Genomic DNA, 69,018 nt, shown 5'->3' with positions numbered 1-69,018 from the left:
AAAAAAAAAAGAACTCTTGTGATACTTTTTTTTTTTCATTATATAACTGTATTTTTGTTCAATTTTTTTTTAAGTAAAATAAATTATACTGAACCAACACTATATTTTGGAAATTAAAATTCTTAGGTACTTCCAGAGTAAGGAGAAATAGTGATTTCTTATCTCACATTCATGGTAGATTCTGTTATAAATTTAATGAATAGACCCCTTTATGAATGTGAGAGAAATGAACATCATTTTCCATATTTCGAGAATACATAAAAATTACTCCTAAATTTGGATGACTTTTGCTGGAGGACTTCTGGGCACATATTGTACCATGTTTTTGCAGCCTCAGAGCACAATTACCTTTGTTGACCTTAAAAATTTCAAAAATTTTTTTTTTGGGCTGAATTAAAAAAATTCAATCGAATCACTTTTTTTATGAGGATATATATATATATATTTTTTTATTCGGAAACAACTGCCTCTAGAAAACTGCCCTCCTTTCATGGTTGTAGTATATTCATGAAAAAGAACTCCAGTGGATAAAATTGTAACACATGGAAAGGCATTTATATACGAACGTATGATCTTTCAGTCATGCATGTACCAAAAAATATGACAGTATGTACAAGTACATATATCAAAAGAAGGCATACATTGCTCTGCATATCTTAGATTTTGTTGTGTGAATGAAGGATGTTCCACCACGAGTTTTATTTTTTTGTAATCCAGGCTGACATAGCAAGTTTTCATTAATATAATCAACAATGTCTTTTTCCTCAACAAAGAAAAAAGAAAAAAAGAAAAAAAGAAAAGGAAGAAAGCATACATATCCAATGTTTCAGATATTTTTGACTATTTCCTTAATTTTCCCCCTTAATTCTTATTGATTTGTGGTTATATCTTCATCTTTACTGGAATAGGATTTTTTAGTGTTCAACTTTCCTATGCTTTTTGAAATACTCCTACCATGTACTAAGTATTAATAAATAAATAAAAAAGAGGACTAATAAGGACAATAATATTTTTTTAATTAATCTGAAGAAATAAAATAAAAGTCCTTGAAAATGAGGTGTTTAATATTAGCACACTCTTGTTAGCAATGTAACTATCTGTTTATTTTTTAGAATGTATGTGATCATGTTTTTATTTTTAGTCAGCATCTTTCATCATTCTTCACTCACACACACATATATAATCACTTGCATTTGAGGTAAGATTGACATTCAAGGCAAGCAACATGAGGATGTCAGTAGCGCAGAAGGAACAAAAAAGCAATCTTTGGCCGACACATATCTTCTATCCTGTGCACTTTCAAAGACAGAATATAATCTCACAAAAATTATAAAGGTATTACAAATTTTACTATATAAAATTTACAAACTGACGTGGTAATAAATATGATTGGTAGGGTATACAACATTATGTTTAAATTGATGTTTAATGATTCAATTTGTAAACTCTATGTAGTAAAATTTGTAATATCCCTAACAATATTCAAACTTTTGAGAGAGAAATTGAACATGACTAAGAAGAATAGATAAGTAGTTCTTCCCATAAAAAACTGGGGCAAGGTTGATGGGGATAAAGGAGGAAATTCAGTACATCATGTACTTCTCATTTTGGAGGCTTTGTGCTCCATACTGTCTTAAACATCCTAAAATTCCGAAATGGCATTTACGAGAACAACTTCTTTGTGAATTATACTTTCTTATTTTTGTTTTTACCTAGGCTTTGTAAGACAAACATCCTCAGCATGAACATAATTTAGTTCGTCTCATAAATTTTTTTGTGAAACGAACAGTACTCTAATTAGTTTCTTTCTTTTGGGTTTGTGCTTGATGTTAAGTGTTACTAATAATAGAACCATGTTTCCTATTGGGAAAACATTGCAGATTTGATGGTCAAGATTTTTTACAGAGATTTAAGGGGAAGAACATTATGCTTGTAGGGGACTCCATTATTGTCAACCAGAAGGAATCACTAGTATGTTTGCTTCATGCTGCTGCACCTAATTCCAAAATCATAGTGGGGGGCAATGACCTGTATACTAATACAACAATCGAGGTAAATGAACTAGCTAGAACAATAAATTTTCATTAGCTTCTCTTTTTCTCATGAAGTTAGTAATTAGGTTGCACATATTATTTGATTGTTGGTGTCATTGAAGGTTAAGACTAGCATGGTAACAATGTTACAGCTAGCATGCTAATAATGTTTCAATAAAAAGGTTGTACTTACTACTTAATACATAAAACTCCAAAATTCCTAATTTTTTCAAAGAGGTTGACTAGTAATGTTTCAACGGAATATACAAAAACCTAATATTGATGTCCAAATCCTCTAAAAGTAAGAAAGGATCAGAAACTTTAAGTTAGGTACTTGAATGCTTTATTACTATAAACTCAAAGTTTTCCATTGATTCTGAGCAATACAATGCTACAACACCTAAAAATTGGACTGAATTTTGTAGGACTATGGAGTTTCAATTCTGCTATTTTTATCTCACTACTTTGTGGACATTGAAGAAGAAGTTTTGGGTCCAGTGTTAAAGCTTGATTCCCTGAAAAATGGCAAAATATGGAAAGATATGGATGTTCTGGTTTTCTACTCTTGGCTTTGGTGGTACCGTAGTGGACCTACGAAACCGTATGAACTTTATAAAATCATGCAATTTTGTATCAATTTTGAGAGAAAAACAAGAAGCAGAATGTGAGTTTAAAATAAGCTTGTGATTGCCTTATTATATTGATTGCAGATGGGATTATATTCAAAATGGTGTCGTGATTGTCGAGGACATGGATCGTATGGTTGCTTTTCGCAAGGCTTTGACAACTTGGGCCAAGTGGGTTGATACAGATGTGGATCCAGTAAAAACTAAAGTCTTTTATCTAGGAATTTCACCTTCCCATTACAAGTAAGTTAGTTCCCTTTCTCTTTCCAACTTCAATTTTGAAAAGTAAATTATACTTTTGGCCTCAAATTTTAGGTATAAGTTCCTTTAAATTTCAAAAGTTTGAATTTGGTTCCTAAAATTTCAAAACGGGGACAATTTCATCCCTCTTCTTATAGGATCGGTTTGATTTCGGTTCTTGGAATATGTTGTTTGTTCAAATTTGGTCCCTTGGTTATTGGTTTGATTTAGTCCCTCAAAAATGGGGTGCCTTAAGTATCCCGTCAGGCATATAAATAGAAAAATAAATGGAGGAACCAAATTATTCTAATTTCAAAATTTACAAGGACTAAATCCAAGCATTTTCTATTTGAGGGATCAAAATTGTATTTACACCAAACTTTAAGGACGAAAAGTACAATTTATCCAATTTTGAAAACTGACATTGCATTAGCAAATATTATATTGATGACTATGTTTCTTGTGTCAAATTAGTGGCACTGACTGGAATAAGCCAGGAGTGACAAACTGTGCAAATGAGACGACACCCATAAACGGGTCAACTTACTCAGCTGGTTTGCCATCAGCAGCATATATAGTGAAGGATGTCTTAAGTACAATAAAGAAGCCTGTTAATTTGCTTGACATAACCACTCTCTCACAACTAAGAAAAGATGCACATCCTAGCTCTTATAATGCATACAAGGGTATGGATTGCACCCATTGGTGTGTTGCTGGGCTTCCAGACACCTGGAATCAACTTCTGTATGTAGGTCTCACTAATTGAAAGATTGTTATATCTACAAAAAACAATGAAAAAGTGTAGCCATGTAAGCTGGAAAATCTAGTAGTCTCCAATAAAAAGACATAGTTTTTGTAGTTGAATTACATTGAAAAATGTATACATGGTCTAATTATTAATTTAGTTCATATGTAATTGATTTATTGATTTGGTGGTTATGAACAATGCTAAATGAAAAGGTACCTATTGACATGATTCATGAATGTATGAAATTTCTAAATTTTAAAATCCCTATCACAATATTTTTGTTAAGTACAGGGATGCTATGGTTACACCATTTTTTCTTCCTTGTAAGCAAGTTGTACACTACAACATGTAGTTTTTTGATGCCGTAAAAGGTTGATGAAAATGTGGTAGTTTTACAATGTAATAATAGAACTAAGAGCATTTGCAATGAGCTCAACTAGTCTCTTTTTCCCCTAAAGATGTGATAGTCTTCCAAAATTTATATTTTCCCAATTATTGGAATACTACGGTCTACGGCTATGCTAAATAAGTTCTCTTCAATTTGTTATTTCCTTCACCAACAGCTCACTCTTTCTATAGTACAAAAAAGAATAGAAGAAGAATATTTAAATGAAAAAAAAGAGAGAAGTTTATGAGTTTCTAGCAAAGATTTTGTTAGAAATTTGTTGAGTTCTTTGTGAATGTTTCAATTATCATTCTGCAAAGCTAGTTAAAGAGACTACATTTTATCTTATTTTTTTTGTCTAGCCATCTTTGCACACATACAACCTTAAACCTAAAGACTCCAATTTCAAGTTCTACTCTAAGAGAACTTCCTGCCATAACAATTATGAAGAAAATTAAAGAAGAGTTCTTACATGAACAATTTAAAAAGGCAGTTCTTGAGAGCACAAGGTGATATTTACTCAAAATTAAATTTTAAAAATAAAATTAAAAAAACCTACAAAATCAATTACTGAAATAAGGGGGATATTTGGAGACTAGCATAGTGAGGGGATAGAATATAGTAAGTTAACACGGGTTTGAAAGATATTTGCAAACTAGCATCTCAAGTTTTAGAAACTCAAGTTCCATATAAAACTCGAGGCTTAAAGACTCGCTTCCTACTTGCTGAGTTAGACACGTTTATACCACATAGATTTCGAGTCTTTTACACTCGATTTCAAAAAAGAAGTACAAACCCAGAAAAAGAAGAAAGAACCTAGAAGAAAGAAAGAAAGAAAGAAGAAGAAGAAGATCCACAACAAAGAAGAAGACCCACGGCACACACAAACCCAGTCTCCATCAAGCACATCCCGATCGTCAATCTATGGTACAGTTCACAATCTCCATCACCGAGCAAACGACCTAAACAAATTACACACAACTCATAAAGATGTGAATGATTTGAATGAAAAAGCTATGGAAGAGAGATGAAATTGAATGAGATTTGAGAGGCTACAGATAGTTTTGTTTAGGTCTTCTTCTTCTTCTTTTTTTTCTTCTCCGTGGATTTCTTCCTCTTCTTGCATGGTCTCTTGACTCAAAGTTCTTAGCAAAGTCAGTATGCACTGGAACTCGAGTCTTAGAGACTGGAGTTCCACGTGGAATTTTTATCCACGTCAGCTGTCTCAGAACTCTGAAACTCGAGTTTTAAAAACTCGATTTGCTATTGAACTCAAGTTTTAAAAACTCGAGAGGCTAGTTTTCCACTTTCTTTCGCAGCTTGTCAACTAAATAAATTCTTCTAATAATAAAGTTAAATGTAAAAAAAATTCCTGAAATAAGTAAATCACTTTTGAAACTGAATGCATATGTAGCAGAAAGGCTCAAAATTGATTCAATAACGTGAATCCATATGGAATACACAGTGACCCAAGAAAGCTTCTCATCCCAACTACACAGTACTTATTCTCAATCACACCAAGAGGTCCAAAATTGATTCAATTAACGTAAACTATAATCAGTGCCCACTATGGCATTTCATCAGATAGGTAGAATGCGCAAACTTATAAATCATACCAATATCAATAAATTCAATGTCTTTGCCACTAGAACCAAATGCCCACAACAAACCCAGCAATAAAAAGAAAAAAAGTTTAAATTTTGATGCAACAAAATTCAAATATAAGTATAAATATGCATACAAATTGGAGCTTTATATTAGACTGCGTTGCTTCTATCTAAACTGATTCCATAGTTTTAGTTGAAAAGATTTTTTGGGGAAAAGTGCCTTTTTTTTTTTTTTTTTGCAATCTTAACTAGTACTAACTACAACTTAAGCGATTATCAAAAAAAAAAAAAAAAAAAAAACTACATCTCAAGCATCCAATTGAAGATCACAAATTGTGCCAACAGATATACAATGATGAAATTCACATAAATATTTTATAATTACACATGTAATTCATATATATGTTGCCAAAAATTTCACATAAACATTACCATAAAAAAGCACATTAAATTGAAAGCAATGGGTAGTATGGGACGGGGCGACAATTGTTATGTGGGGGAGGAGTAAGAGCATTTGCATCAATTTATGCAAAAATTTATATCTATTTTAATATAAAAACCTACTTTTTCTATTTTAGATACTCACTTTTTAAAATACTGCACATCAACTTATCTATTTTACATTATATTTTATTAAAATATCAAAATTTCTTGAATTTTTAATTTGTTTTGTTGGAATATTTTAATAAAATTTACAATAAGTAAACATTTACATTACTTTTCTTATTAAATCTTTTCCCCTGTTAAATGTTTTTCCAAAGGTTTAACTTAGTATAATATACCAACCTGTTACAATAGATTTGATTGGTCAAAGCAGATTCAAAAAAAGAAAAAGAAAAGGTCAAAGCAATAAAAGGAATATTTATTGCTAACCATTCATCTGATTTTTAATTGGCAGTTACCCTTTACTATATGCATATATATAGACCAATGGGTAATATTCTAAGATGACCAAGTTTTATTTTGATATAAATATAGCCAGAGTCAAGAACATAATGTGGTCAATTTTTTCCCCTTGACCATTGCGCTCTGCAACTAAGGTTGCGTTTGTTTCAGTGTAAAATATTTTATGGGTGTAAAATATTTTCAAGTGTTTGATTGCATTTTAAAAAATGCTTTGAAAAATATTTTTTGGTGTTTGGTTGTATTCTTGAAAATACTATAGAAAACACATTTTCTACTTGTTGCTCACATTTTCTCACATTTTCTTAGCATCCAAACAAATTTTATTACAAAAAATTTCAAATATACACTTAACAAAACCAAAAATCAAAATAAAAACATTTAACACAATCAAAATCAGAAGTCACAAGACCAATCAGAGATGGGTTTAGCTGGGTTCATCGGAGATGGGTTTGAGCACGACGGAGGAGTTAAGGCAGCACGATCAGATCGGCGATGGGTTTGAGCTGCGAGATCAGACCGACGGGGCCGTGGGTCAGGGACTGGGATGTGGTGAAATTGGGGTGGGTTTAGCTGGGTTCATCGGAGATGGGTTTGACCAAAACGGAGGAGCTGAGTGGCGCGATCAGATCGGAGATGGGTTTGAGCGGCGCGATTAGATCGGCGATGGGTTTGAGCGGCGCGGACTGGGATGTGGTGGAATCGGGGTGGGTTTAGCTACGTTCATCGGATATGGGTTTGATGAAAACGGAGGAGCTGAGAGGCGAGATCAGACCAGGGGGCCATGGGTCGGGGACTGGATCTGGGCTTCATTGGCGATAGCTCTCTCCATCCTTTGGCTTGGGATTGGCGTGAGTGATGAGAGTGAGTGAGGAGAGAAATTTTTTGAGGAGAGTGGAAATGGTTTGAAGGTAAAATGAAACCTGAAATGATTTTACACTAGAGAGGCCTCATTTTACGGTCAATGCAGAAAACCAATTCCATTTGACCCAATTTTCAGTACATACCAAACACGGAGTGTGGTGTAAAACGATTTCCTGAAATTGTTTTCAGCCAAAACAAAGGTACCCTAATTTCCAAAACCTTTGTTTGGTCATTTTTCACTTCTTTTGAGAATATATATGTTTTTCTTACACTATAATTCTAGGTAAAATAAAGTACTATTAACAGAGCTTCTGATCCTACAAGTTGTGTAGGCTTATAAAGACAATGAGGAAGTTAGAAAAGAAACTAAATCTGCAGAAAAGAATTAATCAGCTAAAAAGACTGTCACTTAGCTTGTAATTGTTTCTGTGTATAAAGAAACATGTAAGGTTTGTTTGGTTGGAGATTTTTAGTATTGTTGTTCAGTTTTCAGTGTTTTGGAAATACATGTTTAAGTATTATAGAAATACATGTCAGAAGTGCTATAGTTGTTTAAACATTGAAAACTGTTGTTTAAACACTGGTACTAAACAACCCTGTAGTTTTGTTAGTTTTAGTTAGCACGTGATGAACATATGACTACTTAAATGTACAACTTTCACAGTTAGTTAGGATCAGTTGTTAGTTAAGTTATTAGTTAGTATTTTCCCACTTCTAATAGTTGTATATAAACCTTTTTGTAACCTCAAATTATTCTCATTCAACCAAATTCCCTCTCCCTGTGTGTTAAAAATACTTAGTATTCTAAAAAAAAAAAAAAAAATCTGTTAAGGTTGGCTAGTTTTACATATGACATCAAATTCACAACTAGGTAGATTGACTCTTGCTTCTCAAAAAAAAAAAGGTAGATTGACTCTCTTTTCTAAATATATCCAAACTACATTTCTTTCGGGATCTTTTTTGGTCATAAATTGCAAACATAGTAGCTGATTTGTCAAATACGTTATACGTTATTAATAGGTTGTCTAGTTTTATATGGTATCAAGTCAAACAACCAGGTAGTCTACACTGTTTTAAAAACCGGACCGGACCGGCCGGTCCGACCGGTTCAACCGGGAACCGAGGGCCAATCCGGTCCAGTTAAAAGCTCCAAAACCGGTCAACAACCGAAAACCAGCCAAAAACCGGTCAAAAACCGGGGTTGAACCGGAAATTACAAAAAAAAAAACGGTTCTATGACCGGTTCGGTTTTTAAAACCATAGACTCTCTCTCTCTCTCTCTCTCTGCATATTTATATTCTAATCTCTGTCTCTGTCTTTCACTCTGTACCTCAGCCAAAACAAAACATGGGTTTTGTAACTCAAAGATTGTGTTCCATCCTTGTGATCTTCTTTCTGATTTTTTTCTCATGTCTCTGTGTAGCAAACTCTGGACAATATCATAGCAGCCATTTGAAGTCGGGGAAACAATCACAAGTAAAAAGTTGTAATGTTTATGAAGGGACTTGGGTGTTTGACGATTCATACCCTCTATATAACTCTTCAGCCTGCCCTCATATCCGCAAGGAATTTGATTGCCATTATTATGGTCGACCTGATAGTCTTTACCTCAAATATAGATGGCAGCCCAAGGAATGTGACATACCCAGGCAATGTTTCTCTCTGTGCAGTGTTTGTTTTAGCTTGCTTTAAATTTTCTCTGCTGATTTGTCAATGGCTTATTGGAGTAGCGACATTGTTGTATATAGCATTGGCTGAAAAAGACAACTTTTTTTTTTTTTTAATTTAGTTTATTTTTACTACTATTCAGCATATTTTTGTTACTATTTATAAGCTTCATTGCACTTTTTGTATTGTATTTTTTGATACTATTTATGAGTTTCACTTTACTATTTCAATTAGCTTTTACTTTTATTTATAATACTTTTAGCAAAAAGTTTTCAGTGTCAGCTAAATAAGTTATTTCGACACGAACGTGTCTTTTATGGAGAAAATAAGTTCAAATCCAGGCTTTGTTTTTAATGGGTTATGGGAAAAAGGAATTTAGGATTTTAAGGAAAAAACTTTTACTACTAAGGTCATGTTAACGTATGCCCTTAGAGCATCAGTAGTGGGGCTTGTATATGCCAAATGTTAGGAACATTTGGCATTTAAGCCCCAAAACTGCTCAACAATGGAAATGCCATATCGCATATGCCAAAATTTTTTTGAGATTTTGCTACAGTACCATCTCAAATGTAAGATGGTACTGTAGCTGAATGGTATAAAAAATATTAATTTTTTAATCCAATTTAACTGGCAATTTCTCTCTCCCGTCTCATTTTTTTCTCTTTCTTTTCTCTCTCTTCCTTCTCTCTCTTTCTTTTTGCTCTCTCTTCTTCTTCTTGCTCTCTGATTCTTCTCAATATCTTCACTCTCTCTGGCAACTCTCTAGATCGGTGTTGGGTTTCTAAATCGGCGGTGGGGTTCTAGATCGGTGGTGGGTCTCTAGATCGGCGGTGGGTTTCTAGATCGGTGGTGGGTCTCCGTGTTTTTCCTTCTCCAGCAACTCTCTCTCTCTTTCATTTTTCCTTCTTCGTGTGGGTCAACAAAATCAACTTCCTTCAAGCTTCCTAGCGGCGAATCTGCTTCCTTCGAGCTTCGGTGGTGGTGGGTCTGGTTTTTGACCGTGGGTTGCTATGTTTTTTTTTGGTGGTGTTGATGGGCGGATAGGGTGGTGGAGGTGGTGTTGATGGTCGGAGGGTAGTAGGTGCAGCGGCGTGGTTTTGGTGTTTTCTCTGGTTTCCTTCGAGCTTCGGCGGTGGTGGGTCTGGTTTTTGATCGTGGGTTGCTGGGTTTTTTTTTTTTTTTTTTTTTTTTTTTTTTTTGGTGTTGATGGGCGGAGAGGGTGGTGGTGGTGGTGTTGGTGGTCGAGGGCAGTAGGTGCAGCGGCATGGCTTTGGTCCTTTTCCTTCGAGCTTCGCAGTGATGGGTCTGGTTTTTGACCGTGGGTTGCTGGTTTTTTTTTTTTTTTTTTTTGTGGTGTTGATGGGCGGAAAGGGGGTGGTGGTGGTGTTGATGGTCGGAGGGCAGTAGGTGCAGTGGCTGGTTCTGGTCTTTTCTCTGTTTTTTTTTTTTTTTTTTTTTTTTTTTGGTGTTGACGGTAGATTATGGGTTGCCGGTGGTGGTGGTGGTGTGCAGCGGTGGTGGCGATTGTGGTTCTTGAACAGAAAGAAAGAGAGAGAAAGAATAAATAATGTATAAATAATGTGTTGTATTGTATAATGGTAATTGTGAGATATATTATTTTATTGCGTATAAATATTATTTTAATGAGTAGAATTGGGAAATAAAAGTTGGGAAGTTGGAGAATTGTAAAATTGTATTGTATAATTGATAAAGTTGCTTTTTGGGATGGTAAAATAAGATGAGATATAGAAACTGGTTGTGGATGCTCTTAGGGCAGTTGTTAGTAAACCATAATAAGAAAGTATTGACACCACTTTCATAGTTGTAGCATATTCAAGAAATGAACTCCAGTGGAAGGAATTGTAACACATGGAAAGGCATTTTAGATATGAATATACGATCCTTCAGACATACATATCATGTTTAAGATCTTTTTGACTATTTCCTTAATTTTTCCCCTCAATTCTTATTGGTTTGTGGTTGCTATATATATCTTCATCTTTATTAGAATAGGGTTTTTTTAGTATCAACTTAATTTCCTATACTCTTTGAAATACTACTAACATGCACTTAATATAAATAAATAAAGAGCACTAATAAGTACAAGAAAAGAAAAATTAAAGTGAAGAAATAAAATAAAAAGTCCTTAAAATATTATAGGATGTGAATCTATGAAATTATTTTTAACAAACTTTTACACAATGAAGACATTATTACGTTGGAAATCTTCTTTTTTATATGAAAAACCAATGAAAGGACATTACTACCTTTAGTTCAAAAAGGTTTCCTTGAAACACACATGGCTAATTATCCTTGAAAATATTTACTTGTGCTTGTAGAAAAAATTAATTAGCTTTCCTAGGACGACATCATCATCATTCTTCTTCTTCTTCTTCTTCTTCTTTTGTTTTTGTTTTTACCTAGGCTTTATAAGACGAACATCCTAAGCACATAATTTAGTTTGTCTCATAAATTCTTTGTGAAAAGAATAGTCTAATTAGTTTCTTACTTTCCGGTTTTTTTTTTTTTTTTTTTTTTTTTTTTTTTTGGGGGTGGGGTGGGGGGTGGGAGGAGTGGGTTTATGCTTGTTGTTAAGTGTTACTAATAATAGAACCATGTTTCCTATTGGGAAAACATTGCAGATTTGATGGTCAAGATTTCTTACAGAGATTAAAGGGGAAGAAAATTATGTTTATAGGGGACTCCACTACTCTCAACCAGAGGGAATCACTAGTATGTTTGCTTCATGCTGCTGTGCCTGATTCCAAAATCATAGAGGAGAGAAATTCCTTGTATTCTAATACAACCTTCGAGGTAAATGAACTAGCTAGAAAAATTAATTTCACGGTCTTCTCTTTTTCTCATAAAGTTTTTTTTTTTTTTGATAGGCTCATAAAGTTAATAATTAGGTTTCATATATTATTTGATTCTTGGTATCACCGAATGTTAAGACTAGCATGGTAAAAATGTTTAAATAAAAAGGTTGTACTCAATGCATAAAATTCTCACTTCTTCAAAGTCTGAGAGTGAGAGGTATGATAATTGGTAGGTTGTTTTACCCCCTCATTTTTTCAAAGAGATTGACTAGTAATGTTTCAATAGAATATACAAAAACTTATTATTGATTTCCAATCCATAAGAAGTAAGAAATGATCAGAAATTTTAAGTTAGGTACTTGAATGCTTTATTGTATATTATAAATTGAAAGCTTTCCTTTGATTTTGAGCAATAAAAATGCCTAAGAATTGGACTGAATTGTGCAGGACTATGGAGTTTCAATTCTGCTATTTAAATCTAACTACTTAGTGGACATCGAAGTAGAAAAAAATTGGTCGAGTGTTAAAGCTCGATTCAATGAAAAATGGCAACATATGGAAAGATATGGACGTTCTGGTTTTCAACACTTGGCTTTGGTGGAACCGTACTGGACCTTTGAAACAGTATGAGTTTTATAAAATCATCCATTTTATGAGTTTTATAAAATCATTCATTTTTCTTTTCAATTTTATGTGAAAAACAAGAAGTAGAATATGAGTTTAAAATAAGCTTGTGATTGCCTTATTATTGATTGTAGTTGGGATTATATTGAAGATGGTGGCAAGGTTCTCAATGACATGGATCGTATGGATGCTTTTCACAAGGGTTTGGCAACTTGGGCCAAGTGGGTTGATACAGATGTGGATCAGGAAAAACTAAAGTCCTTTATCGAGGAATTTCTCCCACCCATTACGAGTAAGTTACTATACTTTCTCTAAAGGACAAAGTTTGGTTATAAACTAGTTTGTAAACAATTGGTTATAAACTAGTTATATATTTTGAAAATCTAATTATTTGATTACATGTTCTTATGCTCTTAACGTGCCTGTCAAATTTTGTTCAAGTCAGAGGTTATTTGCTGGTCGATCATAAACTTATTTTTTTATTATATTTAGACTACAAAAACTTGAAATTTAAACATTTGATTGATGACATAACTTTTAATATTTTATTTTCTTGAAATTTTGCAAATAAAGGATATAATATGAAAATGTAATCTAATGGTAAATTTTTCAAAATTCACATCTAATAAAAAAATATAAATTTGGCCTAAAAGTTTAGGTAAGTTCTATTTTGTTTCTTTAATTTAAAAGTTTGAACTTGGTTCCTAAAATTTTGAAACAGGAACAATTTCATCTCTTTATTTATAGGATTGGTTTGGTATTGGTTCTTGAAATATGTTGATAGTTCAATTTTGGTCCTTGGTTGGTTTGATTTGGTCCCTCGAAAATGGGTTGCTTCATTATCCTATTAACCACATAAATAGAAAAACAGACAGAGTGACCAAATTATTCTATTTTCAAAATCTTAAGGACTAAATCAAAATATTTTATAGAATATAATTGGACCTACACCAAACTTTAAGGACGAAAGTGATTAATCCAATTTTGAAAACGAATTGCATTAGCAAATCATATTTTTGAGTGTATGTGTCTTGTTAAATATTAGTGTCACTGGTTGGGAAGGCCAGGAGTGATAAACTGCGGAAATGAGACAACACCCATAAACGGGTCAACTTACCCAACTGGTTTGCCACCAGCATCATATATAGTGAAGGATGTCTTAAGTACAATTAAGAAACCTGTTCATTTGTTTGACATAACCACTCTCTCACAACTAAGAAAAGATGCACATCCTGGCGCTTATAATATATTCAAGGATATGGATTGCACTCATTGGTGTGTTGCAGGGCTTCCAGACACTTGGAATCAACTTCTGTATATGGCTCTCACTAATTGAAGGATTGTTAGATCTACAAAAACAATAAAAAAAAGTGTAGCCATGTAAGCTGGAAAGTCCTGTAGTCTCTAATAAAAAGATATATTTGTAGTTGAATCAAATAGAAAAATGTCTTCTGACCGGTTGTTAAAAAAAAAAAAAAAAAAGAGAAAGAAAAATGTCTACATGGTACAATTATTAATATGAAAAAAAAAAAAAACCACAGCTAAATGGCAAGGCAGCTATTGACATGATTCATGAAGATATGAAATTTCTTAATTTTAAAATCCCTATTACGACATTTTTGTTAAGCAGAGGGATGCTATACTTGCACCATTTTTCTTCCTTGTGAGTAAGTTGAATGCCACTTACACATGCAAAAGCATAACTGGAAAGGCCATTTGAAGAGAAGCTAACTTGTGAGGACTTAAATAAAGGGGCTGAGGGAGGGAAAACAATATTGAATATTTAATTTAAGTTCCATGTCCTCAAATGGTTACCTCTCAATGTTGATATTTTACAGTATAGTGAAAGACAAAATGTTGTAGCAACAAGAGATGGTAATTAGGTAGGACATGGTTGAGTTAGGAGTGCCTTGTCCCAATGCCCCTTTTTTGTGGTCCATTTGGATTGAGGAGGAAGGAGGGGAAGTAGAGTAGAGTAGAGTAGATTTAGCCCAAAATTAGCTTATTTTCAGCCAACTCTACTATACTCCCTCTACTCTCCCTCCTTTCCCCCTCCATTCAAACGGGCCCTTGGAGCTAGGAAAATTTGTGCATGGTAGGGAGTGGGGCAAGTCGGAGGTAGGACGGTGTAGAGAGGTTTAGGGAGTGTCAAGGGCTAGACATTTGAATAGTTAAAAAACATGGCTCGCAATTGAATGTATACGGAGCAATTTGATGTATTGTTGACCAAACAACTATTGAGGATATATATATATATATATATATATATATATATATATATATAATATATATATATATATATATATTTATATATATTTTAAAGGCGAAAACACCATTTCTTACATTTTGGGGTCATTGTTAATTTGGTCTATGTTATTATCAATTTATAGTCAATTTGGTCAATGTTATCTTCAATTTATAGTCAACTTATTGGTCCCTACTGTCAACTCACTAATGTAAAATTCTTACATGGCTAACAGTGTGCACATATAGTTGGCACACTTCATGCCTACGTGGCTTATAAAATATTATTAAAAAAATGACATGTAAGCAATTAAATTGAAAAAAAAATCAAAAATGAAAAAAAATTAATTTATGAATTAAAAGATAGAAAAATAGAAAAGAACCAATATTGGTCACCAAACAACTATTTAGGATATATATATTTTAAAATATTTAAGCATACATTAGAAGTGGTAAACTACATTTATTGTACTTTGACACATAGAGTGGAGCAGAAAAAGTGGGACAGAAGATTTGGACTCTATATGTACCTCTCATAATAACCATTTAGGATGGCATATGTACCAATACGATCCTTCTGACTCATTTTGTAAGTAGTAATAATTAAATAAATGATAAAATACTATTTTGGTCTCTAAAATTTAAATGTTTTTTTTTTTTCATCCTTGAACTATTGAATTTTTTTTTTTTTATCCTAAACTATTGAAAATTTGTTACTTTCTATCTTTAAACTATACCAAAAGTTTGTTTTGTAGGGAATAATCATGAAATTCTCAAATCTGTGAGATGTAAAATAGAGAGAAAATATGCGCCAAATGAAAACAATCACACAAGATGATATTTATATGTTTTTTTGATTACAATCACAAAAGTTTGTTACGTGTTTCATTAAAATATTAATTTTTCTTGATTTTTTTAATCATACAATACAAGATGTGGCAATACAATTTTTCTCTAACTCAAAAAGCAGCACACCAAAACCCCAATCTCCAAAAAACAGTTTTTTCTATCCTGCGCACAGGATTAACAATGGGCTAAAAGACCTCATTAAAGACTGTAACACTTTTATATTGGGTCGGTCATAATCTGATCAAATATAGCTAGACTCCACAAAACCTAACATGTTTTTCGTGCCTAAACTGTTAAAAAAAGTTTTTTTTTTTTAATCCCTATTTTTGTCTCTAAATTATTAAAAAGACTCTTTACAGTAGACACGACAACATGCATTTTTTGATGCTGTAAAAGGTTGATGAAAATGTGGTAGCTTAACAATGTTGAAGTAGATCGAAGTGTGGAACTAAGAGCATTTGCAATTTCCAAAATTTGGTTGCCCCTTTTTATCTCAAATACTGGTCCCTAAAGATGTGATAGTCTTCCAAAATTTCTATTTTTCCATTATTGGAATACTACGGCTTTGCTAAATAAGTTCTCTTCGATTTGTTATTTCCTTCACCAAACAGCTCACTCTTTCTATAGTACAAAAAATAATAGAAGCGAAGAAGATTTAAATGAAATATAACAACAACAACAAAAAATGAGTAGTTTATAATTTTCTAGCAAAATTTTGTTAGAAATTTTTTGAGTTCTTTGTGAATGTCCCAATTATCATTCTGCAAAGCTAGATAAAGAGACTCCATTTTGTGTGATTTTATTTTGTTTAGCCATCATCTTTGCACACATGTGTCCTTACCTTAGACCTAGAGACTCCAATGGCAAGTTCTACTCTAAGAGAACTTCCTGCCATAACAATTATGTAGAAAATTAAAGAAGAGTTCTTACACGAACAATTTAAAAAGTCAGTTCTTGAGCGCACAAGGTGATATTTACTCAAAATCAAAATTTAAAAATTAAGATAAACAAACCTGCAAAATCAATTACTGAAATAAGTAAATCACTTTTGAAACTGAATGCATATGTAGCAGAAAGGCCCGAAATTGATTCAATAACACGAATCCATATGGAATACACAGTGAGCCAAGAGAGCTTCTCATCCCAACTAGCCAAAATGGGAAATAAGTAGCAAAATGCTTTTGTTTTGAAACTATCTAGCAAAATGCCCCTGTTTTGAAACTCGATTTTAAAAAAATTGAGTTTCCATGAAAAGCTCGAGTTAATGAAAATCGAGTTACTTGCTGTTACATGGAACTTTAGTTCCATGTAAATTTTTTTTTTTTTTTTTATAAAGTTTTTTGCCTATAACTCAATTTTCTAAAAATTGAGTTTTTCATTGAAACTCAATTTTTAGAAAATCGAGTTTAAAACAAGGGCATATGACTAAATAGTTTCTAAACAGGGGCATTTTGCTACTTGTTTTAGATTGCACTGCTTCTATCTAAACTAATTACCTAGTTTAGTTGAAAAGATTTTACGGAAAATTGTTTTTTTTTTTTTTTTGGTTAGAATTATTTGTGGTAGTTGATTTTTTTTTTTTTTCTTATTTTTGCTCATACAGAAAATTACAAAATTTTCCACATCATCACATTGTTTGAAAAATCACTACCAAGTGAAAGTAATCTTAACTAGTATTAACTACAACTTAAGCATCCGATTGAATATCACAAATTGTACCAACAGATTTACAATGATAAAATTTACATAAATATTTTATAATTAAACATGCAATACATATATATGTTGCGAAAAATTTCACAAAAATATTACCAAAACAAAGCACATTAAATTGAGAGCAATGGGCAGTGTGGGATGGGGCGACTATGGTTATGTGGGAGAGGGGTAAAAGCATTCAAATCAACTTATGCAAAAATTTCTGTATGTCTATTTCGGTATCCAAAGGTTTAACTTAGTAATATACGAATCTGTTACCTACAAATTACAATAGATTTAATTGGTGTTCCTAAAAAAAAAAAAAAAAAAAAAAAAAAAAAAANGACAAAATGTTGTAGCAACAAGAGATGGTAATTAGGCAGGACATGGTTGAGTTAGGAATGCCTTGTCCCAATGCCCCTTTTTTGTGATCCATTTGGATTGAGGAGGAAGGAGGGGAAGTATTGTAGAGTAGAGTAGATTTAACCTAAAATTAGCTTATTTTCAGTCAACTCTACTATACTCCTCTCTACTCTCCCTTCTTTTCCCCTCCATCCAAACGGGCCCTTGGAGCTAGGAAAATTTGTGAATGGTAGAAAGTGGGGAAGTCGGAGGTAGGATGGTGTAGAGAGGTTTAGGGAGGGTCAAGGGCTAGACATTTGAATAGTTAAAAAACATGGCTCGCAATTGAATGTGTACGGAGCAATTTGATGTATTGGTGACCAAACAACTATTGAGGATATATATTTTTATTAAAGGCAAAAACACCATTTCTTACATTTTTAGTAGAAATCAATTTGGTCTATGTTATTTTCAATTTATAGTCAATTTGGTCCATGTTATCTTCAATTTACAGTCAACTTATTGGTCCCTACCGTCAACTCACTAATGGAAAATGCTTACATGGCTAACAGTGTGCATATATAGTTGGCACACTTCATGCCTACGTGACTTATAAAATATTATTAAAAAATGACATGTAAGCAATTAAATTGAAAAAAAAAATCAAAAACGAAAAAAAAAAGATTTTCTGAATTAAAAAGATAGAAAAATAGAGAAGAACCAATATTGGTCACAAACAACTATTTAGGATATATATTTTTAAAAATATTTAAGCATACATTAGAAGTGGTAAACCACATTTTATTGTAATTTGACACACATATGTACCCCTCGTAATAACCATTTAGGATGGCATATGTACCAATATGATCCTTCTGACTCATTTTGTAAGTAGTAATAATTAAATAAATGATAAAATACTATTTTGGTCTCTAAAATTTAATTTTTTTTTTCCATCCTTGAACTATTGAAAAGTTCATTTTTTTTAATCCCTAAACTATTGAAAATTTGTTACTTTCTATCTTTAAACTATACCAAAAGTTTGTTTTGTAGGGAATAATCACGAAATTCTCAAATCTGTGAGATGTAAAATAGAGAGAAAATATGCGCCAAAAGAAAACAATCACACAAGACGATATTTACATGTTTTTCTTGATTACAATCACAAAAGTTTGTTACGTGTTTCATTAAAATATTTATTTTTCTTGATTTTTTTAATCATACAATACAAGATGTGGCAATACAATTTTTCTCTAACTCAAAAAGCAACACACCAAAATCCTAATCTCCAAAAAACAGTTTTTTCTATCCCGCGCATAGGATTAACAATGGGCTAAAAGACTTCCTTAAAGACTGTAGCACTTTTATATTGGGTCGGTCATAATCTGATCAAATACAGCTAGACTCCACAAAACCTAACATGTTTTTCGTGCCTAAATTGTTAAAAAAAGTTTTTTTTTTTTTAATCCCTATTTTTGTCTCTAAATTATTAAAAAGACTCTTTACAGTAGACACGACAACATGCATTTTTTGATGCTGTAAAAGGTTGATGAAAATGTGGTAGCTTAACAATGTTGAAGTAGATCGAAGTGTGGAACTAAGAGCATTTGCAATTTCCAAAATTTGGTTGCCCCTTTTTATCTCAAATACTGGTCCCTAAAGATGTGATAGTCTTCCAAAATTTCTATTTTTCCATTATTGGAATACTACGGCTTTGCTAAATAAGTTCTCTTCGATTTGTTATTTCCTTCACCAAACAGCTCACTCTTTCTATAGTACAAAAAATAATAGAAGCGAAGAAGATTTAAATGAAATATAACAACAACAACAAAAAATGAGTAGTTTATAATTTTCTAGCAAAATTTTGTTAGAAATTTTTTGAGTTCTTTGTGAATGTCCCAATTATCATTCTGCAAAGCTAGATAAAGAGACTCCATTTTGTGTGATTTTATTTTGTTTAGCCATCATCTTTGCACACATGTGTCCTTACCTTAGACCTAGAGACTCCAATGGCAAGTTCTACTCTAAGAGAACTTCCTGCCATAACAATTATGTAGAAAATTAAAGAAGAGTTCTTACACGAACAATTTAAAAAGTCAGTTCTTGAGCGCACAAGGTGATATTTACTCAAAATCAAAATTTAAAAATTAAGATAAACAAACCTGCAAAATCAATTACTGAAATAAGTAAATCACTTTTGAAACTGAATGCATATGTAGCAGAAAGGCCCGAAATTGATTCAATAACACGAATCCATATGGAATACACAGTGAGCCAAGAGAGCTTCTCATCCCAACTAGCCAAAATGGGAAATAAGTAGCAAAATGCTTTTGTTTTGAAACTATCTAGCAAAATGCCCCTGTTTTGAAACTCGATTTTAAAAAAATTGAGTTTCCATGAAAAGCTCGAGTTAATGAAAATCGAGTTACTTGCTGTTACATGGAACTTTAGTTCCATGTAAATTTTTTTTTTTTTTTTTATAAAGTTTTTTGCCTATAACTCAATTTTCTAAAAATTGAGTTTTTCATTGAAACTCAATTTTTAGAAAATCGAGTTTAAAACAAGGGCATATGACTAAATAGTTTCTAAACAGGGCATTTTGCTACTTGTTTTAGATTGCACTGCTTCTATCTAAACTAATTACCTAGTTTAGTTGAAAAGATTTACGGAAAATTGTTTTTTTTTTTTTTGGTTAGAATTATTTGTGGTAGTTGATTTTTTTTTTTTTCTTATTTTTGCTCATACAGAAAATTACAAAATTTTCCAATCATCACATTGTTTGAAAAATCACTACCAAGTGAAAGTAATCTTAACTAGTATTAACTTTTGCTCGTGGAACTATATTTTTTTTATTAGAGATTACTATTTGGAACAAAATGAGGATAATTTATAGTAGAATATAATTTTTTTTTTGAAATATTAATTCTACCATACTCAGTTGTCTAATTTATATATTTTAAAGTCAATTGAACACATTTTGCATGTAACATGTAATTCCTTGTTTCCATAAGGGCAAAGACAATCACAATCCCACTGATCTACTCCAATATTTTTGCAGGCTTGGTTTTTTGGGATACGAAATGTGTTTGTTCCGAAAGGTGTATGTTGAAAGATTTGTCGATAGTTTTGGAGAAGTTTTTTTTTTCCCATCTGGTTGATTTAGAATTAAAAATAGTAGTTGTATTTCCTTGTCATTTGATTCACATAACATTGCAATTGCTAGTCCATATTTTGTATTTATGTCCCCTTTTATGTTGGCTTGAAGAAGGATTTCTTTTCCCCTTATAATTTGATCTTGTACAAAATATTTGTGATCATGTTGTATGCTTATTTTGTGATTGTCTAGTTGTTTGATGTTTTTAGTTTGTAATTTTTAAGTTGTTTAGGATTGTGATTTATAGTGTAATGTGTGTTTTATGGATTAGTGATTGCTCTATTTATTAGCAATAATTTTTCATTATCGATTAAGTGAATAAAAGCTTTTCCTATGCCCTCCACTATAAAGCCCAAGCTTTATAGTATTTAATATATTTTTCAATTATAGCTGATGTTTAATGTTCTCCTCAATAAAGCTCAAGCCAAATAGTCTTTCATGCTACAATACCTGTTCAATTGCTAGTTTCCTTAAGAAAATCAATAGACTATAATATTAAATTATTGTCTTTTATAATATCAAAAGCCTCTTATAATTAAATTATTAATAATATTGAAACAGCTGAAGCAATCATTAATATCCAATTCTTTGGCTCTTCCTCTCTTTATTTAACTGAATTACTTCTTCATACCTATTCAATTGCCACTTTCCTTTAAAAAAAAAAAAAAATTTAAAAGACAGTATATTTGAACTATCAAAACTCCTATACAAATTAATTATTAATAATTTTGAAGTAGTTGAAAAGTTATTAATATCCACATCATTTATTTTACCATCAACTAGTAAAAGGTGAAATGAAATGTTGGAAAATGAGATATTTAAATTGGGTAACTTTATTTTTTATGTAATTTATATTATTACCGGAGGATATATCCTTGGTAGCTATGTTGTTTTTATTTTATTTTTTCTAATGCATTGTAAAGTTTCATGAGAACACTTTATGTGGATTTTTTTAGGGGAAACCACAGTTAACCCACTTGTGGTTTGGCCTGTTTTAACAGTGCTCACCCGTGATTTGAAATTTGTTACTTAACCCACCTGAGGTGGCCTCCGTTAGACCCCCGTTACCCACCTCTGCCATTTCCGTTAGAAAATCCTCTTTACGATATAAGCCAAAATTAGAACTCAAATAGAACCTAAAAAAAGGAACGAGCTCTCTCCCTCTCTCTAACCCCAAACCCATTTCCTCAAAAACCCCCCCAAAAAAATGAAGTTGTTCGCGCAGAGCTCTCACCACTCTCGTCGAAACCTTCAATAACTCATCTGGAAACTGAAATTCAAACAAAATGCAGTTGGATTTCGACTAATGAACATTGAAAGTCAGCCTTAATCCTTTCTCTTTGATCACAGATAGAAATTTAGGAATATAATTTGAACGTAATTTCTTAATGAAAAATTAAAGAAATTCACTGAAACTAGTAAATTAATCGGAGAGAATGAAGAAATAGAGAATGAAGAAATAGAGAATGAAGAAACAGATCTCAGCAAACAAACAGAGAAATTTACTGAAACAAAAAATCAAAAACAAAATCTAGCAACCCAGACCACGACCATGATCCACCCATCAAAAACAAAATAAAAAACAAAACCCATTAAACCACGACCATGAGGCAAGGCGGCGAAATCCAGCAACCCAGCTACCACGAAACCCAGACAAAATCCAGCCACACCACCATTGACCCACAATCCATCACAAAACAAACCAAAATCCACTGCCACAAACCCACTACCACGACTAAAATCCACCGCCATCAAACCCACAAACCATTAAACCCGAAACCCACATTGAACACGGTGAAACCCACGACTTGGGTTGGCGAGAGTGAGGAACTGAAGAGAGAGTGAGGGTTGGCGGCGATTGGAGGAATACGTTTGGGTAGGGGAGTTGGGCCGGTGAGGAGTGGTGGAAGATTGGTGAGTTGGGTCAGCGGAATGGGTTGCAAAGATTGGTGAGTTGGGTCGGCGGAAGGGCTGGATCGGAGCTGGGGAGGCGAACTGGGTTGGCGGAAGGGCTGGATCAGAGCTAGGGAGGCGAGCTGGGTTTATGGTGGATGGGCTTGTGCAGATCGGCGATGGAGGAAAAGAGAGAAACTCAGAGGGAAGATGGAGAAGAAAACGTGAGGAGAGAGACAGCTGGGATGAAATGAAAGAAAAGGAAGAAAAAAATAAGGAAAAAAATCATTAAAATAATCAGAGTAGTGTGAACGTGGGAACAAAATTTTTTTAGGTATGTTCTTAGGTTCAAAATGTGTGAATGGAGAGACAACAAATACCACTTTTTGATCTTGTTTTTCTTGCATTCTTGTTCTATTTTTTGTTTTTAGAGGAGAGAGACATAAAATATAATGAAAAAGACACGTTTACCCCTATTTTTAATGGTGAAAAGAGAGAGGTGGGTAACGGGAGTCTAACGGAGGCCACCTCAGGTGGGTTAAGTGACAAATTTCAAACCGCAGGTGGGCATTGTTAAAATGGGCCAAACCACAGGTGGGTTAACTGTAGTTTCCCCATTTTTTTTATTTGAATTTAAGTGCATCCAACAATTGTGTAAATTTCAAGCATTAATTCAAAAAATAATTGATGTTGTATGTTCATGCTTTGATTGTATAGTTCTATTATGAATTTGGGTTTTAACTTATAAGTTATTTAGGAACTCTATATATTCTACTTCCTTAGATGATTAAAAACATATACTATTACCATAAATCTCTCTTTCTCTCTCTCTCTCTGAGAGAATATATATAATTTCATAGATTTGAAGGATGTTGTTGGATTTAAATGTTGAATAAAATGAGCCGAGATTAGATTTTGATTGTTAAATAATGAAGTTTTTATTTCAGCTTAAATAAGTAAATTTCATGGAATAGTAGTAGCCACAGTTGCTGGTTGGTATTGATGCGATTCATTATTTTTCTATATTTTACAGTTTGTTTTTATCAGTGCTAGTGTTTAATTGGATACCCTTGATTCATGTACTTTATGGGGTCAAATTTTTTGCTGCTTTATTTATTTTATTTGTTTTTTTAATGATAATCAAAGTAGGTAGAAGATAAGAATGTAGGTAGTATAACTTGTATAAGTTTCGATTTTTCAAAAAGATTTTATTATTAATGGATCAAAGACTTTTACTTGATTGTTTTGACACAATATGAATTCCTATATTTGAATCCTCATCCTTCCTTCCAGTTATAGTCAATAAGGTTTAGTTGAAACACATATGTTTTTCCAATGAGCTTTTCTATTTTCATTCAATAGGTTGAAATTTGCATTCATCTAATAAAATATTGAATATAATTTAGCATATTCTTGCCAAAGTAGATGAAAGATCATTTATGCTAATTGTATGGTTTTACAGTTGCACATTTGTTTGATAGTTCTCTTGTTGTTGTTGTTGGAAGTAATATTTCAGTTTCCTTATTAAACAAAATAAATCCAGCACACAGCTTACTACTATTGTTATTATTATTATTATTATTATTATTATTAATGTTGCGTATGAAACTCATATGAAGTCTTGTTATTTAAAAGAGATAAAGTAGAAACAATAGCTTGTAAATAACAAACAAAAACAAAGGAACGCAAATCTGTTTTCAACCGTTACAAAATAATATATAAAAATTAATAGAAACATTGTGCACAAGTTTAATGAAAATGTCCTTATTTAATAATACTATCGATATTATACTTGAAAGATTATTATAGAAAATTTGGGGCAATATTTTTTGCTCTATTAAAATTCAGATGATTTTAAATTATGGTATATAAAATTTTAGAAGTGCAACCCAAAATTATGGGTATTACATTTGACAAATGATTACAACCCAAAAATAAAAGTAAAATTTTGATTACCCAAAATTCTAATTTCTAAATTTCTTTCTGATTATTTGAATTAGATGTACGAAAGACCAAACATAGGAATTTTTAATTAGAGAGACAAATACTTATGAAAATAGAGTCACGTCCATATTGGAAAAAGCATAAAATCTAATGAACCAAAAATCATGCCCATCAATTGATGATGTCAATCTTGCACCAAAGTATTATAAAGCCCGAGTTATGGTATTTGTCTATAAACAAAACATCAAACAAGTGATGAGCAAATCACCTATGACCTTAATGTTTAAACAATAAAGATTGAAAATTCAAACGATAAATTAAGAGTGCATTACAAACAAAAATAAAGCGACACTAACCTTTTGCATTAGCCTTTATATTTGTTGGGCATTTGCCTATTCCCATAGTGTAGGGTCATTTCTCGGAGGCTCATAAAAAACACCCATATCAATATCATAATATGCATTACATGTCACTAAAACTATCAATGTTCATATTTTAATAGCATAACTTAAAAGGAGAAAGGAAAACAATTAAATTTGATAAAAGAGTATTTGCAATAATGTTTAAGACAACATCATATATTGTAATCCTCGTCTACTTTGATAAAAGAATGGTAGTCCTACCAGAGAGCGACAAAGACAAAAACTCTTATAATCTTGAATACTGTTCAACTTGGATTTAAAAGGTAATTTGAAATTTTAAAAAATAAGTGATTAGAGTAGATAAACAATCAAAGAGAACCAAAAAAAAAAAAAAAAAAACTTAAAATACAAAATTAAATTGCATCAACTAAAAGTAGAGTTCTAAAGAATACAATAATTTATCAACCTAAAGCAGAGATGCAAGAAAATAAAAAAATAACCAAAAATTTGAGAGAGAGAGAGAGAGAGAGAGAGATAACCATTTTTGTGAGGGAAAATTATACAAAGAATGGAAGAGAGAATGACAAATTTATAGCAAAATGTTATGAATAAGAAAGACAAAATAAGAGAAGATAAAGGGAAAGATGAAGATGATATTAAAGTAGAAGGTAGTGAGGAGATGAAAAGGTAAGGGGGGGGGAGAAGTGTAAATATTAAAAAAAAAAAGAGTAAATGCTAAAAAATTATAGAAAAATTAAAAAGAAATAGGATAATGACGTGGACATTGATGTGACTCAATAGAAGCGTAACAATAATAAATGTTATGCTTTAGCTTTTAGATATATATAGAATATAGATATAGATATAGATATGTCATGTTTTTAATTTTTTTTTTCCTTCTTTTAATACTTTGGGTTACCTTAGAAAAGGGGGAAAAAAACACTTAGGAAATAGTATTTAATGAAGCATCAACAATAGGAAAGAGTGGGTTCCAGTTAGCTCAACTGGTAAAATATCTGATAGTTGTATAAGAGATCTGGGGTTCAATCCCCGCCTACACCAAAAATTGATTGAAACTCTATAAAAAAAAAACAATAGGAAAGAGGAATTTTAGAGCAAAGATAAGCATGAAAAGGGAAAACAACATTTATTTCGGTTTTTGTTGTGTCTCAAATTACAAAAATATAGTAACTGATAATGTTTCAAATAAGTTATTAATAGGATTGTAAAAGAATAAAGTTGCAGAATGAGGAAGCTAGAGAAGAAACTGAATTTGCATAAAAGAATACTGGGGTGTCAAATGGGTGGGTTTGGGTGAGTTTTGGGTAGACATAATTGGGTTGGGTATATAAAACTCATTTACCCATTAAAACTCATTTAACTAATTGCTTATAACCCAAACCCAACCTAACCCAATTATTATGGGTAAACCCCAACCCACCTAATTACCCAATTATCAAAATTACCAAAATGCCCCTAAAGTGTAAATGACCAAAGTATTCTAAAATCTTCAAAAATTACCAAAATACCCCAAAACCTCAAAATTACCAAAATAACCACGAAACCTACAAAATGACCAAAATACCCACGAAACCCAACTAAATGACCAAAATACCCCAAAACCTAAAAATTACCAAAATACCCCCCAAAATCTTAAAATTACCAAAATACCCCTAAAACCAAAAAAATTACCAAAATACCACTGAAACCCAAAAATGACCAAAATACCCCCAAAACCTAAAAAATGACCAAAATATCTCCTGAAACCTAAAAATGACCAAAATACACCCGAAACCTAAAAATTACCAAAATAATCTTGAAACCTACAAAATGATCAAAATACCCCTAGAACCCAAAAAATGACCAAAATACCACTGAAACATAAAAATTACCAAAATACTCCCAAAACCCATAAAATAACCAAAATACCCCCAAAACCAAGATAATTACCAAAATACCCTTGAAACATAAAAAATGACCAAAATACCCATGAAACCCAAAAAATGACCAAAATATCCCTGGAATCCAGAAAATGACCAAAATACCCCTAAAACCTAAAAATTACCCCCAAAATCCATAAAATGACCAAAATACCCCCGAAACCTAAAAATGACCAAAATACCCCCTAAACCCAAAAAATGTCCAAATACGTCCAAAACCTAAAAAATTACTAAAATACCTCTGAAACCTAAAAAATGGCCAAAATAACCTCGAAGCCTAAAAATTAACCAAAATAACCTTGAAAACTAAAAATGACCAAAATACCCTCGAAACCTTAAAAATGGCCAAAATAACCACGAAGCCTAAAAATTGACTAAAATACCTCGAAACCTATAAAATGACAAAAAAGCCCCTTAAACCTGTAAGTTGATAAAAATACACCCTAAATTTAAAAAATTACCAAAATCCTCCGTAAAACTAAAAAATGACCAAAATACTCCGTAAACATAAAAAATGACCAAAATACCTCCAAAAAATAAAAAATGACTAAGATACCCCAAACCCCTATTTTGGTAATTTTAGAGGCTACGGGGGTATTTTGTTCATCTTACAAGATTAGTTGTATGTTGGTCATTTTAGATATTTTGAGGGGTATTTTGGTCGTTTTATAGCTTTAGAGGTATTTTGGTTGTTTTAGAGGTTTCAGGGTATTTTTGGTAATTTTAGAAGTTTAATGTTGTTCGTGGCCATTTTAGAGGTTTTGGGTTTATTTAGGTCATTTCAAAGGTTTAGGGGTATTTTTGTCACTTTAGAGGTTTGAGGGTATTTTGGTCATTTTTTAGGTTTCAGAGGTATTTTGGTCACTTTTTAGGTTTAGGGGGTATTTTGGTCATTTTTAGGTTTTGGGGTTATTTTTATCAATTTTTAGACTTCGGGGTTATTTTTGTCATTTTTAGGTTCCAGGGTTATTTTGGCCATTTTTAGGTTTCTAGGTTATTTTGATCGATTTTTAGGTTTTGGGGTTATTTTGGCCATTTTTTAGGGTTCGAGGGTATTTTAGACATTTTTAGTTTTCAAGGTTATTTTAGTCAATTTTTAGGTTTCGAGGTTATTTTGGCCATTTTTTAGGTTTCAGAGGTATTTTAGTAATTTGTTAGGTTTTGGAGGTATTTTGGACATTTTTTGGGTTTAGGGGGTATTTTGGTCATTTTTTGGATTTCAGGGGTATTTTGGTCATTTTTAGGTTTTAGGGGTATTTTGGTCATTTTTTGAGTTTCAGGGGTATTTTGGTCATTTTTAGGTTTCAGCGGTATTTTGGTCTTTTTTTTTGGGTTTTAGGGGTATTTTGGTCTTTTTTTGGGTTTCGGGGGTATTTTGGTCATTTTCTGGATTTCAAGGGTATTTTTGTCATTTTTTTGGGTTTTAAGTGTGTTTTGGTCATTTTTTGGGTTTCAGGATATTTTGGTCATTTTTAGATTTCGGGGGGTATTTTGGTCATTTTTTGAGTTTCGGGGGTATTTTGGTCATTTTTAGGTTTTGAGGGTATTTTGGTCATTTTTTAGATTTCGAGGGTATTTTGGTTATTTTAGGGGTTTGGGGGTAATTTGGTATTTTTAAGGTTTCGGGAGGTATTTTTGTCATTCTTTGGGTTTAGGGGGTATTTTGGTTATTTTCTAGGTTGATGGGGTATTTTGGTAATTTTAGTGGTTTTGGGGTTGGGTGATTTGTAGAAATGGTACTTGGATCATAATTGGGTCTAATTGGGTACCCAATTAAAACCCAATAAATATTAGTGTTAATTGAGTTTAATTGAATTAATACCCATTTAACCCAACTAATAATTGGGTGGGTTTGGGTGGGCACATGGGTCTGGGTTGATTTTGGCATTTTGCCACCCTATTATCAGCTAAAACAAATGTAGCATAGCTTGTAATTGTTTCTGTTTATAAAGCTACTTGTAGTTTTGTTAGTTTTAGTTAGCACATGATGAACACATGACTACTTAAATGTACATCTTTCACTTTTAGTTAGGATTAGTTGTTAGTTAGTATAAACCTATTTGTAGCCTCAAAATATCCGAGTTAATAAGAATTTCAGTCAATCAAATCTGTTAACTTTTAAGGTTGCCAAGTTTTATATATGGTATCAAATTCGCAACCAGGTAGATTTGGCTCTCTTTTCTAAATATATATATCTATCTAGAGCATAATAGGTATCAAATTAAACAACCAGGTAGACTATCTCTCTCTGTGTGTACATATATAGATTCTAATCTCTGTCTCTCTCTTTCACTCTTCCTCAGCCAAAACAAAACATGGGTTTTGTAACTCAAAAATTGTGTTCCATCCTTGTGACCTTTCTGATTTTTTTCTCATGTCTTTGTGTAGCAAACTCAGAACATTATCATAGCAGCCGTTTGAAGTTGAGGAAACAATCACAAGTAACAAGTTGTAATGTTTATGAAGGGACTTGGGTGTTTGACAATTCATACCCTCTATACAATTCTTCAGCTTGCCCTCATATCCGTAAGGAATTTGATTGCCAAAAGTATGGTCGACCAGCTGATAGTCTCTACCTCAAATATAGATGGCAGCCCAAGCAATGTGACATACCCAGGTACTGTTTCTCTCTGTAGAGTGTGTATTTTAGGTTGCTTTAAATTTTCTCTACTGATTTGTAAATGACAATTGTTAATAAACCGGTCAACAATATATATTATTTTATCATTCACCTAATAGAATGTTTCTAAAACTAGTTTCCCTTACTATATTAAACTTAAAAAAGTTACTCTGTGCCTTATTAGGCAGGTGAGTGCACATAACAAGTATTTATCAATTTATTTATTTTTAAGTAAAATAAATTATGCCGAAGCAACACTAAATTTCGATGACTTTTAGACTGGAGGACTTTCTGGCATATATTTGTACCATGTTTTTGCAGCCTCACAGTACTATTACCATTGTTGACCATAAAAAATTCACTCGAATCACTTTTTTTATGAGGAGATATTTTTATTCGAAAATGGATTGCCTCTAGAAAACTGCCATCCTTTCATAGTTATAGTAGCATATTCAAGAAAAGAGCTCCAGTGGATGGAATTGTAACACATGGAAATTAAAGGCATTTAGATATGAATAAACGATCCTTCAGGCATAGGACATATCCAATGTTTCAGATCTTTTTGACTATTTCCTTAATTTTTCCCCTCAATTCTTATGGGTTTGTGGTTGTTTCAGATCTTCATCTTTTTTTGGAATAGGATTTTTTTAGTGTCAACTTTCCTATACTCTCTGAAATACTACTAACAAGCACTAAATATTAATAAATAAATAAATAAAAAGGACTAATAAGGACAAGAAATTTTTTTTTATTAAAGTGAAGAAATAAAATATAAAGTCCTTAAAATACTATAGGATTTGAATCTATGAAATTATTTTGAACATACTTTTCCACAATGAAGACATTATTACTTTGGAAATCTTCTTTTTTATATGAAAAACCAATGAAAGGACATTACCACCTTGAGTTCAAAAAGATTTCCTTAAAACACACTTGGATAATTAACCTTTGAAATATTTATTTGTGCATGTAGAAAAAAATAGAGTAATAGAAATACAAACTTTCTTACAAAAAATTTTATAAACTGCTGACGTGGTGAGTAGTTATTGGTAAATAAAAAGATGATATTAATTGTGGGTCTAGATAAAAACCAATAAGAAGCTAGCTACATCAATAGTTTATAAAAATGTTATAAAATAGTTTGTGACTGTAACATTACTCAACATATTAATTAGCTTTCCTAATGTATTGGACATCATCATCATCATCATCATCATCCTAAGCACATAATTTAGTTTGTCTCATAAATTCTTTGTGAAAATAGTTTAATTAGTTTCTTACTTAATTTTCGTTTGTTTGTTTTTTTGTTTTTTGTTTTTTGTTTTTGTTGTTGTTGTTGTTGTTGTTGTTGTTGTTAAGTGTTACTAATAATAGAACCATGTTTCCTATTGGGAAAACATTGCAGATTTAATGGTCGAGATTTTTTACAGAGATTAAAGGGGAAGAAAATTATGTTTATAGGGGACTCCATTAGTCTCAACCAGAGGGCATCATTAGTATGTTTGCTTCATACTGCTGTGCCAGATTCCAAAATCATAGAGGAGAGTAATCCCATGTATACTAATACAACATTCGAGGTAAATGAACTAACTAGAACAATTAATTTTCAATATCTTCTCTTTTTCTCATGAAGTTAATAATTAGGTTTCATATATTATTTGATTGTTGGCGTCACCGAAGGTTAAGACTAGCATGGTAAAAATGTTACAACAAGCATGCTAATAATGTTTCAATAAAAAGGTTGTATTCAATACATAAAACTCCCACTTTTTTGAAGTCTGACAGTGGGAAGTATGATTGGTAGGTCGTCTTACCCCTCATTTTTTCAAAGAGATTGGCTAGTAATGTTTCAATGGAATATAAAAAAACCTATTATTGATTTCCAATCCATAAGAAGTAAGAAAAGAACAGAAATTTTAAGTCAGGCACTTGAATGTTTTATTGTATATTATAAATTGAAAATTTTCCTTTGATTTTGAGGAATACAATGCATAAGAATTGGAAAGAATGGTGCAGGACTATGGAGTTTCGATTCTACTATTTTTATCTCACTACTTAGTGGACATCGAAGAAGAAAAAATAGGTCGAGTGTTAAAGCTCAATTCTCTGAAAAATGGCAACATATGGAAAGATATGGATGTTCTGGTTTTCAATACTTGGCTTTGGTGGTACCGTAGTGGACGAGCGCAACCGTATGGGTTTAATAAAATCATTCATTTTTTATTCAATTTTATGTGAAAAACAAGAAGTAGAATGAGTTTAAAATAAGCTTGTGATTGCCTTATTATTGATTGTAGATGGGATTATATTGAAGATGGTGGCAAGGTTCTCAAGGACATGGATCGTATGGTTGCTTTTCGCAGGGCTTTGACAACTTGGGGCAGGTGGGTTGATACAGAGGTGGATCTAGGAAAAACTAAAGTCCTTTATCAAGGAATTTCTCCTGCCCATTACAAGTAAGTTACTTTCCTTTCTCTAAAGGACAAAGTTTAGTTACAAACTAGTTTTGTAGACAATTGCTACAAATTCTTACTAAAAAGTTAACATAGCTATATATTTTGGAAATTTAATTATTTGATTGCATGTTCTTTATGTTCTTAATATACATGTCAAATTTCGTTTAAATCAGATGTTATTTGCTATTTAAGCATAAACTTATTTTTTTTTGTATATTTAAGACTACAAAAACTTCAAATTTAAATATTTGATTGATGACATAGATTTTAATCTTTAATCTTCTTGAAATTTTGCAAATAAATGATATAATATGAAAATGTAATCTGATGGTGGATTTTTCAAAATCCATATCCAATAAAATATATATATATATATATATATAATTTTGGCCTAAAAGTTTAGGTAAGTTCTATTTTGGTTCTGTAATTTAAAAGTTTGAATTTGGTTCCTAAAATTTCGAAATAGGAACAATTTCATCTCTTTGTTTATAGCATCGGTTTGATATTGGTTCTTGAAATATGTTGTTAGTTCAAATTCGGTCCCTTGGTTGGTTTGATTTGGTCCCTCAAAAATGAGGTGCTTCAGTATTCCATTAACCACATAATAGAAAAATAAACTGAGTGACCAAATTATTCTATTTTCAAAATTTTAAGGACTAAATCAAAATATTTTATATTTGAGGGATCATAATGGACCTACACCAAACTTTAAGGAAAAAAAGTGATTAATCCAATTTTGAAAACTAACATTGCATTAGAAAATCATATTCTGATGACTGCATGTTTCTTGTGTAAAAATTAGTGGCAAAGATTGGAGTAAGCCAGGAGTGAGGAACTGCGCAAAGGAGACAACACCCTTAAGCGGGTCAACTTACCCAAGTGGTTTGCCAAAACCAGAATATGTAGTGAAGGATGTCTTAAATACAATTAAGAAACCTGTTCATTTGCTTGACATAACCACTCTCTCACAACTAAGAACAGATGCACATCCTAGCTCTTATAATGCATTCAAGGGCATGGATTGCACCCATTGGTGTGTTGCAGGGCTTCCAGACACCTGGAATCAACTTTTATATGTAGCTCTCACTAATTGAAAGATTGTTAGATCTACAAAAACAATTAAAAAAAAAAAAAGTGTAGCCATGTAAGCTGGAAAGTCAAGTATTCTCCAATAAAAAGATATATTTGTAGTTGAATCACATAGAAAAATGTATACATGGTACAATTATTAATATGAAAGAAAAAACAAAAGACAAAGCTAAATGACAAGGTACATACTGACATTATTCATGAACATATGAAATTTCTTAATTTTAAAATTGCTATTACAACATTTTTGTTAAGCAGAGGGATGCAATACTTGCACCATTTTTCTTCCTTGTGAGCAAGTATAGGTTAGTATAACAAGGCATTTTTGTTAAGCAGAGGGATGCAATACTTGCACCATTTTTTCCATCCTTTGTGACCATTATGAAAGGTTAGTATAACAAGGACATTTGAATAGTAAAACAACATGGCTCGCAATTGAATGTGTACGGAGCAATTTGATGTATTGGTGATCAGACAACTATTGAGGATATATATTTTTTACAATATTTAAGAATACATTAGAAGTGGTAAACCGCATTTTATGGTTCTTTGACTCACACATTTACCCCTCGTAATAACCATATAGGATGGCATATGTACCTATATGATCCTTTTGACTCATTTTGTAAGCAGTAAGAATTAAATAAATGATAAAATACTATTTTGGTTTCAAAATTTTTTCAAAAGTTTGTTTTTTATTCTTAAAATTTAAAATTTTTGTTTTTCCATTCTTGAATTATTGAAAGTTTTTTTTTTTTTTAGGTAAATTGCGAAATACACCTCTGAAGTTTGGGATTGTTTAGATTTTACACTATGAAGTTTGAAAAATTAAATTTTACACCCTTAAGTTTGATTTCATTAGCAAAATCCCACCCTCCATTAGTTTAGGATGTTAAGTGACATGTTGGCATAATAATGTGCATTTATTTTTGCCAAATCAGCGGCTATTCAAAATGGTGAGTTTCGCTTTTCCTTCTGTTCCTTTCCAACTAGTTTGTCTCTTTCGCTTTTTTATTTTGCTCTATTTGAATTTGTTATCTATAATAGGCCCCAGTACGGCTGTACCACCTAGAGACTACTTTCGGACCATTCGGTTTGGTTCCAGTCATTTCGGCCCGCTTAGGAAAATAAAAGGCACGAATGAAAATTTCGGCCCAAACTCATTCTTCACATGATGATGATGCTCACAATTCTCAATTTAGATGTTAACACTTAACAGAACCAAATTCAAAAAAAAAAAAAAAAAATGTTAATATTTCATTCACAGTTTCACACATTTAAAGCTTTATTTAAAAAAAAAAAAAATCAATAACTCAAAATAATTAAGAAGAGAGGAGGATTAATAACATTGTCAGTAGAGTGTTTGCGGTTCGGTGCAGTGTGATTTTGGGCCTTTTTTAGCACTGCATTTTGAGGCGTGGTTTACCTAAAACCATAATTGCACCACATCTTGTTTTTGCGGTCACATGTGCGGTGCAATGTGGTGTGGTGCGGTTTAGAGTTTAACCAAAATCATAACCGCACTGCGATTCATTTTTGCGGTCACATGTGCATATTATGTATAAGATGCAGTTTGAAGTTGGTATATTTTTTAAATTTTGGGCTTTTCCTACTCAGCTCAAAACTAATTTTTTCCTTTCTTTGGGCCAAGTTTTAAATTATTGAGTTAGTTTTTCTTTATTTTGGGTTGACTTTTCTAGTCAACACTTGCTAGGGTTATTAAACTTTTTTTTTTGAAAACTAGGGTTATTAAACTATTAATAATATATATTTAATATTAAAAATAAATTAATATATTAATATACAGAGAGGGTGCAGTGCGGTGCGGTTTTCTTATTATAAAACCGCAAACTGCACTGCACTATGCGGTGTGGTGCAGTGCGGTGCGGTGTGGTGCACTATTCCTTGCGGTGTAGTGCGGTTTGCCATTTTGCGGGTAGTTTTGGTACAGGTTTTGTGGTTTGTGCGGTTTATGCAGTTTGGTAAACACCCCTAATTGTCAGTGTCGAAATTTTTTTTTTTTGGCTGTTGCTTTCTTCTCTTTCTCCACTGCGTCGCTTGCTTCAAACTTCTTTTCACGTTTTGGTAAAGTTTCTGGATGGTTCTACCTTCTACAGTTCTACGTATAGCCTTTTAAAGGTCAAAATAATACTATTATTTTATAGCTTTTTTAATAGTCAGTGTGATGGCTTAGCAGCTTCTGGACAGCTAGGAGTACATTACAGTATTATTCATTGGGGAAGGGCTTGTGTCCGGTAAAAGTTATCACTGGACATGTCAGGATTCGGACACGTGTCCAAGACACATGTTCAAATCCTGACGTGTCCAGTGATAACTTTATGATTCTAATCCTCTAACGTGTCCAAGACAAGTGTTCGAATCCTGACGTGTCCAGTGATAACTTTATGATTCTAATCCGAATCAAAGATTCTAATCTCTGTGTCTCTCTTTCACACTTCCTCAGCCAAAACAAAACATGGGTTTTGTAACTCAAAGAATGTCTTCCATCCTTGTGACCTTCTTTCTGATTTTTTTTTCTCATGTCTCTGTGTAGCAAACTCAGAACAATATCATAGCAACAATTTGAAGTTGAGGAAACAATCACAAGTAACAAGTTGTAATGTTTATGAAGGGACTTGGGTGTTTGACAATTCATACCCTCCATACAACTCTTCAAATTGCCCTAAGCTCCGCAAGGAATTTGATTGCCAACAGTATGGTCGACCTGATAGACTCTACCTCAAATATAGATGGCAGCCCAAGCAATGTGACATACCCAGGCACTGTTTCTCTCTGTGCAGTGTGTGTTTTAGCTTGCTTTAAATTTTCACTGCTGATTTGTCAATGGCTTATTGGGGTAGTGACATTACATGTCTTTCATGGAGAAAATGAGTTCAAATCCGGGCTTTGTTTTTAACGGGTTATGGGGAAAAGAAATTTAGGATTTTAAGGAAAAAGCTTTTACTATATTAAACTTAATAAAAGGGTTTAGTTAATGTTACATCCTTAGGACATACGTTAAATTCGTTAATCATCTATTTTTAAAAACATTTTTTGGGAGTTCAAAAAGCTATTAAGAAAATTAGTAATTTTTTCCTTTTTTCATAAATTTTTTTTTAAAAAATAGTTTAATAACGCATGAACTTAGGCATGTGAGTAAAACCCAACTTAAAAAAGTTGCTTTATGCCCTATTAGGCTTATGAATGCACATACCAAGTATTTATCAATCTCCTAGTAATTGGCTACGTTTTATAATTCTTTTTTTTATATATAAATATTGTTAATGTATAACTTTTGTGATACTTTTTCGTTATATAACTGTATTTTTGTTCAAATTTTTTTTTTTTTTTTTAAAAAAAAAAAAAAACTTGACCACCCTAAATAAAAATTTGAGCCCTTTGAAAATACAATTCAACCTCTTCAAAATTTTAGTTTGTTGAATGTTGAACAAAAAAATTACCAAAAATGCTATGTTCACAAGACTTTCATAATAAATGCGAAGTCCTAGGTTGTTACTAGTGGACAAAAAAAATCATTTCAATGGTAGATTCAAATTTGAACAGGTAAAATCTTACTATCTAGGCTTTGTTGTAAAAGTGTTAAAAAAATGTTCTGGATGTAGCACTTCTCAAACATTGTCCAAACAAAAAAATTAGCCAAAAAGCGACAATCAAACATTTAAATGTGATTTTTAAAATTTTATTTTTAAAGGGCATATTTTAATATCACTATTTTAAAAAAAAATGCACATTTTTCAAATAGCTAGTTTGTTAGTGCTTTCTTTAGTTTTTAATTGAATTTGTGGGATTTATGTAATAAATTAAAAAAAATGCATTTTGTTTATATTGTTACTTTTTTTTATTATAGATTTTTATATTATTACTTATTTAGGCAATATGTTGGTAATTGAATGGGAAATCAATAGTTTAATGATTGCTTGGTTGTCTTAATTGAAAACAATGTAACTGATAGCATTGATAGTGAAACTATCATACAGCGATTTCAAAATATGAAAACTTGTGAACAGAAGTTTTAAAACTTTATGTATTTGTGTGAGATTTTTTTTTGCAATGTCAATATATTCAAGTTTTTTTTTTTTTTTTTAAATTCATTAAATTTAAGCTTTTAAATGAATACCTTGAAAGAAATTCCTGGAGTTGCCATTGGCAACCGATTTGTAAACCCATCACCAATTAGCACCACCTAATTATGCTGCCAGACCCACGCGCACACCACCACTCGACCTATGCCAATCCACTCCCACGCCAAGAAAAAACCACCAACGTGAGCTATTGGCAGCCGATTTGTAAACCCATCACCAATTAGCACCACCTAATTATGCTGCCAGACCCACGACCCACGCCCACACCACCACTTGACCCATGCCAATCCACTCCCACGCCAAGAAAAAACCACCAACGTGAGAGAGAGAGAGAGAGAGAGAGAGAGAGAGAGAGAGAGAGAGAGAGAGAGAGAGAGAGAGGAGATGAGACTTTGAAGAGAGAGAGAGAGGAAGATATTTTTGAAGGGAATAAAAAATATTATATCAGGTTTGAAATGTTGCTACTGTACCATCATAAATTTAGGATGGTATTGTAGCACAATTGTAAATTTTTATAGAATTGCAAGTTCGAATAATGCAAGTTTTATGGGGTTTGATGAAAAATTTTGGCATATCTGAAGTTTTACAACTCCAGATATTGATGCTCTTAGAGACTGGTATTAGAGACAAAAAGGGGCAACCAAAATTTGGAAATTGCAAATGCTCTTAGTTCTACACTTCTAATTCTACATTGTTAAACTACCACATTTTTATCAACCTTTTATGGCATCAAAAAACCACATGTTGTCATGTCTACTGTAAAAGAATTTTTAATAGTTTAGAGACAAAGGTAGGGATAAAAAATAAAAAAAAATAAAAAAAATTAACAATTTAGGGACAAAAAACATGCTGACTTTGTGAAACCTAGTTGTGTTTGATTTAGATTATGTCTCAAGTCGATATAAAAGTGCTAAAGTCTCTAATGAAATTTTTCCTAAGGCTTAGTCCATGGAGCAGAGGCTTGGGCCAATAGGCCCAAGTCGGGAAAAAAAATTTGACCGCTTTTTTAACCCATTGAAAATCTTGTGCGCAGGATTAAAAAAAAAAAAAAAAAAAACTTTTTTTTGGAGATTAGGATTTTGGTCTGTTGTTTTTTGAGTTTGAGAAAAATTGTACTATCACATCTTATATTTTTCCAAGTGAATAGTGAAATCATTGTAACTCTATGAATATAAGCAAATTGCCGAATCACGTAAATATTGTCCTGTGCTATTATTTTCTTTTGGCACATATTTTTTTTCTTCTCTATTTTGCATCTCATAGATTTGAGAATTTCGTGACTATTCCCTACAAAACAAACTTTTGGTAAAGTTTAAAGACAAAAAAGTAAAACATTTTCAATAATTTCTTGATTAAAAAAATGAACTTTCCAATAGTTTAGGAATGAAAAAAAAAAAAAAACATTTTAAATTTTAAGAATGAAAAAAAAATTTTGACAAAATTTAGAGATAAAAAAATAGTATTTTATCATTTATTTAATTATTACTGCTTACAAAATGAGTCACAAGGGTTATATAGGTACGTACATATGCCATCCTATATGGTTATTACGAGGGTACATATTTGTGTCAAAGTACCATAAAATGCTGTTTACCACTTCTAATGTACGCTTAAATATTTTAAAATATATATACCCTCACTAGTTGTTTGGTCACCAATACATCAAATTGCTCCGTACACATTCAATTGCGAGTCATGTTTTTTTACTACTCAATTGCTCCTACCTTTCACTATATTGTAAAATATCAACATTAAAGTGTAACCGTTTAAAGACATGGAACTTAAATTAAATATTCAATATTGTTTTCCCTCCCTCAGCCCCTTTATTTAAGTTCTCAATGGCCTTTCCAGTTATGCTTTTGCATATGTAAATATGTAAGTGGCATTCAACTTGCTCGCAAGGAAGAAATATGGTGCAAATATAGCATCCCTATGCTTAACAAAAATGTTGTAATAGGGATTTTAAAATTAAGAAATTTCATATGTTCATGAATCATGTCAATAGGTACCTTGTCATTTAGCTTTGTGATTTTTTTTTTCATATTAATAATTGTACCATGTATACATTGTTCTATGTGATTCAACTATAAATATATCTTTTTATTGGAGACTACTTGACTTTCCAGCTTACATGGGTACACCATTTTATTGTTTTTGTAGATCTAACAATCTTTCAATTAGTGAGAGCTACATATAGATCGAAGTTGATTCCAAGTGTCTGGAAGCCCTGCAAGACACCAATGAGTGCAATCCAAGCCCTTATCATAATTATAATGGCCAGGATGTGCATCTTTTCTTAGTTGTGAGAGAGTAGTTATGTCAAAGAAATGAACAGGTTTCTTTATTGTACTTAAGGCAAACCCTTTGGGTAAGTTGACCAATGTATGCATAAACTGCACAAACGAGACAACACCCTTAAACGGGTCAACTTACCCAAAGGGTTTGCCAGAAGCAGAACAATGTATACATGATACATTTCTTTGGGTCTCCAATAAAAAGATATACATGGTATATATCAAACCCTTTGGGTAAGTTGACCCGTTTAAGGGTGTTGTCTCGTTTGTGCAGTTTATCGCTCCCAGATTATTCCAATCTTTGCCACTGATTTTTACACAAGAAACATACGGTCATCAAAATATGATTTGCTAAAGCAATGTTAGTTTTCAAAATTGGATTAATCACTTTTCGTTCTTAAAGTTTTTGTAGTCTTATATATACATAAAATATAAGTTTATGATTGAATAGTAAATAACATCTGATTTGAACAAAATTTGACATACATGTTAAGAATATAAAAAACATATAATCAAATAATTAATTTTCAAAACATATAGCTATGTTAACTTTTTAGTATGAGTTTGTAGCAATTGTCTACAAACTAGTTTGTAATCAAATTTTGTCCTTTAGAGAAACAAAAGTAACTTACTTGTAATGGGTGGGATTAATTCCTTGAAAAGGACTTTAGTTTTTCCTGGATCCACATATGTATCAACCCACCTACCCCAAGTTTTCAAAGCCTTGCAAAAAGCATCCATAAGATCCACGTCCTTGAGAACCTTGCCACCATCTTCAATATAATCCCATCTACAATCAATAATAAGGCAATCACAAGCTTATTTTAAACTCACATTCTGCTTCTTGTTTTCACATAATATTGACACAAAAATGAATGATTTTATAAAACTCATACGGTTGCTTTGGTCCGCTACGGTACCACCAAAGCCAATTGGTGAAAACCAGAACATCCATATCTTTCCATATGTTGCCATTTCTCATAGAATCGAGCTTTAACACTCGACCAAATGCTTCTACTTCGATGTCCACTAAGTAGTGAGATTCAAATAGTATAATTGAAACTCCATAGTCCTGCACAATTCAGTCCAATTCTTAGGCATTGTTTTGCTCAATATCAGTGGAAACTTTCAATTTATAATATACAATAAAGCATTCAAATAACTAACTTAAAATTTCTGATCATTTCTTACTTCTTTTGGATTGGAAATCAATAATAGGTTTTTGTATATTCCATTGAAACATTACTTGTCAATCTCTTTGAAAAGAAGAGGGGTAAAACGACCTACCAATCATACCTCTCACTCTCAGACTTTGAAGAAGTGGGAGTTTTATGTACTGAGTGTACAACATTTTTATCGAAACATTTTTACCATGCTAGTCTTAATATTCAGGGATACCAACAATCAAAAAATATATGAAACCTAATTATTAACTTCATGAGAAAAGAGAAAGCACATGAAAATTAATTGTTCTAGCCAGTTCATTTACCTGGAAGGTTGTATTATAATACAAGCTACTCTTCACCGCTGTGATATTGGAATCAGGCGCAGCAGCATGAAGCAAACATACTAGTGATTGCATCTGGTTGTAACTAATGGAGTCCCCTACAAACATAATGTTCTTCCCCTTAAATCTCCGTAAAAAATCTGGACCATCAAATCTGCAATCTTTTCCCAATAGTATACATAGTTCTTTTATTAGTAACACTTACAACAAGCATAAACCCAAAAAATAGAAAACGAAAAGTAAGAAACTAATTAGACTATTCTTTTCGCAAAGAATTTATGAGACAAACTAAATTATGTGCTTAGGATGTTCGTCTTACAAAGCCAAGAAGAAGAAGTCCTGCTAATTAGCCATGTGTGTTTTAAGGAAACCTTTTGAACTAAAGGTACTAATGTCCTTTCATTGGTTTTTTCATATAAAAACGAAGATTTCCAAAGTGCTAATGTCTTCATTCAGTTCATTGTGTAAAATTTTGTCCAAAATAATTTCATAGATTCAAATCCTGTTGTATTTTAAGGACTTTTTATTTTATTTCTTCACTTTAATCATTTTTTTTCTTGTCCTCATTAGTCCTTTTTATTTATTCCTTCACTTTAGTGCATGTTAGTATTTCAGAGAGTATAGGAAAGTTGACACTAAAAAAAAATCCTATTCCTGTAAAGATGAAGATATATATATATATATATATATATATATATATATATATATATATATATCACAACCACAAACCATTAAGAATTGAGGGGAAAAATTAAGGAAATAGTAAAAAAGATCTGAAACATTGGATATGTATGCCTGAAGGATCGTATGTTCATATCTAAATGCCTTTCCTAGTGTTACAATTCCATCCACAAGAGTTCTTTTCTTGAATATGCTGCAACTATGAAAGAATGACACTTTTCTAGAGGCAATCCATTTTCGAATAAAAAATACCTCCAAATAAAAAAGAGATTCGAGTGAGTTTTTTATGGTCAACAAAGGTAATAGTACTGTGAGGCTGCCAAAAAAAAAAAAAAAAANAAAGCCAATTAAAGAGATTCCATTTTATCCATGCATATGCCCTAGGCTAGAGACTCTTTTTGTTGTTGTTGTTGTTTCCATCTTTCTACGTAGTTACTACTTCATCACAAGCCATATGTGACCAACCAAAAAGATTTATTTTTAAATGAATAAATGTAAATAATATATCTTATATAAAATTTCCTGCTTCTAATCTTTCCATAGTCAAATTGTTACAGCCATTATCAACTAACACATCTGAGACTAGACATGGCAAAACATGTCAGAATTTTTTGACCAGACCCGACCCGACCCAAACCCGATTTTTTTGACCTGAAGCAAAAACATGCCCGAATCATGTTTTTTGCGGGTCAACCCAACCCAACCCATGATCCGACCCATTTTTTAAAACTTTTTTTTTTGGGGTAAAACAATAATAAAATTAACACAATATTGGTTTAATTGTTTGTTGTGAGCTTTAAGGAAACAATTGAGACATTTACATAATTTCATGCTAATGAATTGAAAGATGAATGGTTGAGCATTATGTAATGAGTAAAGATTTTTAGAAATCAAATAGGAAAGTCAAAAGTGCACGCCAAGATAATCTGGTTATAGTAGAGTTAAAAACATAAATTTAAAATTGTAGACATGTATGAGAAACATTCATAAGTGTGAAAATAATGAAGCTAAAGTATCAAATTAGCATAAATTATAAATGCTTAATCCTATTTTTTTAACAATTTTTGTCCAAACTAAACGGCTTTTCAAAATAAATTATGATATTTCCTAGAGTGTGTGTTGCTTAACAATGATATGATATTCATAAAAGAGACCATGTATAAATAAATAAACAATCAAATTTTAATGTATATTCTCAAATTGAAACAATGTGCGAACCGCAATTAATAATAGATTATAAAATTAATTTTCAAGATTGTAAATTTCTTATATGTTTTTATTCTTTGTCAAATGAGTTATCTAATAAGTCATTTGTAATTTTGTTTTATATTTTGGGATGTTGATATTGTGTAGAAATAAAACTTGTGTGTTTGTTTTACTTATCTTTGTGTTATTTTGTTTTGGTTAGCAATATTGGGATTTGTATAATTTTAAAATTATTGAATAAGTATTAATAAGTTTAACTGAGTTCCTTCTTGGTTGAAGTGGTGAATTCAAAATACTGCATTTTACATTAAGTAATTTGTTGCATGACTTTCCAAATGGCAAATGCATGTTGTTTTCCTTATATTAAAAAAAAACAATTCATGTGAAAAATATGAGTCAACTTGACCTGACCCTGCCTGCAACCCGATTGGCCCGAACCCTTTTTAACTCACTTAAAATAACCCTCTTTTGACCCACAACACATTTAACTCGCGACCCTATGGACCCGACCCGACCCGCCCATTTGCCATGTCTATTTAAGACTCTATATAGTAGAACAAAAATACAAACTTAATAGGCTATCCCAAAATGTTTTATCTTCTCACTAATCATGCTCTCTTTACCCTCCATTTTCTAATCTTCTCAACCTTTGTTGATAGTATTTATGGTGTTTTCTTTGAAAAGTTCGACAAGCCCTTATGGAGAAGAGGAGCCACCTCCACTTCTATTTGCATGACACCCTTACTGGCAAAAGCCCAACTGATGTGAGAATTGCTAGTGTTGATACCGTATTTTGTCCGCCTTCAATTTGCATGCCGGACCTCGAAAAATCCAAAAATGTTATTTTCTCTCTATGGGGCTGTGAGGACATTTAGAATGATGTGGCGCAACCCATTTGGACACTAGAGCACCCAAAGTGCCTTTTTCAACTAAAATGACCAAAATGCCCTTGGCCAACCTAGGGTTGATCAAAGGTAAAATGAGGTCAAAACCCTTACAAAACAGCACTTTTCATAGTTTTACATCAAACCCGAGTTTCTCGAAGATTTTTGGCAACTTGACCAAGTTCAACCTAGATTGACTCAGAATTGACCCCGAATCGCCCCCGAAAACCCTAATTTTGATCCGACCATTAGAATGGGTTGGAACTAATGCCATTGCGAATATTATTAGATTCTTATTCCAATGACTATTCATGGGTTAAAATCAGAGTTAGAACGGCCAAGATATCATGAAAACCGGGTTAACACACTAATCGATGCACCACTAACTTCTGAGAGCCATAACTTTTGATCTGACTGTTGGATTTTCAAGTTCCATACCTTTTCAGAAACAGGAAGTGAAGATCTTTCTAAGGGTGTCAAGGGCCGCCACCTTGTAAAGCATGTCAGGGCTATAAAAAGGCCCCAAGCACCTCCAGACCAAAAAAAAAAAAAGGAACTTCTTGGCTTTTTGCTCTCTTCCTAGACGTCTTTTACACATTTTTCCTCTCTTCCAAACACAAAAAAACTCATCAAAACCTCTTGATTCCTCTCTTCACCAAAAATACAAGGTATTGTTCCTATACCCAATCTTCGTTTCCTTGGTTCTATACCTTGGGATTTGGGGTTTAGGGGTGTGGATGTAGCTTTTTAGCTACTATCCACACCCTTAACCTTATAAATCTTTTTCTAGCATTTATCTTTTTTTTAGCACGTTTCTTGTTCTATATGTGACTCTAGCCTAAATCTCCTTACTTTTTATGCCTTATGCCATGTTTCATGTTTAGATCAACATCCTTACATGCTTATATGTTTAAATCTACATGTTTTATGCTTTATGCCATGTTTTCCTATGCTTTGTTCCTCTTTTTGTTCTGGGTTGATGTTAGGGTTACATGCTCACATGCTTCTATGATGTTGTTGGCTATGCCTTGCTAGGATCTATGGGTTTATGTGTTTATTTCCATGCTATATGTCTAGATCTATGTTTTTACATGCCTATGTTCTTGGATCTGTGTTCTCTACATGTTTTATGCCATCATCTAGGTGCTTGCATGCTTCACGTCATGTTTATGCATTTAGGCCTAGACCTTTTAGTCATGACATGTGCTATTGTAGCCCTTCTGTTCCTTTTATCGCATTTTCTTGTGTTTTGACATAATGGTTAGGACCCAATCTAGACCTTGTGGTCTTTGTCATCGTCCATACACCAAGGCCCACATCAAAGGGTCCAGATCATCCTATTTGCATGTCTATGCTTGCTTGCTTTTATGCTTTATGCTTGTGCTAGCCTCTCTAGTTCTAGTCTTTGCCATGTTTGGTGCCCTTCATGGGCTTGACCTTGTGTGGTTACATTTGATGCCCATGAGGCCTTGTTCGGATGTAACCATTTAGGAGGCATCTCCAGATGCCAGGTTGTTCCGTGCGATACTATGCTTACCATTCTTGTTTGTGCCGCCCGTTGGCTTTCTATGCATCTATACATGCTTGCTTACATGTTCATACATGAGTCTTACTTGCTAGTGTGTTGTCCATACTTCAACACAATGAAGTTATGGACATTCGATCCAAACCGACACTTGTCCCTCGTGGACACCACCTTTTGTTTGCTTTCTTGCTTGTTTGTCTTCTTGCTTGTTTGCTTACTTTCTTGTTTTTTTGCTTGCCATGTCTATCATACTTATTTGCTATGTGCCTCTTTCATATGCTCTTTGCATCTTCTCTTTCCATTGCTTGTCTGCTGGTTTCTTGTCTTTGTCTTTGCATGTACACATATGGAGCAAGGACACATGGAGCTAGGGCACGGTCTCCCAGGCGCAAGCAAAAAAGGTAAAGACGCAAGCTTGTAGATATAATCCAAGCGGCAATTTTCAGTAGTTTTAGAGGTCTAGCATCTGCCATTTGGTTATGTACTCTTTTAAAACCACTTCGTTCCTTCTTCCCTTCTCTCTTAGATGGTTTGTATTAGGTATATCATGCCACGTACCATTCGTCCTCATCTCTAGAGTATAGCGACCCCTGTTTACTTTCCTACACCTACATTTTGGCTCATGCTCTAAGGATGTAGACATTTACTTTCTTGCACTGTGCATGATGTATGTATATATATACCTGCTCGCCCCTTTCGATGTGATTGTCACAATCTATGTCACCTAAGGCAAAGCGATGCCTAATTTCCGTTGCGAAAGTAAAGTGACATGTTATCGGATTTTCGCCGTGGAAATTTGGTACTTTGCTTGAATGCCTTAGGAAAGCATAGATTGGGACCACACCCATCCAAAAGCCAAACCTTAAAGCCCCGAAAGCCAATGCCAAAATCATGTTTTTTTTACTACCAATCTCCGAAAATTAAGGTTTTATCAAAACAAATGATTGTCCTTAGACAGGTGTTGTGGGGTGCCTAACACCTTCCCCACACGTAACCAAACTTCCGGACTCAAGAATCAAGATTTTTTTTGCCATCCACATTAGATTAGGAAAAATGCCTTTTTTCTTAGCCTAGGATTGGTAATAAAATCAACTAGAAACAGGTGACCAATCACACCTTAGAAAAACCCAATGATTGGTGGTGACTTCACTTACCTTTGGTAATTCCTTAAAATTTGGTCAAGATTCCTGCCACACCTCCAAAGGTAGATACCTTCCTTCACCAAGAGAGAAAGAGAGCACCTGAAGCACTACACGGACCACACACACCCATCAATTGAGAGGGGACTCCAACAGGCCCCATGCAAGCGGGAGCGTTGCCACAGTGGATGGTCGAACGAAGGCCTAAGACAGTGGTTTTTTGCTCCGATCGAGGCCGGGCGTCGACAGCTAGATTACCAAATAGTACCTTTAAGAACTTCACAAATACAATGATAGCTGATGACCCATTAACCCAAGGGCCCAAGCTCACAACAAAGCTTGTTGGAAGAGCCCAAGGGATTTATGTCATGGCTGCAAAAAAATGATGTTGCATTGCTTACAATTTTGAAACTTTCGTTTTTAGAGGGTAAGTGTCGACACACCCAAAAATCGGATTATTAATTATAATTGCACATTTGGTCCTTAGCAACATGACTCTTTGTGTGCATGCATTTGTAGGGTGAGGTGTGTGTATGTGAGTCCATTTTTCTTATTTTTATTTCAGGAGTATCCACCAACCATTGGTTTTGTATTAGGTGTGATTAGTCACCTATGAGTTTAATTCTTTTTACGTTACCTAATTAATTAAACCAATTTTAAGGTTTATTAATTAAGGTAAACCAAAAGTCTCGAACTAAAGATCTTGGAGTTGGAAGTTCAGAAGGTGTTAGGCACCCCATACTATCTATCCAAAGGTTAGTACCCCATTTTAATTAATTTCTAATGTTAACTTTTTAGTGAAGAAATAAGATACTTGGCATTTTGGTTTTTGGAAAAGAGTTTTGTACATACACACATATATATACACATACATAGCGTGTGATGAGCATTTACCACATTGCAAGAAATAAGGTGAAACTACACTATTGGTCCCTAAAGTTTATGTGCACAATTGGTTTATGTACACTATAAGTGATTTAATAGAAATCAGTTTTCTTTCATTGATCTCTTTCCTATTATGAGTTGGCCAAATCAATGTATATTGGTTAGCAAACATTTCCATATATTGGAGTCCTTAAAACTATCCTTTGAATACTTTTATTATTGAACCATTTCACCTGCCAAGTGTTTTTCCAAAGGTTTAACTTGGGAATATACCAATCTGTTACTTACAATAGATTTAATTGGTCAATGCAATAAAAGGAAAATGTATTGCAAACGATTCATCTGATTTTTAATGCATGTATCCTTTACTATATGAGATTATATTTTATAAGGATGTGGTGTAAAATCAAGGTTTACCTCTCTAATCCTAACTTACTACATCATTATATTACATATTATAGAATAGACACAACCACACAATCAATTATAATATTCATTTGAAAATCCTACTTAATTGTAAGTTTATTGAGATGCTACTATGTATGGTAAGATGTTTTGGGTTTTAAGTAAAAGATTGATGTGACAATCTCTTAGTGGATGGTGTAAAACATGAATTTTATACCACATTCTTACCAAATTTGAATTGATATTATATTATATATATTGACCAATGGGTAATATTTTAAGATGACCAAGTTTTATTTTGATATAAATATAGCAAGAGTAAAAAACATAAATTCCCCCCTTAACCCTTGTGCGCGGCAACTAATTTTCAAAACCTTTGCTCGGTCATTTTTAACTTCTTTTGAGAACATATATGTTTTTAATACATTATATTTCTAGGTAAAATAAAATACTATTGAGAGAGTTTTTGATCCTACTAGTTGTGTAGCCTTGTAAAAAAAATTAGCAAGATAATTGGGCTGTTGTATCTCGGGAGCAGCAGGTATAATTACTTGTTTACTAAATTGAAAATTCTGTAAACAACGTGTATCGTCTTAAAAAAGTGACATGGTCCACATCTCAACTTCACCACCCAAAAACTCATGAATTGATGGTAATTGTTTAAGCCCCAACAAGGTAATATAATTCTAATTTTATTTATATTGTAAGGTCAAATCTAATTTATGTGAAATGTAATATAATTCTACCACAGTTTCTCTTTCTTCATACACAACAATCTCCATCCACTCTCTTTCTTCATCCTTAGGATAAGTAAGTAAAAAAAAAAAAAAACTAAATACAAAATGAATAATATCAGTGTAAATTTACACGGTTACTCTAGCAAATTTGTAAATTTACATAATTATACACTGATTGATGTGAGTTTTTTTTGGGAAAAACTATGTAAATTTTACACATTTTTTCTATTATACACCCATTGATGTGAGTGCTCTAAAAGTGTGTAGGCCAAGTGGCCGAGATGGTTACGTGGGTGACAATTCTTTTTTCTAGTCAACCAACATCTTCAATCGTGCCAAAACGTATGAAAAGTTGGAAAATGTTTTATAGCATAACAAAAATGTATTTAAAAAAAAAAAACCCATAGTAATCATAATTAAATTAAGGAGGCAGTTAATTTGGCACTTTCACCTAGTAAAATAATAGTAATAATAATAACAAAAAAGAACTTTGGATTATATTATATCAGGTTGTGCAAGAAGAATATGGCCAAATAATTTTGCACCTTCCATGCATCTCAATCATTAACGGCCAATTTGTCCAATTTGTTTGTTTATATCCATGAAGACACAGTTTACTCTTTTCACATTCCCATCTTTCTTTCTTTCTTTTCTTTTTTTTCTTTTTTTTTTTTCTAATCATTTTATTCTCTCTCTCTCACAGACAGATATAACAAAGGCCACAAGAATTTGTTTTGTGTTTCTATTGTGAGGTGTAAGTCATGTGTTGCATGTGAAGAGCACCTAAAGTCTAAAACGCCAAATCACCCCAGATCTATTACTTGGCTTATTATGTCATGTGTTTAACTTTTTTTTTGCCCTCTTTTAATTCTTTTATTACCTAAAAAGGAAAAAAAGAAAAAAGATATGTAGAAAAATAGTAATTAGCAGAATATAAAATGAAATATCTACAAAAAAAGAAAAAAGACACGTAAAAAGATAGTAATTGATGGAATATAAAATGAAGCATCTACAAAGGTAGGAATTTTACAACAAAGATAAACATGAAGAGAAAAAACAAAATTTATTTATGTTTTTATTGCGTCTTAATTAAATTACAAACATATGGTAACTGGTAATTTTTCAAATAAGTTATTAATAGGTTGCCTAGTTTTATATATGGTTTCAAACTCACAAGCAGGTGGATTTACTCTCTTTTTCTGTGTGTATATATAGATTCTAATCTTTGTCTCTGTCTCTGTCTCTGTCTTTCACTCTGTACCTCAGCCAAAACTAAACATGGGTTTTGTAACTCAGAGATTGTGTTCCATCCTTGTGACCTTCTTGGTGATTTTTTCATGTCTCTGTGTAGCAAACTCAGAACAATATCATAGCAACCATGTGAAGTCGAGGAAACAATTACAAGAAAAAAGTTGTAATGTTTATGAAGGGACTTGGGTGTTTGACAGTTCATACCCTCTATATGACTCTTCAGCTTGCCCTCATATCCGCAAGGAATTTGATTGCCAAAAGTATGGTCGACCTGATAGTCTCTACCTCAAATATAGATGGCAGCCCAAGGAATGTGACATACCCAGGTACTCTTTTTCTCTCCCTGTGCAGTGTGTGTGTGTTAGGTTGCTTAAAATTTTCTCTGCTTATTTGTCAATGGCTGATTGGAGTAAGGGGCTGTTTGTTAGTGTAACTAGAATAACAGTTTTTAGTATTTAAACAACATTATATGTATTTTCATTTACTTTTTCACCTACACGTATTTCTAAAAAATACAAACAACGTTACTAGAACAACGTTACCAAATATTACATGTCTTCCATGAAGAAAATGAGTTCAAATCCTGGCTTTGTTTTCAATGGGTTATGGGGAAAAGGAATTTAGGATTTTAAGGAAAAAGCTTGTACTATATTAACTTTAAAAAGTTACTCTGTGCCCTATTAGGCATGTGATTGCACATAACAAGTATTTATCAATCTTCTGGTAAGTGGCTGCTTTTTAAATTTTTTTTTTCTCTTAAATATTGTTAATTGCGATACTTTTTCATTATATAATTGTATTTTTGTTCAATTTATTTTTTTAAGTAAAATAAATTATACTGAACCAACACTAAATTTTGATGACTCTTAGACTTAGACTGGAGGACTTTCTGGCATATATTTGTACCATGTTTTTGCAACCTCACAGTACAGTTGCCTTTGTTGACCTTTAAAAGTTCACTCGAATCACTATTTTATGAGGAGATATGTTTTTTATTCGAAAATGATTGTCTCTAGAAAACTGCCATTCTTTCATGGTTGTACCATATCCATGAAAGGAACTAAGTGGATGGAATTGAAACACATGGAAAGGTATTTTGACTGTTTGCTTAATTTTGGCCCCCAATTCTTATTGGTTTGTGGTTGTTATATCTTTATTGAGATAGAATTTTTTTTTAGTGTCAACTTTCCTATACTCTCTTAAATATTGTTTAATTTAGCTAAAAATTAGAAGGTTTTAAATTACTAATTTTATATGTCTAGCTTTATAATTTAAACCTTAGAAACAGATAAATTTGAGGGTATTTTAGGTATTTAAATTGAGATTCCAAACAAGGGAAGCTTCTTAAGGATAATTATTGAGTACTTTCAGAGTACCATAAATACGTACCCTCTCTCACATAACTGTATGTTCCACTAATTAAATTTATGATGAGATTCATAATTCATGTTAGGAGGGAGTTCACATTTATGATACTTCTAGAGTATTCAATAATTTTCTCTTGAATATTAGTATATTTTTTTTTTTTGAGAAACTCTTGAATATTAGTATAGGTATATATAATCACTAGCATTTGAGATAAGATTTGACATACAAGACAATAGGAAGGAACAAAAAAGCAATCTATGGCCGACACATATCTTCTTTCCTGCTCAGTTTCAAAGATAGAATGTGATCCTCAAATATTTCTATCATACAATGAAGAAAATCCTAAATTACCCCTAACATGTACTAAATATTAATTAATAAATAAATTAGAAGGACGACTAATAAGGACAAGAAAAAATAAATAAAGTGAAGAAATAAAATAAAAAGTCCTTAAAACAGTATAAGATTTGAATCTATGAAATTATTTTGAACAAACTTTTACACAGTGAAGACATTATTACTTTGTAAATCTTCTTTTTTATATGAAAACCCAATGAAAGGACACACATGGCTAATTAGCCTTGAAAATATTTATCTGTGGTTGTAGAAAAAATTAATTAGCTTTCCTAACATCTAAGACATCATCATCTTCTTCTTCTTCTTCTTCTTCTTCTTCTTCTCTGTTTTTGTTTTTACCTAGGCTTTGTAAGACAAACATCCTAAGCACGTAATTTAGTTTGTCTCATAAATTCTTTGCCAAAAAAACAGTCGAGTTAGTTTCTTACTTTTCGTTTTTAGTTTTTAGTTTTTTTTTTAGTTTTTTGGATTTATACTTGTTGTTAAGTGTTACTAATAATAGAACCGTGTTTCCTACTGGGAAAACATTGCAGATTTGATGGTCAAGATTTTTTACAGAGATTAAAGGGGAAGAAAATTATGTTTGTAGGGGACTCCATTAGTGTCAACCAGAGGGAATCACTAGTATGTTTGCTTCATGCTGCTGTGCCTGATTCCAAAATCATAGAGGAGAGCAATCCCCTGTATTCTAATACAACATTCGAGGTAAATGAACTAGCTAGAACAAGTAATTTTCATTAGCTTTTCTTATTCTCATGAAGTTAATAATTAGGTTTCATATATTATTTGATTGTTGGTATCACCCAAGGTTAAGACTAGCATGGTAAAAATGTTACAACTAGCATGCTAATAATGTTTCAATAAAAAGGTTGTAATCAATACAAAAAAACTCTTACTTCTACGAAATCTGAAAGTGAGGGGCATGATTGGTAGGTTGTTTTACCCCTCACTTTTTCAAAGAGATTGACTAGTAACAAGGACAGAGCTATTGTTGGACGTGGGGGAGGGGGCAATGGACCCCCTAGATTTTTTTATTTTTATTTTTTTTTATTTTAGTATATATATAGTATATTATTTTTCACAATTTGTTTCAATAAAATTGCACTTTGCCCCTCTCAACAGTATTATTGATATTTTTAAAAGTTATAAAAAAAAAAAAAATAGCCCAACAACACCTCGAAACACACAAGTGAAAAAAATAAAAATCAAAACTGATTCTAACTAGGAGTAGAAGAACACCCAACAGCAAGACACACATATAAAAGGGAAAAAGAACGGGATTTCTAAGGCACTCAAAAAAAAAAAAATTAAAGAAAATAAATTTAACATAAGGTAGAACGCAGAAGACAAGTAGAATAGCAGAAGTAGAGGTTAACTAGCACACCACGCCTGATGCCACCGACCACCACCAGTCCACCGCAGCACCGCCCAAACTTGGTAATTTTTTTAGATGAGAATATTGTATCCCTCTCATATCTGAATCTCTAATGCTTGTTTGATTAACTTAGATTGTGATTTGCGAAGAAAATTTAAAGAGAGGCATAGATGAGAGATAGAAGAGAGTCAAGAGACTAGGGGCCCATTTGGTAAAAGATTTTTAGTAACGTTGTTTAAGTTTTGTGAAAATACGTGTGAGTGAAAAAGTGTGTGAAAATACATGTTATGGTGTTTAAACAAAAGTTTTCGTTGTTTAAACTCCGTTACCAACAAGGCCTAGAAGACACTAGAGAGAAAGAGTGAAAAAGAAGGAGTGAAAGAGAGATAAACTTCTGAGTCTCTGTCTTATTTCTTTCTCTCTTTAATAACAAAATTTATATACATACATACATACATATATATATATATATATATATATATTTTTTTTTTTTTTATGAATAGAAAAGCTTTCCAGTGACTCCAATCCACTCTTTTGATAATCAAAATGTGTTTTCAGTTTCTATAACTCATCACTCAAAAATCAAAAAATTGAGTGATGGAAACAAAAATTAGAAACAAATCCAAACAAAGTTTTTTTTTTCGTGCGACCCACATATTTTGAGTTATGAGTGATGGAAATAGAGTTATGAGTTATGGAAACAGCAAATCCAAACAACCCCTAAACATGCAACATCTAATGCCCAACAATTCAACATGTCAACAACTATTCACCTAATGCCCAGCATATCAACTTCAACATGTCAACACCTAATCCTAATGCCCAACAGTCCAACAATTCAACGTGTCAACACCAATATGTAGTGCTTTTCTTTTGTCTATTAGTGTTTTTGTAATTGTATATTAGTTTAGTATCTTTTAAAAAATTAAAGAGATGTTTTTTTGGTAAATAATTAAAGAGATTATTTGCAACTTTAAAAATTATTAGTTAATTGTTGAGTGCTTGTGTGCATAGTACTTGTTTATTGTGTATAATGATTGCATTGTAATATCTTAAAAACAATAATTTCGTGTATTTTTCTTTGTTGATGGTTTATTAAATAAATGTTTATTTGGAGTTTCAAAAAATTTTTTTTTTAATACTTTTGCACCCCCTAACTCCAAGTCTCCGTCCATGACTAGCAATGTTTCAATCAAATATACAAAAACCTGTTATTGATTTCCAATCCATAAGTAGTAAGAAATGATTAGAAATTTTAAGTTAGGTACTTGAATGCATTAGTGTATATAATAAATTGGAAGTTTTCCATTGATTTTGAGCAATTCAATGCCTAAGAATTGGACTGAACTGTACAGGACTATGGAGTTTCAATTCTACTATTTTTAACTCACTACTTAGTGGACATCGAAGAAGAACAAATTGGTCGAGTGTTAAAGCTCGATTCTCTGAAAAATGGCAACATATGGAAAGATATGGATGTTCTGGTTTTCAACACTTGGCTTTGGTGGTACCGTAGTGGACCTGCACAACCGTATGAGCTTTATAAAATCATTCATTTTTGTATCAATTTTATGAGAAAAACAAGAAGCAGAATGTGAGTTTAAAATATGCTTGTGATTGCCTTATTATTGATCGTAGATGGGATTATATTGAAGAGGGTGGCAAGGTTCTCAAGGACATGGATCGTATGGATGCTTTTCGCAAGGCTTTGACAACTTGGGGCAGGTGGGTTGATACAGATGTGGATCCAGGAAAAACTAAAGTCTTTTTTCAAGGAATTAGTCCACAACATTACAAGTAAGTTACTTCCCTTTCTCTAAAGGACAAAGTTTGGTTATAAACTAGTTTGTAGACAATTGCTACAAACTCTTACTAATAAGTTAATGTGGTTACATATATTGAAAATTTAATTATTTAATTGCATGTTTTTTATGTTCTTAACATGTATGTCAAATTTCGTTCAAATTATATGTTATTTACTATTCAATCATAAACTTATTTGTTATGTATATTTAAGACTACAAAAACTTAAAATTTAAACATTTGATTGATGACATAGCTTTTAATCTTTGATCTTCATGAAATTTTGCAAATAGAGAATATAATATGAAAATGCAATCTAATAGTGGATTTGTCAAAATCCACATCCAATTAAAAAAAAATTGGCCTGAAAGTTTAGGTAAGTTATATTTTGGTCCTTTAATCTAAAAGTTGTGATTTGGTTCCTAAGATTTCAAAACGGGAAAAATTTCATCACTTTGTTTATAGGATCAGTTTGATATTGGTTCTTGAAATATGTTGTTTGTTCAATTTTGGTCTCTTGGATTTCTTGATTTGGTCCCTCAAAAATGGGGTGCTTCTGTACACCGTTAGCCACATAAATAGAAAAATAACCAGAGCGACCAGATTGTTCTATTTTCAAAATTTTAAGGACTAAATAAAAATATTTTATATTTGAAGGATCAAAATTGGACCTACACCAAACTTTATGATTAATCCAATTTTGAAAACTGACATTGCATTAGCAAATCATAGTTTGATGACTGTTTGTTTCTTGTGTAAAAATTAGTGGCACTATTTGGAATGAGCCAGGAGTGACAAACTGTGCAAAGGAGACAACACCCATAAACGGGTCAACTTACCCAAGTGGTTTGCCAACAGCAGAATATGTAGTGAAGGATGTCTTAAGTACAATAGAGAAACCTGTTCAGTTGTTTGACATAACCACTCTCTCGCAACTAAGAAAAGATGCACATCCTAGCTCTTATAATGCATTCAAGGGCATGGATTGCACCCATTGGTGTGTTGCAGGGCTTCCAGACACCTGGAATCAACTTCTGTCTGTAGCTCTCACTAATGAAAGTTGTTAGATCTACAAAAAACAATGAAAAAGTGTAGCCATGTTAGCTGAAAAGTCAAGTATTCTCCAATAATAGGATATATTTGTAGTTGAATCATGTAGAAACATGTCTACATGGTATAATTATTAATTTGAAAAAAAAAATCACAATGCTAAATGGCAAGTTACCTATTGACATGATTCATGAACACAATTATTTTGGCATGGTTTACACCTAATCTTAAATACATGACTTTTTAGAGTAATTTATAACCTTTAAGAAAACAATTATCTTTTAAAAACCAACTATATATGTATCAAAAAATAACTTCCACAAGTTATGATCCACTGTACCTCATATTATTTTAATAAAAAAAAAAATCATTCAAACTTGATCACACGTACATGTGCCATATGTGCTACATGACACATTCACAGTGCTAATACTAATAGCTATAGGTATTAGAAAAGGAAACCATTAATCTTACGAAATTGGATCTTCTCCCTTAATCTTATGAAATGGAAAGTATATAATACTAATCTATTATGCCCTTATACCTGGTATAGTAGACACGACAACGATAACATGTGGTTTTTTGATGCCGTAAAAGGTTGATGAAAAATGAAAATATGGTAGTTTTACAATATAGAAGTAGAACTAAGAGCATTTGCAAAGAGCTAAACAAACGAGCATTTGCAATGAGCATTTCCAATTGTTGGAATACAACAGCTTTGCTAAATAATTTCTCTTCAATTTGTTATTTCCTTCACCAACGGCTCAATCTTTCTACAGTAAAAAAAAAAAAAAAAAAAAAAAAAGAAGGAATAGAAGAAGAATATTAAATGAAAATATAACAACAAAAAAAAAGAGTAGTTTATGAGTTTCTAGCAAAACTTTTGTTAGAAATTTGTTGAGTTCTTTGCCATCTTTGCACGCATATGCCCTAGGGTAGAGACTCTCTTTTTTTTTTTTTTTTTTTTTTTTTTTTTTGACAAAGTTTAGTTACAAAATTTGAAAATTTAATCGTTGAATTACATATTTTTTATTCTCTTAATATACATGTCAAATTTTGTGTCAGTCGGATATTATTTACTATATGATTTATAAGCTTATATTTTATGCATAATTTAAATTACAAAAACTTACAATTTAAACAATTTATTGATGACAAATTTATTAAGTTTTAATTTTTTAGAAATTTTGCAAGCATGAAGAATATAAAAGATTCAATAAAAATTAAACAATTTATTGATGACATATTTTATTGATTTAATTTTCTAAAAATTTTGCAAGTATGAAGAATATAAAAAGATGTAATCTAACGGTGGATTTGTCAAAATTCACCTCAATAAAAAAAATATGTAATAAGGTTGTAGCCTAAGATTACAACTAATTTTGTAGTTAAACTTTGTATTTTTTTTTTTTAATACAAGTTTTTGTTGGTGTTTCCATCTTCTACGCATTTCTGCTTCATCACAAGCCATAAGTGACCAACAAAAACATTTACGTTTAAATGAAGAAATGTAAATATTATATCTTATATAAATTTTCTGCTTCTAATTTTCCATAGTCAAATTGTTAGAGCCATTATCAACTAACACATCTATAGTGGAACCAAAGTACAAATTTAATAGGCTATCCCAAATGTCTTCTTTTATTTCTCATTAATCATGCTTTATTCACCCTCCATTTTCTAATCTTCTCAACCTTTTTCAGCAGTATTTATGGTGTTTTGTTTAAAGAATTCCACATGCCTCTTGTGCAGAAGAGGAGCCACCTCCACTTCTATTTGCATGACACCCTTACTGGCAAAGCCCAGCTGCTGTGAGTGTGAGAATTGCTAGATTACCAAATAGTGCCTCTAAGAACACCAAGGGCCCAAGCTCACAAATAAGCTTGTTGGATGAGCCCAAGGGATTTATGGCATGGCTGCCAAAATGGGAGTAGCATTAGCATTGTTGGGAGGGGAACCTTGCGTTAGAAGTAGTGAGAGAAATGCCAATTATTGGAGGTACTGGAAAGCTTTAGCCTTCAAGTTTGGCTTTGCCCATAGTTGAGATTGAATATAAAATTATCAACTGATATATTATCGTATTCTTAAATATTAATGAACATAAAAAAAAAATTATATAGTTATTATAGATAAATACAAAATATTACATATCAAAATTATGGCCGACAATCTTCCAAGGAAAAAGATAGCAATTCAATATATATCATATAGCAATAAAAAAAAATGAACATCAAAATTTAATTAACAAAGAATATGCATAAAACTTATTAAAAATTAAAATTATATTATAAAAAACAAATAAATACCCGTGTATATATATATATATATATAACAAAGAATAAATCTAAGCACCTATACAGTGCAGAAGGGAAAAAAAAAAATCAAAAGGCATATCACACATGTGCTTTCTGAAGGCTAGAAAATAAAATTAAACAAAATAATATATTGGTAAAAGATTGATGATGATTGATAAAAGAGAGAAGAAGAAAATGCACCATTGCATATTCACTTCAACAAAGTAAAGAGATGATGCTACACCTAGACCAAAAAAAAAAACAAGGGATTAATAGTTTTGGTTTGTTTGAGAAGAAAGAAAATGGACAATAAGCTCACATTGGCAGCAGCTACAACACTGAAAGCTTCTTTCTTGACTTAAGAAAGATGAGAAAAAAAAATTGAAATTATGTTGGGAAACGGGTTGTTAGTGATGAGAGTTAGTTATTATCCATTAAATTGATTATAAATTTTTGGACAATGAGAAGACCAATTATTACTTTGGACTAACTATAAATCTTTGGAATAATTGGGAGAGACCAGCAATAAGTTTTGGACAATTAAGGAGACTAACTAGAAATCCATTGGATTAACTAGAAATCTTAGAAACAATTAGGGGCGGTTCTAATTTTTTGGGGGGCTATATTATTATTATTTTTTTTAAGAGAGTTTTAATTGCTCCTGATGATAACTCTTTTTATAAAGCTTCAATTAATTTTTGTGTAGTAGAAATTAAATTTAATCTTTTATTCAGTTATCAGAGACTTTACTATTGAGTTAGTTAGAACCCACAACTATATTCTATTACTAGAATAACGGTAGGAGAAATAAAATTTTGGGGGGTAGAATGTAGCTCCGCCCCTGGACTCAACTACAGGGTTTTGGCACACGAGCATGTTAAATCAGACAAAACGCAGACTAAAGCCTCAACTAGTGCTTGGGCCGTTTAATACTTAGTACTCAAAGGTCTAGCCCAAGTTTAACTCTTCAGATTCGAAGGGCCAATTGGGAAGATGCCTTTTAAAAAATGCAACTATTTAATTTTTTTAAACCCACCTTACTGTTTCTCAAAAGACAAAGACCGGTTATGAGGCCAAGCCCAAGCTGTTTCAGAAAATCAGCAAAAAAATTAGTACTAGACCAGACCAGCCCAGCCCATAAATAAGTAAACCCTAATTCCCTCACAAACACAATCAGCCGAAGTGTGGCCATATAGCCCGCCCAGGTGTTCAAATGAGCCCCTGACTCGGCTGAAAAACAAAAACTATATTTTTAATTTTTTTTTGACTCCCTTAAAATAAAATTTTGAATCCCTTAATTCTAAATTTTGTTTAATCACAGCTGAAATAAGTTTAAATATGATCATTTTAGTGCTACATTCACAATATTATTTTCATAATAATTTTTCAATCAAGATTAAGTGGTAAGTTGTAATTGGTTTTTATCTAGACTCATAATTGACATAAATTTTTTACTTATCTTTAACAACTTATCACCTAGATTTTTTTGTGAAAATGTTGTGTCAATAGTTCTACTCTTAAATTGCTCATTTGTTAAAAAAAAAATAAATAAATAAACTTTCTCTCTGAACTCTAGCTTAATTTGCATTTGACGGTGGAATGAATTTTTTTTTCTTTCTTAATAAACAAAAAATTCACCACTTTTAGCACTAAAAAAGCAAAAAATTGTACCACCTATACAACCAACCGATCTGTATCTACATCTATGATTCTTTTCTCATTATCTCTATCTCTCTTTCTCCATTCTATATTTTCTTTCTATCTAATCAAGTAGTTTGATAAATAATCTACAGATTTTCAAGTCCAAAATTTTTTTAATGCTCGCTCCAATTCCAAGAAAATGACCACATATATGGTTAAAAAGTCATACATTTCAAAAGCAAAAATTTATATCAGTTACTATTTTTTTCTTAGTTTCACGTTTACTCTCAGTCCTACTCCTAGGTGTGCTACTATTCTTCTTTATTATATATTTTGGTTTAATTGATATAACACATAAATATATTAAATTGTTATTAATTTGACAAATATGTATGATTAGTTTATTTAATTATATTTATTTATGCATTCAATGGCTGTTGTTTTACCAATCTTTAAACTATTAATAATTATTTTAGGCTATTGTATTTATTTATGCATTCAATGGCTGTTGTTTTATCAATATTTAAACTATTAATAATTATTTTATGCTATTGTACAATATAATTGTATTTGTGGGGATAGGAAGTCTGAGTAGGCGTGTTGGGCTATGGGCCATGCCTGAGGACGATAAGATGCCCGAGGATGGTCAATGGGATTGCTGGGCCTAGGTCGACGGGCTGAGGACAAAGGAAAAGAATGATGGGTCAACTCTAGTTTCCGAGGATCTGGGTCTCCTTAGGAGAGGTGTAGGGAAAGTAGCAGAAAACTTAGTCAACCATGAAAGACGAAATATTTGGGAAGAAGGCTGCCATCACCACATTAAATGCACTGCATCTAGTGAACTGGCCGCATTTATGGAGAAATGACACCTGAACAGTGGCCGCTCAACTCATAGCTACCAACAAAGTTTCCTAGAGGTCCTGATGGGACAAGCATCCAAGGGATTTTCTACTAAATTAACAGGTGGAAGGCTAGGATGAAGGGGTGAAGGACTATATAAGAAAGTGATCGCCATGAAAAATGGGCATGTAATCTAAGAAAGGAAAAACAAAAAGGAGAAGATAGTGTATTCATATAAACTTGAGTTGAATATAAGAACATCAGATCATCGAACTTGATTGAGGAGCATTATTTCCATTAAAATGTGTCTTCAATCCTACTATCTTGAGTCTTGTCAATTGTAGTCCACTTTTCTTGCAGAGTCGTTCCCTGGCTCAATCCACTCGCTTACAAATACATAGTTTTGGACTTAGTGGGTCATTGTTCATTGTTCCCGGTGGGCCTGAGTTCATTTTTCGTCCTTACAGAATTGTATACTAAATTGTATTTAGAATACTATTTTAGATTATTGTGTATAGTACGAAAGTCGTATATACAGAAAAAAAAAATAATCATTTTATTTTTTACTCCCCACAACGAATTTTTAGCTCCAATACTATTGACCCCCCCTAAAAAGAATCCTGAAGCTGCCGCTAAACTAAACACAAACACACAAACACTAAACCTTGAGAGAGGCTGAGGTTGGACTGAATCTAGAACCATCACCACTCATCGAACCCCCATGGAAAAACGGGGTAGGAAAAAGATGAAGAGGTTTGGTCAGCACAGTCGTGTGCGTTTCACAAACTACTGCCATCCCTGCAAAAGAAATTAGAAAATAGTTGTTTCAATGTCCTTACACAATAACCATGTGCACAGTAATTTTATGAAGAGAAATCCATATTTTTGTGAATTTTGTGGTTCAATCTATCTACCTAAGTGAAAAGGAGGCTTACAAGTCTGAGCTTCCTTTTTTATTCAAGGTTAGATAGATCGATCCACAAGTCTGAGCTATATTGCCCATGAACATTGGAGATTTGAGATGTTGGACCTGTGGTACCATCGCCAACATTGATTACCACGGCGAAGCTTGTGTTACTTATAGTGTTTATCCCTCTATTATCAATATAGGTTAGAGTTAATTATACTCTACTTTACGTGTTAATATAGGGGTTAATTTCTAGCTTTATCTTAATTTAGGGGTTAACATCTAGCTTTAGCTTAATTTAGGGTAAATTACACTTGAGCTTTGATATAATTTTAGTCTGATTAGGACTTTGTTTACCAGTTCGTTAAATGAGGGGCTATAATTCATTAAAAAAAAAATATAAATAAAACTAAAAACGTGAGCAGTGAGCTACTAATTCCAGCCTTCCAAGCTTGGTGATGCTACCTCCACTCTACTTTTCTTGTGCTGGATAGTAGTGGAAACTCTTTTCCTTTTACTTCTTTGTTTTTTTTATTTTATTTTTTAAATGTTTTTTTTGGGTTTTTGCCTTTTTGGCTACTTCCATATGGATGGGAAATCAAAATGGAAGACACTTCGGGTAGTATTTTTAACTAGGAAGCACCTGCACGGATACGGGTGCGGGTGCAATGCAGCGACACGACAATTATTTAAAAAGTGAAACACAAGTGCGGCATGATACATTTATTAATTAATTATTAAATATATATTTTATATATATTTAAATTATATTTATTTATTTATTGTTAGTAATTAATAAAAAATGTTATTACTCATTGCTATCTTAAACCAATTGATATAAATTAATGAATGTAATATCATTTAATGAAAGTAATATAGTGTTTTAAAAAAATATATCATAACAATAAAGTGATTAGATTTGTTATTTTAAAAATCAAGTTAGGGTATTTTTTGTTAATAAACAAACATTGTTGGGGCTAGGAAGCTTCCTTGAAGCTCTCTTTTCTAAAGGACACTCCACCACTAGCCACATGCAATGACATCTCCACTCCTATTCTACTTTATTTCAAAATCTCACCAGTTTTACAACTTATAAATATCTCATCACTCCTATTTTCTTTGAAAGTTTCAAAGACCCAGAAGTTAAGTGCAAAATTGAAAAAGAAAGTTTCAAATGCAACCAAAACTTGAGCTTCCTTCTCCACAGCTCTAAATATTTGTTCTTTTTTTTTTTTTTTTTCAAATCATTTGGCAGTACTGTAGCAGATTTGATTTGAAGTTTATAATTCAAAATTTCAGGCTTTAAAAATTTTTTGGTGTGGAACATGTGTGCAACTGCGTCCAGGCCACACCGCGTGTCCCAGCCGTGTCCTACACAAGTGCGGTTACCATTTAGCAAAATAGGAGTGAGATGAACACTGTAATTTTCTTGTTGGAATTTTCTCTATGATTTGAAGTCTTTCTCTTTTTAAATAACTAGAAAAATATTTTTCTAAAAGATGAAAACTTATTTCCCTTTTGCAAACTTTGCCTGTTCAAAAGAAATATTTAATAATAATAATAATAATAATAATAATAATGCGTAGTTTTAAAAATTCTTCTTTTCAAAAATAAGATTTTCTTAAAAAAAAAAAAAAACAAAAACACCTTTTCCAAACTTCCCTTTCAAAAATAAAATAGAACTAACATTTCAAAACTTGTGCATGCATTGTAATTTAAAACTTTTCCTTGGAATAGCATTGTTGAGAATTTGTGCCTATGGTTTAATCTCCATTGAACTCATAGGCACCCATCAAGCTTACATAGCCCCTTTCTTTGCTTTGGCACTAACATATTTTTGTTGTCAGCTTTTTTGCATGGTAAAAATGAGAAAATTGTGGATGACAACAAGGTACTATCCTTCCAACTCCCTCTCTTTATTTTTTGTGCTTTACTTGTATGTAGTAGTTTAGGGACGGAGCCAGGAGTTCTATCGAGGGGGGGCGATGAACAAAATTTTTTTTTCTTAAAAATTCAAACTAGCATCAATTTAGTATAACAAATAGAAAGACACATATAACTGTTTTTTTATACATTACGAAACAATTATATATCAAAAAGGAATATAGCATTATTTTAAATCTCAAAAATCATCATAACTAAAATAATTATTTCAAACCAAGCATGACAATGGTTAACCATAAATTTATAACTTGGAAGAGTTTGAGCAAAGTATCAAAACACCACTTTCTTATACATAAAAAATCTCATTAGGAACTTAAGTAATTGTGTCTATGTGCATCAACCATTGAACAATGTGTAGTGTGTCTCATGACTCGCTTGGGTAAGGCATTTTTAATCTTACTATCTACTAATTACTAAACATAACAGTAACCATTCCACTAAACAAAAAGATAAAACATCTCAACTGAATTAATATTAATTGTTCAGCTGCAACAGAGCAACTCCCAAAACACATTATACACCACTTTAGAGAGAGAGAGAGAGAGAGAGAGAGAGCGCAACTCAGCCAAAACAAAGATAAAAACTAGAGTCAGAGCAACTTAGCAGATAGGAGATTGGGCACACAGTCTCACTGATGAAGCATAAACGACGGTAGTGTCATGAGTGGATCGAAAAGGGCAAAATCACACACACTCTCTCTTTGTTCGACTGGTATTTGTATAATTTTTTTTTTTTTAGGAAATTTTTTCTTTAAAATTAACAGGGCTGAAATTGAACTGTTGATTCGAAGATCTGATCAATTCAAATCTAATAAAATTATTAAGGGCTTTTTTCTTGTTTATTTGGGCTTTACTTTTTATGTTGTTTGGGCTGCTTTTTCTTGAATGTTGTTTGGCTTAATTTTTTTTGGTTAATGTTAAAACTTCAAGATGATTGAAGTAATTGAATGACTGAGAAAGAAAATTCACAAATTGATCTAGGAAAATCTAGAAGCAAAGAGAAACTTGATGAGAGAATAACTTCTTCTTATTGCTAAAGCTATGTGTAAAATGAAAAGTATGAGTGATTCTGTTACAATGCTCTCTTTATATACTGTACACTTGTATAGAGAAAGAAGGAAGAAAAAAAGCGGGAAAAGAAACTAACTATAACTAACTATCCTAATATCACTCCTCCAATAACATTAAGACATCTGTCACTCTTATCCTAACTAACTATAATTCGTTACACGTGAGGATCACATGCTCTGCTTAAGACTTCAAAACTGCAAGTGGCTTTTTTAATTCTTTCAACCAAAATGCAATCTTCCTTTTATTTCCAACTTTGTCGTTTTGGACTTTCTGCAAAGCCTTATTCTTCTTCACCTTTGACTTCTTCAATTCAGTTTCTTAGGCCTAAATTAAAAAAACTCATAAAATATTATATACTACTCTTTTGTTTTATAAATTCGGGCGCGGGGGCATTGCCCCTCAAGGTCATCAAATAGCTCCGTCCTTGTAGTAGTCAGTATTCAGGTGCTATCTCTAGTAAATATTTTACTCACATGCTATTGTATATTATTCCTCTATTTGCATGCTCCTTCACATGCTATTTATGTATATATCTCACATGCTTTGATTGTAAATATTCTTTGACTTAAATATTCACATGTATATGTGTGTCTATATATATTGTTTGCACAAACTTTTTCAAAAATAAAAATGCCAAGTATTTATTTTCTTCACTAAAAAGATAGAGTTTGAATTAAATTAAAATGAGGTACTATCCTTGGATAAGCGTTGTGGGGTGCTTAACACCTTCCCCACACATAACCAAACTTCTGAGTTTAAGATCTTTGGTTTGATACTTTTTGTTTACCTTAATTAATAAATGCTTAAAATTGGTTTAGTTAATTAAGTATCTTAAAATGAATTAGACGAATAGGTGACTAGCCAAACCTAATACAATACCAATGATTAGTGGCGACTCCTAAAATAAAAGTAAGAAAAAGGGACTCACACGCACACACCTCACCCTAGAAGTACAATCACACAAAGAGTCACGTCGCCAAGGACCCAATGTGCGATAAACCAAAAGAAATAGGGAAAAAACCCTAAACTAGTTTTTCTTTTCCCTTTTTTGGGGTGTCCACACTAATCATTGAAAAGTATTTTAGTTTGATTAAGTGTCCGTTTGACATAATTAATTTTGCCAACTTATTTTACTATTCTGGTTATTTTTGTTAATATTCATAGGTCTCATTGTATTTTTTGGTACTATTCATGGGTCCCACTATACTACTTCAACTAACTTTTACATTTATTTACAGTATTTTTAGTAAAAAGTTTTCAGTTTCAGCAAAATAAGCAGATCTCAAACAGACCCTAGGTGTTGTTAGCCACCCTAAATGCCAAAAAAGTTTTTTTTTTTTTTTTTTTTTTTTAACATTATTAGGAAAATGTTTTATATCGAAGCAATCAAGGCCTTAGGGTGTGTTTGGTAAAGTGAATTTTAGGAAGGATGAAAAAAAATAAAATAAAATAAAAAAAGGAGAGAAAATGAAGAGGGAAAATTTTTTGGAGGTTGTTTGGTTGGGAGGAGGTGGGGAAAATGATGGGTGGGGCCCGAGTATTTTCTTCCCGGACCCACCAAAAAGTTTTCTCCCCAATATGGAGAAAAAACTTGGTAGGTTATCTGATGGGTGAATGACAAAAATGCCCATGTGCAAGTTACACATGGGCTTCAAAATGTTGCTTTTATTTTTTATTTTTAGCCTTTTGCTCTAGCAGGCGTTTGCCTCTTCTATTCTTTTAGCTCATTTTTTTAATACTTTCTCCTAGGACGTTGCCTTTTTTTTTTTTTTTTTTTTTTGGGCTACTTGTCATTTTTTTTATTTTTTTTATTTTTATAAATTGAGCCATACATCAATTTTTAACAAGGTATATGAGTAAATTTATACAAGCTAACTTTTTTCATCTCTCCACTTTTTTACTCCCAATAAAACAAAAAAGAGAGAAATTAAAATCTTTTCTATTCTCCTATCATTTTCTATCATTCTACTTTTCCACCCCTCCAGCCAAATGGATCCTTAGATTGAATGGAATTTCTTTTTGTTGGTACGGCATTAGGGTTGAGATTTAATTCTTACTTCTTTCCTTGTTTTCCTAGGGTTAGGATGAGGCCAACGAATTAAAAGGGGGAAGGGGAAGAAACATGTTGGTTTTCTAAAAATGGTACAGACTCATTTTGCCTGTAATTAATGGATTTCTTGTGATGAGTGGAAGCATAATCATTCTTTCTTCAAAATTACAACAACTTTCCCCGAAATCTTAAAAGCTATAAAAAAGCCAACAAAAGGAATGGTTTCTTCAAGATGCATCAACCTGCAGGCTATTCCTTTTTAAAAGTTCGTGTAACTTAAATAATGGTAAGAAAATCAACTTTGTCCTTTGCCTAGTCTATAAAATGATTCATGTGTAATGTGTTCCTACTAAAAAAAGACATAGAACAGAGCTAGGGACAATTCCAAAAATGGCTTGTTTCCTCTCTTTCACTGTCTTCACCCTTTACTTCACCCACTTCTCTATCTTTTTCAATACAATCAATGGAGTTTTTATTGAGGAAGTCGTAGAGGACATAGCAATAAAGCGAGATGACAAGATGACCCACCTCCACTTCTACTTCCATGACATTGTAGGTGGCAAAAACCCAAGTGTTGTGAGAATTGCAGGGCCACCAGACAGTTTTATTGGGAACTTTGGCAACACAATGATGGCTGATGATCCACTAACCGAAGGGCAAAACCCACATCAAAACTTGTTGGAAAAGCTCAAGGCCTCTATGCCATGGCTGCTCAAAACGATTTGGCATTGCTTATGGTTATGAACTTTGTATTTTTGGAAGGTAAGTATAATGGTAGTAGCATTAGCATTCTTGGGAGGAATGCAGTGCTTCACGATCAGAGAGAAATGCCTATTGTTGGAGGTAATGGGCTTTTCAGGTTTGCTCGTGGCTATGCATTGGCACATACAATTTCAGCTGATCCTAGCACAGGAGATGCCATTGTTGAGTACAATGCTTATGTGCGGGCTTAGCATGACATAGCCACATTCGATCAATAGCAGCAGTAGTTTTTGTTGTTTTTCTTTTGGCAAGTTACATGTACCAATGGATCTTAAATTCGCATTCTCACTCTTCTAATACTTATAAGAGAAGGAGGTGCCAGATAAGCTAGAGGTCATTGGCATATACGTTGATATTTCCTTGTGCTTTCTTGGTTATGTTTTTATTTATATACTCGTTTTCATGAATACAGATATCTATTGTATTAGGCGCAATGGTTGCCTCAGATATATTGTTGCAATGAAACTTAGTGAAATTCTATATATATGCCTAGTCTACCACATTTAAATTCCCAACCAAATGTCTCTTCTAATTACTGAGTAATCTCTTCCATGAACAAATTCATTTGTATCGATCATGCTTGAGCAGTCTTCTCTTCATAGATCTAGTCGAACAATAAAGTGGATAAACACAAATTATTTTAATCTAATTAATTTAATAGTAAATTAATAAACTTATGTTGACTCAATATACGTAAATATCTTACAGTTTCAGTCCCAAAAAAAAAAAAAAAAAAAAGCCAGCATTTTTCTAGTCAATAACAAGCATGTGATGCCAAATGATATTTGCCCTTAATTCTTACTCAAAGCTTTAGCTTTCATACTTTTCCCACAAAAAAAAAAAAAAAAAAAAAGGCTCATTTTCACCATAATCTCATGTGATTAGGGAGTGAAAATGAGTATGAGTTTATGCATGCTCATTATCATCTTATATATATGTGTCAAATACTAATTTTAATTTTAAGGTTGATATGATATTACACCTATATGCTACCTTCCTTCTCATTTAGCAAAACTTTAAAATTTACTTACTGGATTTATATTCATGAAACGGTTGCATACAATACCTCTCTCATATAGTGAATGTCATGTGAGATGGATATTGTATGCAATCGATACACAAAATACTCTCTTAATATTGACTCCCCTTCAAAAATGGGCCTGGACAACTATTATTTCTCTTTTTTTTTTGTTTCCCACAGTGTTTTCTCAAAGTTTTCAATCAGAGATTAATCATTATTTGTGCCGGGTGGACCCACGAAGGAGTAAAGCACTGCCTAAGAAAATTGTTACAAGAGCATGTTAAATCAGACAAAAGGCTGACCAAAGCCTCAACTAGTGTTTGGGCCGCTTAATACTTTGTTCTCTAAAGGTCCAACCCAAGTTTAACTATTCAGATTCGTAGGGCCCAGTTGGGATTAAGCTTTTAAAAATTTGCACCTATTTTATGAACTGACCTTACTTGTTTCTCAAAGACCGGCTGTGAAGCCCAAGCCCAAGATCTTCATAAAAGCATAGTACCCTTGGATGAGTAACGAGTACGTAGGTAACTCTATAATTTCTATAAAGCTTAAGCACCCTTAGGAAAAGCCCACCAAACTACTATATTCACGCATGAAAACATTGAACGAGAATCATCAGTTAGATTATCTTATTGTCTTTTTTTTTTGGTTCAAATTATTATCTTATTGTCATGCAACATATTTGAGTTGAAAAAAGTCAATAGAGAAAATCTAGGACACAATATTTGTGTCACAACTTTTACTACAATTAATTGTGAGTGTTGGAGAAAAAGTGGTGAGTTCATATGAAAGTGATAAGAAACCAGTCACAATTATA

The 69,018-nt window shown here is 32.3% G+C and overlaps 4 protein-coding genes and 2 pseudogenes across 4 annotated transcripts; 5 read left to right on the top strand and 1 right to left on the bottom strand.

Moving 5' to 3' along the window:
• Window positions 1–1,849: 1,849 nt before the first annotated feature.
• Window positions 1,850–3,665, top strand: LOC112022999 (protein trichome birefringence-like 38; the record flags this gene model as incomplete). Its single annotated transcript, XM_065769503.1, has 4 exons — window positions 1,850–2,052; window positions 2,459–2,634; window positions 2,744–2,902; window positions 3,374–3,665. Coding segments are annotated over 4 exons (830 nt in total), but the record flags the coding sequence as incomplete, so codon positions are not given.
• A 3,661-nt stretch (window positions 3,666–7,326) lies between these two features.
• On the top strand, window positions 7,327–13,857 carry LOC112025616 (protein trichome birefringence-like 38; annotated as a pseudogene).
• A 15,395-nt stretch (window positions 13,858–29,252) lies between these two features.
• LOC112025615 (protein trichome birefringence-like 38) lies at window positions 29,253–33,107 on the top strand. Its single transcript, XM_024058278.1, has 5 exons — window positions 29,253–29,554; window positions 30,963–31,134; window positions 31,574–31,749; window positions 31,855–32,013; window positions 32,816–33,107. The coding sequence occupies exons 1-5, from the start codon at window positions 29,253–29,255 to the stop codon at window positions 33,105–33,107; spliced, it is 1,101 nt and encodes a 366-aa protein (XP_023914046.1).
• Window positions 33,108–39,382: 6,275 nt separating this feature from the next.
• Window positions 39,383–44,213, bottom strand: LOC112025614 (protein trichome birefringence-like 38; annotated as a pseudogene).
• Window positions 44,214–49,688: 5,475 nt separating this feature from the next.
• LOC112025627 (protein trichome birefringence-like 38) lies at window positions 49,689–55,785 on the top strand. Its single transcript, XM_024058292.2, has 5 exons — window positions 49,689–50,045; window positions 51,978–52,149; window positions 54,175–54,350; window positions 54,458–54,616; window positions 55,389–55,785. The coding sequence occupies exons 1-5, from the start codon at window positions 49,747–49,749 to the stop codon at window positions 55,687–55,689; spliced, it is 1,107 nt and encodes a 368-aa protein (XP_023914060.1). The 5' UTR covers window positions 49,689–49,746; the 3' UTR covers window positions 55,690–55,785.
• Window positions 55,786–66,798: 11,013 nt separating this feature from the next.
• On the top strand, window positions 66,799–67,557 carry LOC112025633 (dirigent protein 22). Its single transcript, XM_024058301.2, is given in 2 exon segments — window positions 66,799–67,082; window positions 67,085–67,557. Coding segments are annotated over 2 exon segments (561 nt in total). The 5' UTR covers window positions 66,799–66,808; the 3' UTR covers window positions 67,372–67,557.
• Window positions 67,558–69,018: the final 1,461 nt, after the last annotated feature.

Source organism: Quercus suber, unplaced genomic scaffold (assembly GCF_002906115.3).
Source record: "Quercus suber isolate HL8 unplaced genomic scaffold, Cork oak 2.0 scaffold_1183, whole genome shotgun sequence".
Lineage (NCBI taxonomy): Eukaryota > Viridiplantae > Streptophyta > Magnoliopsida > Fagales > Fagaceae > Quercus > Quercus suber.
Note: the sequence above shows the minus strand (reverse complement) of the source record. Positions and strands in the feature narration are given on the sequence as shown.

Coding starts and splice junctions, on each gene's coding strand:
- LOC112025615 (XM_024058278.1), top strand. CDS start 29,253: ATGGGTTTTGTAACTCAAAAATTGTGTTCCATCCTTGTGACCTTTCTG. Junction 31,135..31,573: donor ATACTAATACAACATTCGAG/GTAAATGAACTA, acceptor AGAATGGTGCAG/GACTATGGAGTTTCGATTCT. Junction 32,014..32,815: donor ATTTCTCCTGCCCATTACAA/GTAAGTTACTTT, acceptor TGTAAAAATTAG/TGGCAAAGATTGGAGTAAGC.
- LOC112025627 (XM_024058292.2), top strand. CDS start 49,747: ATGGGTTTTGTAACTCAGAGATTGTGTTCCATCCTTGTGACCTTCTTG. Junction 50,046..51,977: donor AAGGAATGTGACATACCCAG/GTACTCTTTTTC, acceptor AAAACATTGCAG/ATTTGATGGTCAAGATTTTT. Junction 54,617..55,388: donor ATTAGTCCACAACATTACAA/GTAAGTTACTTC, acceptor TGTAAAAATTAG/TGGCACTATTTGGAATGAGC.